A 72,089-nucleotide genomic window follows, 5' to 3' on the forward strand; every position below is an offset into this window, starting at 1 on the left:
GTTCATCGGCACAGACATCGGCGCAGATTTAAATAAGCTTAGCCTGTTAATTTTTAGTTGTAAGCCCAAATACATTCGTCCTTTGCTTTGTAATGGATTAAGCTGACTTTGTTGTCAGTACTTAACTTTTCTCGTATCCTTTTGAATGAAACGCTTTACTGGCTCCCGATGGGAGTTTTTCTGCATTTGATGATTATCTGAAGATGTATGTTAAATATTTTGTTTTAGACTCCTCCGACTTCTTCCCGAATCGAAAGTTCTTTGAATTCTTCTGTTGTTGATGAATCGGAGCTTGTACGTCGCCTGCGCGATCAAATTTCCCGACTGAATAAAGATATAGCTGACCTTCATGCTATGGCAGCTGTGGTGAAGAAGAAGAGCGAAATTGCCGCTGCGGTCGAACAACATGCTTTAGATCGCCTTCGTGTGGCTACCGAGAGCTTAAGTTGTAAGCAGTCAGCCACCTCTTTTTGTTTCACTTGATACTTCTGTAAATGATCTTCTGCTAACTTGCTCTTTGTCTTCAAAAGTCGTTGCTTCCGATGAATCAGAAGAGAATAAGCGGATCCATGGGAAGATTGCATCAATGACCGACATTACTCACCCGGAGTGTGAACTGTGGTCAAATAGATCAAAGGCCGTAATCGTGGCAAAGTTCGAGTATCGAGCTGAGAAAGTTCATTATTACTTTGACAAGTACCATGCTCATCTAACCATGGTATGGAAAACCATGTTTGTGTTGGATCCAGCACCCGAAACTTTGTTTGCTTTATTCAATAGATTCAAGACTCCAATTAGAATTTGATCCTTGGTGCGCCAAGAACTTCTTGCTGGAGCTGAACTTGCACTTGCTTTAGTTTTATTATGTCATCCGACCATGGATTTAGAATCCATAGCTAATGCTAATGTGAGATTAGATCAATATTACCCCATAGCTAGGCATCCTGCTCATATTATTATTTCTAGAATTGAAGCAGGTACCGAAAGATATTTGAAGAATCAGAAAGATCAAGGGACATTGCCATGATAGAAATTTTAAGTATTCTTGTACGTAGTGATACTTTGTAAGGAACTTCTCCCTTTTATGATAACCTTGCGTTGCAAGGAGTAATATTGTATGTATTTGATGTTTTTTTAACATCATTATGAATCGTTGAACCGTAAGTCCAGCCGAAATATTTTGTCGAAGGCAACTGAGTGATCAGGTCAGTTTGCTCACTCGACGACCCCGTAGTAATCGCAATTTTTGCAGAGTCGCTTTGTATGTTTTGTAAGAGTGACACCCTTCGAATAAACGAGGGTTTTAGGCTCTTTTTATTGTGATTCGTAACACGGTGCACCGGTATGAGCCTTTTGTATGTTGTATTGTTTCCATCAACTGCAGCACTCGCAAATTTATTTGAGGCTTGGATGGAATTTATTTTTTGATAAATACTTATGGTTTCCGAGTATTGTCGGAAAAACCACGATATGTCGATAACCATAGCTCCGGATGGAAGTAGTAGTTAATATCGACATTGTAATAATTCTTTCCAGCCCCCGAGTATTTGCGGGTAAGCTATGATGCGGAGCTCCCGATGGTAGTAGTAGTCGATAAAAGAAGCCCGAACATTGCTCGAGTGAAGAGATAATAATGTAAGTTGAACCAGAAGTTTTATTCATAATATGTAACAGGCTAAGAAGCCTTAATGTAAAAAAGAAAATGTTCGAGTCCTACGCATAAAATCATCGCAAATGTGCGACGTTCCATGGGTTCCCAACATCTTTTCCCGAAGTAGGATTCTTGAGGCAATAAGCTCCTCCTGGTATGACTTCAGTGATGATGAACGGTCCTTCCCATGGAGATTCAAGTTTCAAGGATCTTTCTTGCTTCAGCCGTAGTACTAGGTCGCCAACGCTGAAGCTTCGAGTGCGAACTCTTCGACTATGGTAATTCCGTATCGCCTGATGATATACTATTGTTCTTGCTAAGGCGATGTCTCGAGCCTCATCAAGAAGATTAACAGCATCTTGTAGTGCGTGAACAGAGGTTGCCTATGTATATGCGGCCACCCGAGGTGCTTCAAAGCGAACGTCATGTTGGAGATATGCCCAAGAGGCAATAATAAAAGTGGTTATTATATATCTTTATGTTTATGATAAATGTTTATATACCATGCTATAATTGTATTAACCGAAACATTGATACATGTGTGTTATGTAAACAACAATGAGTCCCTAGTAAGCCTCTTAACTAGCTTGTTGATTAATAGATGATTAGTTTCATAATCATGAACATTGGATGTTATTAATAACAAGGTTATATCATTGTATGAATGATGTAATGGACACACCCAATTAAGCGTAGCATAAGATCACGTCATTAAGTTATTTGCTATAAGCTTTCGATACATAGTTACCTAGTCCTTATGACCATGAGATCATGTAAATCACTTATACCGGAAAGGTACTGTGATTACATCAAATGCCACTGTGTAAATGGGTGGTTATAAAGGTGGGATTAAGTATCCAGAAAGTATGAGTTGAGGCATATGGATCAACAGTGGGATTTGTCCATCCCGATGATGGATAGATATACTCTGGGCCCTCCGGTGGAATGTCGTCTAATGTCCTGCAAGCATATGAATAAATTCATAAGAGACCACATACCACGGTACGAGTAAAGAGTACTTGTCAGGAGACGAGGTTGAACAAGGTATAGAATGATACCGATGATCAAACCTCGGACAAGTAAAATATCGCGTGACAAAAGGAATTGGTATCGTATGTGAATGGTTCATTCGATCACTAAGTCATCGTTGAATATGTGGGAGCCATTATGGATCTCCAGATCCCGCTATTGTTTATTGGTCGGAGAGAGATCTCAACCATGTCTACATAGTTCACGAACCGTAGGGTGACACACTTAAGGTTTGATGTTGTAATAGTAGAACTTGAATATGGAATGGAGTTCGAAGTATTGTTCGAAGTCCCGGATGGGATCCCGGACATCACGAGGAGTTCCGGAATGGTCCGGAGAATAAGATTCATATATAGGAAGTCATTTTTTAAGTTTGAAAATGATCCGGTGCATTTATGGAAGGTTCTAGAAGGTTCTAGAAAAGTCCGGAAGAAATCACTTTGGAAGGCGGAGTCCCGGAGGGACTCCACCACCATGGCCGGCCAACCCTAGAGGGTGGAGTCCCAGGTGGACTCCACCAAAGGTGGCCGGCCACCCCCTCCCAAGGAAAGGTGGGAATCCCACCTCAAGTGGGAATCCCACCTTGGGTAGGTTTCATGTCATATGGAAGGTTTTGGTTTGGGGTCTTATTCGAAGACTTGTAGACCAACTCTTGGGTGTTCCACCTATATAATGAGGAGCAAGGGGAGGGGGCCGGCTACACAAAAGCCATTGTGGCCGCACCCCTCATAGTGGCCGGCCACCTCCCCCTCTCCCAAAACCTAGCCGCCCCACCTCCTCCACCTCTCCCGCAACGCTTAGCGAAGCTCCGCCGGAGATCTCCATCGCCACCGCCACCACGCCGTCGTGCTGCCGGATTCAAGGAGGAGCTACTACTTCCGCTGCCCGCTGGAACGGGGAGAAGGACGTCGTCTTCATCAACACCGAACGTGTGACCGAGTACGGAGGTGCTGCCCGATCGTGGCGCCGTGATCAAGATCTTCTACGCGCTTTTGCAAGCAGCAAGTGATCGTCTACCACAACAACAAGAGCCTCATCTTGTAGGCTTTAGAAATCTTCAAGGGTGAGTCTCGATGATCTCCTCGTTGCTCCCGTCTTCTAGATTGCATCTTGGCTTGGATTGCGTTCTTGCGGTAGGAAATTTTTTGTTTTCTATGCAACGAATCCCTACAGTGGTATCAGAGCCGTGTCTATGCATAGATGGTTGCACGAGTAGAACACAATGGTTTTGTGGGCGTTGATGCTTATGTTGTCTTTAGTTTGAGTACTTTGCATCTTTGTGGCATAGTGGGATGAAGCGGCTCGGGCTAACTTTACATGACCGCGTTCATGAGATTTGCTCCACGCTCGACATGCAACTTGTATTGCATAAGTGGCTTTGCGGGTGTCTGTCTCTCCTACTATAGTGAAGATTCAATTTACTCTTCTATTGACAACACTAGTATCACCGTTGTGGTTCATGTTCATAGGTAGATTGGATCTCACTCGAAAACCCTAAACCACATAAAATATGCAAACCAAATTAGAGAACGTCTAACTTGTTTTTGCAGGGTTTGGTGTTGTGATATGGCCATAATGTGATGATGACTATGTATGAGATGATCGTTATTGTATTGTGGCAACCGGCAGGAGCCTTATGGTTGTCTTTAAATTTCATGTTGAGTAGTATTTCAAAGTAGTTGTAATAGTTGCTACATGGAGGACAATCATGAAGACGACGCCATTGACCTTGGTGCTTCACCGACGATGATGGAGATCATGCCCGTTGATGATGAAGATCATGTTCGTGCTTTGGAGATGAAGATCAAAGGCGCAAAGACAAAAGGGCCATATCATATCACATATGAACTGCATGTGATGTTAACCCTTTATGCATCTTATTTTGCTTAGATCGCGACGGTAGCATTATAAGATGATCCCTCTCACTAAAATATCAAGATAATAAAGTGTTCATCCTTAGTAGCATCGTTGCCAAGACTTGTCGTTTCGAAGCATCTCGTGATGATCGGGTGTGATAGACTCAACAAGTGCATACAACGGGTGCAAGCCAGTTTTGCACATGCGGATACTAAGGTGGCCTTGACGAGCCTAGCATGTATAGACATGGTCTCGGAACACGTGATACCGAAAGGTAGAGCATGAATCATATGATTGATATGATGAACACTTTGAGTGTTCGCCATTGAAATTACATCTTGTCTCGTGATGATCGGACTTGGTGTGATGGATTTGGTTCGTGTGATCACTAAGACAATGCGAGGGATATTGTTTTGAGTGGGAGTTCACCTAGTTTTTAATTATGTTGAATTAAAATTTGAACTCAATTTGTCATAAACATTAGTCTAAACTATTGCAAATATATGTTGTAGATATGGCGTCCCCAATCAATTTTAACCAGTTCCTAGAGAAAGAAAAGCTTAAGAGCAACGGTAGCAACTTCACCGACTGGTTCCGTCATGTGAGGATCTTCCTCAATGGCGGAAATCTGCAATATGTGCTTGATGCACCGCTAGGTGACCTTCCTACAGAAACTGAAACCGATGAAGTAAAGAATGTTTACGCGACTCGGAAAACTCGGTACTCTCAAGTTCAGTGTGCCATCCTGTGCAGTCTGGAAGCCGATCTTCAAAAATGTTTTGAGCACCACGATCCACATGAGTTAATCAATGAGTTGAAAACTATCTTTGAAACTCATGCGGCCGTGGAATGCTATGAAGCATCGAAACACTTCTTCAGTTGCATGATGGAAGAAGGTAGCTCCGTTAGTGAGCACATGCTCCCATGACCGGGCATGCGAAGAAACTCAGTGATTTGGGAATAGTGATTCCTAACCGACTGGGGATTAATCGTGTCCTTCAATCACTGCCACCTAGTTACAAGAACTTTGTGATGAACTACAATATGCAGAACATGAACAAAGAGTTACCTGAACTCTTCTCCATGCTAAAATCTGCTGAGATTGAGATCAAGAAAGAGCACCAAGTGTTGATGGTCAACAAGACCACCAGTTTCAAGAAACAGGGCAAGTCTAAGGGAAAATTCAAGAAGGGTGGCAAGAAAGCTGCCACGCCTCCTGTGAAACCTAAGACTGGCCCTAAGCCTGATGCTGAGTGTTATTACTGCAAGGAGAAGGGACACTGGAAGCGTAATTGCTCCAAGTATTTGGCGGATCTGAAGAGCGGCCTTGTCAAGAAGAAGAAAGAAGGTATATCTGATATACATGTTATAGATGTTTATCTTACTGGTTCTCGCACTAGTACCTGGGTATTTGATACTGGTTCGGTTGCTCATATTTGTAACTCAAAACAGGAACTAAAGAATAAACGAAGACTACTAAAGGATGAAGTGACGATGCGCGTTGGAAATGGATCCAAAGTCGATGTGATCGCTGTCGGCACACTTCCTCTACATCTACCTTCGGGATTAGTTTTAAGCCTCAATAATTGTTATTTTGTACCCGCGTTGAGAATGAACATTATATCTGGATCTTGTTTAATGCAAGACGGTTATTCATTCAAGTCTGAGAATAATAGTTGTTCTATTTTTATGAATAATATCTTTTATGGCCGAGCACCTGAAAAGAATGGCTTATTTCTATTAGATCTCGATAGTAGTGATACACATATACATAACATTGATGCTAAGCGAATTAAATTGAATGATAATTCTACTTATATGTGGCAATCGCTGCCTTGGTCATATTGGAGTGAAACGCATGAAGAAACTCCATACCGATGGATTACTTGAATCACTTGACTTTGAGTCACTTGATAGATGCGAAGCATGTCTAATGGGAAAAATGACTAAGACTCCATTCTCTGGTATTATGGAGCGAGCTACTGACTTATTGGAAATCATACATACCGATGTGTGCGGACCAATGAGTGTAGCATCGCGCGGTGGTTATCGTTATGTTCTAACCTTCACAGATGATCTAAGTAGATATGGGTATATCTATTTCATGAAACATAAATCCGAAACTTGTGAGAAGTTTAAGGAATTCCAAAGTGAAGTAGAAAATCAACGTAACAAGAAGATTAAATTTCTACGATCTGATCGCGGAGGTGAATATCTGAGTTATGAGTTTGGCATGCATTTAAAGAAATGCGGAATACTTTCACAATTGACACCGCCGGGAACACCTCAATGAAACGGTGTGTCCGAACGTCGTAATCGAACTCTCTTAGATATGGTTCGTTCTATGATGTCTCTTACTGATTTACCGTTATCATTTTGGAGTTATGCATTAGAGACAGCCGCATTCACTTTAAATAGAGCACCATCAAAATCCGTTGAAACGACACCGTATGAATTATGGTTTAATAAGAAACCTAAGCTGTCGTTCCTAAAAGTTTGGGGTTGCGAAGCCTATGTAAAAAAGTTACAACCGGACAAGCTAGAACCCAAAGCGGAGAAATGCGTCTTCATAGGATACCCTAAGGAAACTATAGGGTATACTTTCTATCACAGATCCGAAGGCAAGATCTTTGTTGCTAAGAACGGAACCTTTCTTGAGAAAGAATTTCTCACTAAAGAAGTGACTGGAAGAAAAGTAGAACTCGATGAGATTGATGAATCTTCACTCATTGATCAGAGTAGCGCAGTACCGAAAGATGTTCCTATGCCGCCTACACCGTCAACAGAGGAAGCTAATGATGATGATCATGAAACTTCAAACGAGATAGCTACTGAACCTCGCAGATCGACAAGGGAACGTGCCACTCCTGATTGGTATGATCCTTGTCTAAATGTCATGATTGTGGACAACAATGATGAAGACCCTGCGACGTATGAAGAAGCGATGATGAGCCTAGATTCCAACAAATGGCAAGAAGCCATGAAATCCGAAATGGGATCCATGTATGATAACAAAGTGTGGACTTTGGTAGACTTACCTGATAGCCGCAAGGCTGTCGAGAATAAATGGATCTTCAAGAGAAAAACAGATGCTGATGGTAATATTACTGTCTATAAAGCTCGACTTGTCGCAAAGGGTTTCCGACAAATTCAAGGTGTTGACTACGATGAGACTTTCTCACCTGTAGCGAAGCTAAAATCTGTGAGGATTTTGTTAGCAATAGCTGCATTTTTCGATTATGAGATTTGGCAGATGGATGTCAAAACGGCGTTCCTTAATGGAGACATTGAGCAAGAGTTGTATATGGTACAACCCAAAGGTTTTGTCGATCCTAAAAATGCTGACAAAGTATGCAAACTTCAGCGTTCAATTTATGGACTAAAGCAAGCATCAAGAAGTTGGAACCGACGCTTTGATAAGGTGATCAAAGACTTCGGGTTTATACAGTGTCATGGAGAAGCCTGTATTTACAAGAAAGTGAGTGGGAGCTCTGTAGCATTCCTGATATTATATGTAGATGACATATTAGTGATTGGGAATGATATAGAACTATTAAGCAGTGTAAAGGGTTATTTGAATAATAGTTTTTCAATGAAAGACCTTGGTGAAGCATCATATATATTAGGCATCAAGATTTATAGAGATAGATCAAGACGTCCAATAGGGCTATCACAAAGTACATACCTGGACAAGATTCTAAAGAAGTTTAGAATGGACGAAAGTAAGAAAGGATTCTTACCTATGTTACCAGGCAAGGTCTTGAGTAAGACTCAAGGTCCGGCTATGGCAGAAGAAAGAGAAAGGATGAGTCAGATCCCCTATGCCTCGGCAGTAGGCTCTATCATGTATGCCATGCTATGTACTAGACCGGATATAGCACATGCTGTTAGTTTGACTAGCAGATATCAAAGTGATCCAGGAATGGAACACTGGACAGCAGTCAAGAATATCCTGAAGTACTTGAAAAGAACTAAGGATATGTTTCTTTGTTATGGAGGTGACCAAAAGCTCGTTGTAACAAGTTACACCGATGCAAGTTGGAACACTGATCCTGATGACTCTAAGTCACAGTCTGGGTACGTGTTTATATTGAATGGTGCTGCAGTAAGCTGGGCAAGCTCGAAGCAGTGCACGGTGGCAAAGTCATCAACAGAATCGGAGTATATAGCGGCTTCAGAGGCTTCATCAGAAGCGGTATGGATGAAGAGGTTCATTGTAGAGCTCGGTGTGGTTCCTAGTGCATTGGACCCATTAGTCATCTACTGTGACAACATGGGTGCCATCGCCAATGCACAAGAACCAAGGTCACACAAGAGGCTGAAGCATATCAAGCTGCGTTATCATTCGATTCGCGAGTATATCGAAGATGGAGAAGTAAAGATTTGCAAAGTACACACTGATCTGAATGTAGCAGATCCGTTGACTAAAGCTCTCCCTAGGGCAAAGCATGACCAACACCAGAATGCCATGGGTGTTAGGTACCTTACAATGTAATCTAGATTATTGACTCTAGTGCAAGTGGGAGACTGTTGGAGATATGCCCAAGAGGCAATAATAAAAGTGGTTATTATATATCTTTATGTTTATGATAAATGTTTATATACCATGCTATAATTGTATTAACCAAAACATTGATACATGTGTGTTATGTAAACAACAATGAGTCCCTAGTAAGCCTCTTAACTAGCTTGTTGATTAATAGATGATTAGTTTCATAATCATGAACATTGGATGTTATTAATAACAAGGTTATATCATTGTATGAATGATGTAATGGACACACCCAATTAAGCGTAGCATAAGATCATGTCATTAAGTTATTTGCTATAAGCTTTCGATACATAGTTACCTAGTCCTTATGACCATGAGATCATGTAAATCACTTATACCGGAAAGGTACTTTGATTACATCAAACGCCACTGCGTAAATGGGTGGTTATAAAGGTGGGATTAAGTATCCAGAAAGTATGAGTTGAGGCATATGGATCAACAGTGGGATTTGTCCATCCCGATGACGGATAGATATACTCTGGGCCCACTCGGTGGAATGTCGTCTAATGTCTTGCAAGCATATGAATAAATTCATAAGAGACCACATACCACGGTACGAGTAAAGAGTACTTGTCAGGAGACGAGGTTGAACAAGGTATAGAATGATACCGATGATCAAACCTCGGACAAGTAAAATATCGCGTGACAAAAGAAATAGGTATCGTATGTGAATGGTTCATACGATCACTTAGTCATCGTTGAATATGTGGGAGCCATTATGGATCTCCATATCCCGCTATTGGTTATTGGTCGGAGAGAGATCTCAACCATGTCTACATAGTTCACGAACCGTAGGGTGACACACTTAAGGTTTGATGTTGTAATAGTAGAACTTGAATATGGAATGGAGTTCGAAGTATTGTTCGAAGTCCCGGATGGGATCCCGGACATCACGAGGAGTTCCGGAATGGTCCGGAGAATAAGATTCATATATAGGACGTCATTTTATAAGTTTGAAAATGATCCGGTGCATTTATGGAAGGTTCTAGAAAAGTCCGGAAGAAATCACTTTGGAAGGCGGAGTCCCGGAGGGACTCCACCACCATGGTCGTGAAGGAGATATGCCCTAGAGGCAATAATAAAGTGGTTATTATTTATATCTTTATGTTTATGATAAATGTTTATATATCATGCTATAATTGTATTAACCGAAACATTAGTACATGTGTGATATGTAGACAACAAGAAGTCCCTAGTATGCCTCTTAAACTAGCTTGTTGATTAATGGATGATTAGTTTCATAATCATGAACATTGGATGTTATTAATAACAAGGTTATATCATTATATGAATGATGTAATGGACACACCCAATTAAGCGTAGCATAAGATCTCGTCATTAAGTTATTTGCTATAAGCTTTCGATACATAGTTACCTAGTCCTTATGACCATGAGATCATGTAAATCACTTATACCGGAAAGGTACTTTGATTACATCAAACGCCACTGCGTAAATGGGTGGTTATAAAGGTGGGATTAAGTATCCGGAAAGTATGAGTTGAGGCATATGGATCAACAGTGGGATTTGTCCATCCCGATGACGGATAGATATACTCTGGGCCCTCTCGGTGGAATGTCGTCTAATGTCTTGCAAGCATATGAATAAGTTCATAAGAGACCACATACCACGGCATTTAGTAAAGAGTACTTGTCAGAGACGAGGTTGAACAAGGTATAGAGTGATACCGATGATCAAACCTCGGACAAGTAAAATATCGCGTGACAAAGGGAATTGGTATCGTATGTGAATGGTTCATTCGATCACTGAAGTCATCGTTGAATATGTGGGAGCCATTATGGATCTCCAGATCCCGCTATTGGTTATTGGTCGGAGTGAGTACTCAACCATGTCCGCATAGTTCACGAACCGCAGTGGTGACACACTTAAAGTTGGATGTTGAAATGGTAGAACTTGAATATGGAATGGAGTTCGAATATTTGTTCGAGTCCCGGATGAGATCCCGGACATCACGAGGAGTTCCGAATAGTCCGGAGAATAAGATTCATATATAGGAAGTCATATTCCAAGTTTGGAAATGATCCGGCATTTATGGCAGGTTCTAGAAGGTTCTAGAAAAGTCCTAAGAATGGCACTTTGGAAAGTGGAGTCCCGAAGAGACTCCACTTGCATGACCAGCCAACCCTAAAGGGGAGGAGTCCAAGGTGGACTCCCCTAGGGTGGCCGGCCAACCCACCTCAAGGAAAGGTGGGAGTCCCACCTTGGGTAGGACTCCCTCCTTGAGTAGGTTTCCCACATATGGGAGGTTTTAGTGTTGGGGTCTTATTCGAAGACTTGGACTAGAACTCTTGGGGCTTCCACCTATATAATGAGGGGCATAGAGAGGGGGCTGATCACTTCAAGCCTCAGCCTTGGCCGCACCCCTTAGAGGGCCGGCGCCCAACCCCCCTCTCTCCCCAAACCCTAGCGGTCTCTCTCCTCCACCACATCCCGCACGCTTAAGCGAAGCTCCGCCGGATTTCTCCACCACCACCGACACCACGCCGTCGTGCTGTCGGATGCAAGCGGAGCTACTACTTCCGCTGCCCACTGGAACGGGGAGGTGGACGTCGTCTTCATCAACAACCAAACGTGTGACCGAGTACGGAGGTGCTGCCCGTTCGTGGCGCCGGAAGCGATCGTGATCAAGATCTTCTACGCGCTTTTGCAAGCGGCAAGTGATCGTCTACCGCAGCAATAAGAGTCTACTCTTATAGGCTTTGGAATCTCTTCAAGGGTTAGTCTTGATCATCCCCTCGTTGCTACCGTCTTCTAAATTGCATCTTGGCTTGGATTGCGTGTTCGCGATAGGAAATTTTTTGTTTTCTATGCAACGTTATCCTACAGTGGTATCAGAGCCGTGTCTATGCATAGATGGTTGCACGAGTAGAACACAATGGTTTGTGGGTGTTGATGCTTATGTTATCTTTAGTTTGAGTACTTTGCATCTTTGTGGCATAGTGGGATGAAGCGGCTCGGGCTAACTTTACATGACCGCGTTCATGAGATTTGCTCCACGCTCGACATGCAAATTGTATTGCATAAGTGGCTTTGTGGGTGTCTGTTTCTCCTACTATAGTGAAGATTCAATTTACTCTTCTATTGACAACACTAGTATCACCGTTGTGGTTCATGTTCGTAGGTAGATTAGATCTCTCTCGAAAACCCTAAACCACGTAAAATATGCAAACCAAATTAGAGACGTCTAACTTGTTTTTGCAGGGTTTGGTGATGTGATATGGCCATAATGTGATGATGAATATGTATGAGATGATCATTATTGTATTGTGGCAACCGGCAGGAGCCTTATGGTTGTCTTTAAATTTCATGTTGAGTAGTATTTCAAAGTAGTTGTAATAGTTGCTACATGAGGTGAACAACCATGAAGACGGCGCCATGAACCTTGACGCTACGCCGACGATGATGGAGATCATGCCCGTTGATGATGGAGATCATGTCCGTGCTTTGAAGATGATGATCGAAGGCACAAAGACTAAAGGGCCATATCATATCACATATGAATTGCATGTGATGTTAATCCTTTATGCATCTTATTTTGCTTAGATCGCGACGGTAGCATTATAAGATGATCCCTCACATTAATATCAAGATAATAAAGTGTTCTCCCCTCGTATGCACCGTTGCAACAGTCATTGCTTCAAGCATCTCGTGATGATCGGATGTGATAGACTCAACGTTCACAAACAACGGGTGTAAGCCATGTTGCACACGCGGAATACTTGGGTTTGCTTGACGAGCCTAGCATGTACAGACATGGCCTCGGGACAACGGAAACCGAAAGGTTGAACACGAATCATATGGATGATATGATCAACATGTTGATGTTCACCATTGAAGCTACATCATCTCACGTGATGTTCGGTTTTGGTGTAGTGGATTTGGATCGTGTACCACTTAACAACTATGAGGGATGTTGTATTAAGTGGGAGTTCATTAGTAATTAGATTAAAACATGAACTAATTATCATGAACATAGTCTGAGTAGTATTTTGAATTAATTTTGTAGTATTGGCATCCGTATTCTACCATGCACTAGTCTTGTAATTGAGATAGAAATATTGATAAAATCTGACAAGAAACTTTACGGACTGGTACCGTATTGTTAAAGAATCAAAAAATGATTAAGTCCTATTGCAAACTTTTAGTAAACCTCACATTGTTGATTCAAAGAGCTATGGTTTCAATTAGTACCTAAAGTTATCTTGTTTCCGTGAAACTTGAAGTTCAAATCTGTTTGAAAAGTAAGGAGATGAAAATTTAGTTTTCAGAAATAATCAAGGTATGAGATATATGTGATATCTAAGACCTTATTGCAAGATGATAGAATATAATTTGGTGAGACTACATAAACTCATAAGTTTTATGGGAATGTAGGAAGGTTGAAGACGCAAGGCGTCCCAATCCTCCAACTATTGGGGCACTAACGATATTCGCATATCCATGAAGTGATCGTCCTTAGTATGCACCGTTGCTAAGACTCGTCGTTTCGTAGCATCACGTGATGATCGGGTGTTATAGATTCTACGTGTGCATACAACGGGTGCAAGCCAGATTTGCACATGCGAATACTGAGGTTAAACTTTATGATCCTAGCATGTACAGACATGGTCTCAGAAAAGTCGTCATGATATGATGGATAAAATTATGAGTGAAATTGTTCATCATATTAAAAGTTACTAATAGTGAAATCTGAAACACTTGTCATATGATGATCAACTTCAAAGTAAGAACCTCAAGGTTATTGGTATTTGACCAACAAACCTAGAAGTTATTGAAGGTGAAGTATTTTCTGAATAATGAGGAAAGCTAAAAGAGAAACTACAAAAGATATTTTGGCAGAAAGAAAAGAGAAGACTAGAAAGTCTAGCTCAGGTGTATATACATGATATACATGTTATGGTTGTATTCCTAGTTTGGTCACACAATGAAATTCTTGGGTATTAGTACCATATTGGTTGGTATGAAATGTCATACAAAACAACGCAATACAAGAATACAATGGCCTAAGTGACTGACAAGGAATATGATAGGAATGCACTTCTGGAACAAAAATAAAGTGTAATTATGTTCGTCGTTGGCATCCTATCTAGCCCTTAGAATTTATAATAAAGAACTTAATAATTGTTATTTTGCTCTGGTCAAATGAAAACAATGAGTTGTTCAAATTATGACATTACTAAATGTACGATGGATAAGTTATTATAAATCTTAATGGTGAAACACACATACATAATACTGACGCTAAAATGCCATAAGGCAAACGATTTGAATTCCACTTATTTGTGGAACCGCAATTTAGGTCATATTAGAAAGGAACGCATGAAGGAACTCCATGCAAATGGATTTTTGGAGTCATTCGATTTTTGAATCGTTTGGCGCTTGCAAATCTTTTCTAAAGAGAATGACTGAAATACCGTTCATAGGCCAAGAGTTGAACGGGCAACTAACTTAGTGGAAAAATACATGATGATGTATGTGGTTCACTGTGCATAGGTTGTGCGGGAGATTCTTCTACTTCATGAAAACTTCCAACAATGAATTGAGTATATATATGTGGATATATTCGATAAGGAAGAAGTTTGAAACATTTGAATGGATTCAAATAAATTTCAGCATGAAGTGGAAATCATCGTAATAGAAAAGTCAAATATCTATGATTGGATCATAGTGGAAATATTTGAATTACGAGTTTTAGCGAACATCTAAGAGAGTTATGAAATTGTTCTACAACTCACGTTTCTTGGAGTATCATAGTGATGATGGAGTATCCGAGAGATGCATCCAAACCTTGTTGGGTCAATGATGAGATAAAATATTGATGCTATTATATTTTTGTGGATTATGCTTTAGTGACTACCGCTTTTACACTAAATAGAGCATCATCATGATCCGTTGAAATGACACCATACGAGTTATGGCATGGGTATGAACCCTAATAGTCCTTTCTTAAAATTTTGGAATGCATAGCATAAAGTAAATAAGTTTACAACCAAAATCGGATGAATGTCTTTGTTGGTTATCCCACAGAATTGATTGGGAATTCTTTCCACTATGGAGACAAAGACAAAAGTGTTTGTCGATGTTTCTTACTTATTTCCAAGAAATTGTTTTTAGCGAAGTATTTGAGTGGGAGGACAATAAAACTTGATAAGGTTTATGAACCTGAGCATAATGATCAGAGTAGCGCAGCATCGGAATTGGTTCCGGAAGCGGCCACGACGATCATGGCTCCCATGTCTACAAAATGTTATAGTCATGGAGATCGAAGTACTTATTGAACCTTGTAGGTATGGTTTACTTTGTGATCAAATAAATGATTTGTGAACAAAGGATTGTTTTTGAACAATGATAAACCAACTACATACAAAGAAGTTATGATGGGCCCTGACTCCGTTAAAATGGCTATACGCCATGAAATCCAAGATAGATGAATACTTTTTGAAAGTAAATGGATCTATGATATTGATAGACTTGGATGAAATATCCTTGAAGAAGCTCGATTTGTTGAAAAGTTGTTTACAACAAAGTTCAAAGAGTTGACTACGATAAGATTATATCTTCCGTAGCAATGCTTATAGTCTATGTGGATTATTCTAGTAATCACTACATATTTTTTTTATGAGATATGCTACTAGGATGGCATAATACACTACTTAACAGAAGTGTGTATTAAAGGTGTATACAAGATACAACCAATTGATTTGCTAGTCCGTAAAATACTAGATAGGTATACGAACTTCAATTGGATGAAGTGAGTATCACGGAGTTGGAATCTTCACCAGATGAAATAGTCAAAGAGTTTTTGATTTCATCAGAGACGATGAAGAGACTTGCATTTGCAAGAAATTAAGTGGGAGCGCTGAGACATATTTATAATACTTATGTAGATGACATATAGTTGGTTATAAATGATGTAATTATATACTTGATTAAAAGGTTTCATTGAAGAAATTAACTTCAATGAAAGGATATAGACAGAAACAAATTTTGTGTCAAGATCTATAAAAATAGATTAAAACACATAATATGTTTAAGTCAAAGTACATAGAATAGATATTGAAATAGTTCAATATAGAAAATATTCTTGTCATGTTAAGTTTTAACAAGACTTGAGTGTATCTGACACTCAATGAGTAAAAACACATGAGTGATTATAGATCACGAATAATATGTACACAATCAGATGTCATGTGCTATAAAGTGTTATAAGCATATACCAGAATGATTCATATGATGATCATTGGATCTATTAAGAAGAGTATCCTTGAGTACTTTAGAAGAAACCAAGGATATATATATAGTTTTGTATGGGAAATGACAAACAAATCGCTGTAAGATGTTGCACCGATATTTGTTTTGTCACATATGAAAATAAAATTTCAATCTCAAATTAGACTAAGTGTTGTTTAAAAGGTAGCACGATGAGCTAGAAGTTGTCTATGCTAGATTTAGAAGAGTTCTAAATATTGTGACGAATTCTACAAACGAAGGCAGAGTATGTCATTGTTTTGACAATGACTGAGGATGTTAAGTCAAGAAGTTCTTTGAGAACTTGATGTAGTTCCGACAGAATCAGAACTTTGAAGCTATATTGTGTGTGACAATATTAGTGACATATTTCAGACCGCGGAATTAAGGTTTCACCAGAAGACCAAACATATTTAATGCCAACTCATTTGGAAAATGAGTGATGCGTTAAGACGCAAATGAATTGCAAAATACATACGTTTCTGAGCGTGTCAGATCCGTTGACTAAAACCTCTCCCGTAAGCAAAACATGATAAAGCACCGGAAGGCCAAGGTGTTATATCTTTACAAATGTAAACTAGATTATTGACTCTAGTGCAAGTGGGAGACTGAAGGAGATATGCCCTAGAGGCAATAATAAAGTGGTTATTATTTATATCTTTATGTTTATGATAAATGTTTATATATCATGCTATAATTGTATTAACCGAAACATTAGTACATGTGTGATATGTAGACAACAAGAAGTCCCTAGTATGCCTCTTAAACTAGCTTGTTGATTAATGGATGATTAGTTTCATAATCATGAACATTGGATGTTATTAATAACAAGGTTATATCATTATATGAATGATGTAATGGACACACCCAATTAAGCGTAGCATAAGATCTCGTCATTAAGTTATTTGCTATAAGCTTTTGATACATAGTTACCTAGTCCTTATGACCATGAGATCATGTAAATCACTTATACCGGAAAGGTACTTTGATTACATCAAACGCCACTGCGTAAATGGGTGGTTATAAAGGTGGGATTAAGTATCCGGAAAGTATGAGTTGAGGCATATGGATCAACAGTGGGATTTGTCCATCCCGATGACGGATAGATATACTTCCGGGCCCTCTCGGTGGAATGTCGTCTAATGTCTTGCAAGCATATGAATAAGTTCATAAGAGACCACATACCACGGTACGAGTAAAGAGTACTTGTCGAGACGAGGTTGAACAAGGTATAGAGTGATACCGATGATCAAACCTGACAAGTAAAATATCGCGTGACAAAGGGAATTGGTATCGTATGTGAATGGTTCATTCGATCACTGAAGTCATCGTTGAATATGTGGGAGCCATTATGGATCTCCAGATCCCGCTATTGGTTATTGGTCGGAGTGAGTACTCAACCATGTCCGCATAGTTCACGAACCGTAGGGTGACACACTTAAAGTTGGATGTTGAAATGTTAGAACTTGAATATGGAATGGAGTTCGAATATTTGTTCGGAGTCCCGGATGAGATCCCGGACATCACGAGGAGTTCCGGAATAGTCCGGAGAATAAGATTCATATATAGGAAGTCATATTCCAAGTTTGGAAATGATCCGGTGCATTTATGGCAGGTTCTAGAAGGTTCTAGAAAAGTCCGGAAGAATGGCACTTTGGAAAGTGGAGTCCCGAAGAGACTCCACTTGCATGACCAGCCAACCCTAAAGGGGAGGAGTCCAAGGTGGACTCCCCTAGGGTGGCCGGCCAACCCACCTCAAGGAAAGGTGGGAGTCCCACCTTGGGTAGGACTCCCTCCTTGAGTAGGTTTCCCACATATGGGAGGTTTTAGTGTTGGGGTCTTATTCGAAGACTTGGACTAGAACTCTTGGGGCTTCCACCTATATAATGAGGGGCATAGAGAGGGGGCTGATCACTTCAAGCCTCAGCCTTGGCCGCACCCCTTAGAGGGCCGGCGCCCAACCCCCCTCTCTCCCCAAACCCTAGCGGTCTCTCTCCTCCACCACATCCCGCACGCTTAAGCGAAGCTCCGCCGGATTTCTCCACCACCACCGACACCACGCCGTCGTGCTGTCGGATTCAAGAGGAGCTACTACTTCCGCTGCCCGCTGGAACGGGGAGGTGGACATCGTCTTCATCAACAAGCAAACGTGTGACCGAGTACGGAGGTGCTGCCCGTTCGTGGCGCCGAAAGCGATCGTGATCAAGATCTTCTACGCGCTTTTGCAAGCGGAAAGTGATCGTCTACCGCAGCAATAAGAGCCTACTCTTATAGGCTTTGGAATCTCTTCAAGGGTTAGTCTTGATCATCCCCTCGTTGCTACCGTCTTCTAGATTGCATCTTGGCTTGGATTGCGTGTTCGCGATAGGAAATTTTTTGTTTTCTATGCAACGTTATCCTACAGGCCGGCCAACCCTAGAGGGTGGAGTCCCAGGTGGACTCCACCAAAGGTGGCCGGCCACCCCCTCCCAAGGAAAGGTGGGAATCCCACCTCAAGTGGGAATCCCACCTTGGGTAGGTTTCATGTCATATGGAAGGTTTTGGTTTGGGGTCTTATTCGAAGACTTGTAGACCAACTCTTGGGTGTTCCACCTATATAATGAGGAGCAAGGGGAGGGGGCCGGCTACACAAAAGCCATTGTGGCCGCACCCCTCATAGTGGCCGGCCACCTCCCCCTCTCCCAAACCCTAGCCGCCCCACCTCCTCCACCTCTCCCGCAACGCTTAGCGAAGCTCCACCGGAGATCTCCATCGCCACCGCCACCACGCCGTCGTGCTGCCGGATTCAAGGAGGAGCTACTACTTCCGCTGCCCACTGGAATGGGGAGAAGGACGTCGTCTTCATCAACACCGAACGTGTGACCGAGTACGGAGGTGCTGCCCGATCGTGGCGCCGTGATCAAGATCTTCTACGCGCTTTTGCAAGCGGCAAGTGATCGTCTACCGCAGCAACAAGAGCCTCATCTTGTAGGCTTTGGAAATCTTCAAGGGTGAGTCTCGATGATCTCCTCGTTGCTCCCGTCTTCTAGATTGCATCTTGGCTTGGATTGCGTTCTTGCGGTAGGACAATTTTTGTTTTCTATGCAACGAATCCCTACACGTCAGTAGGTAGAACTGCTTCGGCTCCGTAGACAAGGAAGAACAGAGTATATTGCGTAGACCTATTTGGTGTAGTTCGCAAAGTCCAGAGTATTGATGGTAACTCTTCGACCCAAGCTCCAACTGCACCCGTAAGGCGCTTTTTAATGCCATCACATATTAGGCCATTGATCCTTTACACTTGCCCGTTGGTCCGAGGATGTGCAACCGAAGAAAATTTGAGCTTGATACCATTTCTGTTGCAGAAGTGATGGAATTCCTTAGAATCAAAGTTAGTTCCGTTGTTTGTAATGATGCTAGGAGGCACACCAAAACGACAAGTTATTCCTTTGAAGAATTTGACAGTAGTTTTGGATGTCTGATTAGTGACTGGTATGGCCTCGATCCATTTGGTGAATTTATCAACTGCAACCAATAGATGATTATGACCACCAGGCGATGATTTCGGCAGCGGACCAACTTGGTCAAGTCCCCATTGTGCAAAGGGCCAAGCCAAAGGTATTGTCATTAGGTCCATGGCAGGTGCATGTGGGTTTGGTGCAAAACGTTGACAAGGATCTCACTTCCGAACTAAGTCTCTTGCATCGGCTGCTGCTGTTGGCCAATAAAATCCAGCTCTGAAAGCTTTGGCCACAAGTGCTCTACTGCTTGCATGATGACCACAGGTCCCTTCGTGTATTTCTCGCAACAGAGTCTTTCCATCGTTGATGGCGATGCACCGTTGGAAGATGCCAGAGATGCTTCGCTTATAAAGGTCACCATCCACTATGACAAACGCCTTAGATCGGCGTACGATGCGTTTAGCTTCCGTTGGATCGTCTGGAAATCGCTGCTCCATTAAATATGCCAGAAAAGGTTCGATGCATAAAGGCTCAAGAAGAAGAACTTGTTGTTTAGATTTTTCAGTAATATCTTTGGCAGCTTCCAGAAGCATAGCCCCCGGGTCAATAGCCGATACTTCTGGAGGTGCTGAAGTTTTTACTTTAATGGAGCTTTGAGTAATTACTTCATAGAAGACTCCATCTAGAATAGATGATCAGGTAGAGACGATATTAGCCAAAGCGTCGGCTTCCTCGTTGCTGGCTCTGCCGATGTGTTTTAGCTCGCAGCCTTCAAACTTAGCTTCCATCGATTGATACAACTGATGATAAGCAATCATGTTGTCGCTGATAGCGTCGCATAAATTCATCGACTGCTGAACCACGAGATTTGAATCTCCATAAATATCCAGACGAGTAGCTCCACATGCTTTGGCCATACGCATCCCGTGTAATAATGCTTCGTATTCTACATCATTATTTGTTGGTAATGAGAAATTCATCCTTAGAACATATCTCATTTTGTCTCCTTGCGGCGAGATTAGCACTACTCCGGCCCCTGCACCTGTGCTTCGCTTAGATCCATCGAAATACATCGTCCACGAACCCGACATGTCGGGTGCTGCCAGGATTTGCGACTGGATCCAATCAACCAAGAAATCGGGAAGGACCTGAGACTTGATTGCTGTTCGGTTAACATAAGAAATATCGTGCGGTGCTAGCTCGATAGCCCATTGAGATACTCTGCATGTAGCCTTTGGGTTGGTAAGTATGTTCTTCAATGGGGCTTCAGTGACAATGATGATCGGATGCTCTGCGAAGTAATGTCGTAATTTGCGCGTTGTCCTCCATACGGCATATGCCAGCTTCTGGTGATGAGGATATCGTTGTTTTGCCGGTGTAAGTACCTCGCTAAGGTAGTAAACACGCCATGGACTTTCCCTTCTTCTGCGCGTTCGACGACAAGCACAGTGTTGACGACTTGAATAGTTGCAGCTATGTAAAGCAACATTGGCTCCCTGTCTTGTGGACTCACGAGGACCGGAGAAGTCGACAAAACCTTCGTCAAGCTATCGAAAGAATCTTGTGCCTCTGTTGTCCACTCAAATTTTTCAGATTTCTTCATCATCTGGTAGAATGGCAAGGCCTTTTCTCCCAGTTTTGCAATAAATCTACTAAGGGATGCCAATCGTCCAGCCAATTGCTGCACCTGTTGTAGACTCCTGGGTGGCTCCATGTCAAGAACAGCTTTAATTTTCAAAGAATTAGCTTCTATCCCTCTGGCTGAAATAAAGTACCCGAGTACTTGGCCTCCTGGTACTCCGAAGAAGCATTTCTTCGGATTCAGCTTGATTTTGTATCTGTCAAGATTGTTGAAAGTTTCTCTGAAATCATCGATGAGAGTAGCCGCATTTCTGGTTTTGACGATGATGTCGTCGATGTAAACCTCAATATTTCGGCCAATCTTCTCTCCAAGGTAGGCTTGCATGCACCGCTGATAGGTTGCGCCCGCATTTTTTAATCCGAAGGTCATGACGTTGTAGCAGTAAACACCATCCGGAGTTATGAATGCAGTTAACTCATGGTCTTCTTTTTTGAGCTTGATCTGATTATATCCTAAGTAAGCATCGAGAAAGGAGAGGCGATCGCAGCCTGCTGTGGAGTCGACTATTTGATTGATGCGAGGCAACGGGAAATGATCCTTTGGGCAATTCTTGTTGAGGCTTGTGTAATCGATACACATACGAAGAACTGTTGTATCTTTCTTTGGCACCATGACTGGATTAGCTACCCACACGGCTTCCTTGAGCTCCCGAATAAAACCAGCCTTGCGGAGCCGATTAACTTCTTCGCCAATAACTTTTCTTTCTGGTTCTGAGAAACGACGTAACGTCTGCTGTATAGGTTTGGCTTTGGGGTCAACATTGAGGACGTGCTTAGCGAGTTCCCTGGGAATACCTGGCATGTCGGATGGTTCCCATGCAAATATTTCCCGGCGCTCACGGAGGAACTCGATGAGAGCGCTTTCCTATGCGGCAGCAAGATCCACCGACGTGTTGACTGTTTTCTTCGGATCAGAGGGATGCACTTGATGCTTCTTGGCTTCCTTGGCAACATCAAACTCATCGGATTTTGTGTTCCAATTGTCGGCATGTGGCTGTGTATGATGAGTGATGATGTCAAGTGCATTAAGTTCTTCCCTGACACCAAACTTTGAAGCGATCTTTTGGAAATCTCTATCGCAGTTATCAGAACAAGAAAAAATCCCGTGAATAGTTGTCCCATTATTGCCTGGCATCTTCAGCTTCAAATACGCGTAATGAGGTACCGTCATGAACTTGGCGAACGCTGGCCTGCCGAGGATGGCTGGTACTGTGATTCCCAATTGACTACCTCGAATTCGATTTTCTCCTTCCTGAAATTGCTAGGTGTGCTGAAGACTATATCCAATGAAATTTTGCCAAGGGGATAAGCGGGTCGGGTTGGGATGATGCCATGGAAGCCAGTATTAGATTCTATTAGCATATCGACCGATAATTCCATTGCCTTCATTGTGCTTGCAAATAAAAGGTTTAGACCACTTCATCCATCCATGAACACTTTGATCATGTCGTATCCTCTAATCTGTGCTTCAAGAACTAAGGTAGCGTGACCGATCCTTGGAACGGCTATCGGGTGATCTGCTCTGCTGAACAGGATGTTTTGATCTGACCAGTCGATATAATCGGGTACTTCTGCCATAGCCACTTCTGCGAATTTTATTTATCGTGAAAACTTCTTGGCCTCTCTCTCTTCGAAAATCTAGTCTTATGAATCATGTTCACTTGCCCTCGAGATTCAGGGTAAACTTCGGTTGGTATGTAGATATCTTCTTCTGGCACATATTGATGTCGCTGAGAGTAACTGTAAGCTACCGCCCTTTCTTCTGCCGAACGAGCTTTTGCCTCTGAATCATACCTTAGCTCGTCACACAACTTCTGAATGTCGAGGAACTGCCGACATTCTTTGAGTAAATGAGTGGCCTTCTCAATGTTATCCTTTGGGTCGACATAAGAGTGCAAATAACATGGCGCGACAAGCTGTTCCACGGCTGATAAATAAGGTGTACGGCTGCGGTTCTTGCTTGATTGCGTGCTATAACATCCTTTTTCACACTGACGAAGGCGACTTGCGGCTCGTTCTTCTTCCTCACGGCGTATATCCCTTCACCTCTTCCGTTGCTCCTCTCTGCTACCGAAAATCCTTCGGCTGCTCTCGTTGCTATTCCCAAGCAAGCCTACCGAAGTTGTCGGTGGAACAATGGTTTTTGGAGCCGAAGTCCTTAGGCTTGATGCGGTTGAACTTGGAAGTCGAAGAAATCCTCTGGAATCGATGATGAAGTGGACACCACCGAAGGTTGCATCCATACTGCCGCGCAACTCTGAAGAGATCGGACGCGAGGCCTCAGCTCGTGGTGTGAACTCGAAGGAACCGCAACAAACTAAGTTTCTTGGACTTGAAGGTGTTGGTGAAGCCAGCACGAACGTTGTTGATGTGACCGGAGCTGCCGATGACATGCCTTGTACTGATAGGGTCCCCACAGACGGCGTCAATTGACGAGGGTCCTCCTCGGCAATGCCCACCTTTTGGGGCTTAGGGTTTACGGAATCCTGCAGGCTGACACGAGACAACGGATACCAAACAAACGGGGAGAGAGATTTACCCAGGTTCGGGGCCCTCGATGAGGTAAAACCCTTACTTCCTGTTTGTCTCATCTTGATTATCGAAATTATCGGGTAACAATGGGGTAGCCGAAGGCTAAGACTATGATCTCATCGAGAGGCTAAGATTTCTAATGACCTAGCTCTAGACTTGCGTTGGTTCTGGCTGCGGTGATTGTGTGTCCCTTGGCAGACCCTCTCCTAGCCCTTATATTGCAGGCCAGGTCTCGACAGTTCTGTCCGGGTTCGACTAGGTTACAAAGAGTTCTACATCTAAACTTTCCTTGTTTCTTCATCTTCTTGCCTTGTTCGTCAAGAATCTTTCTTTCGAACCGACATAACAGCCCACCTTGGTTGGTGGATGATCTTCATGGGCCCCTAGTTGGGTCGTAGGAGGTAGCGTAATATTGGTTACCCGAAGGGTAATGCCCACATCACCATGGCTATAACACTTTGTAGACATGGGAGCCATGAGCGTCGTGGCCGCTTCCGGAACCATTTTTGACGCTATCCTACTCTGCTCATTATGCTCAGGTTCATCAACCTTATCGAGTTCCATTGTCCTCCCACTCAAATATTTCGTGAGAAACAATTTCTCGGAAATAAGAAACATCGACAAACACTTTTGTCTTTGACTTCATAGTGGAAAGAATTCCCAATTTATTCTCTAGGATAACCAACAAAGACATTCATCCCATTTTGGTTGTAAACTCATTTACTTATGCTATGCATACCAAAATTTAAGAAAGAACTATTAGGGTTTATACCCATGCTATAACTCGTATGGTGTCATTTCAACGGATTATGATGACGCTCTATTTAGTGTAAAAGCGGTAGTCACAAAAGCATAATCCACAAAAATATAATGGCATCATTTTATTTTATCTCATGATTAATCCAACAAAGTTTGGATACGTCTCTCGAATACTCTATCATCACTATGATATTCCGAGAAACGTGAGTTGCAGAACAATTTCGTAACTCGATCTCTTAGATGTTCGCTAAAACTCATAATACAAATATTTCCACCATGATACAATCATAGATATTTGACTTTTCCATTACGATGATTTCCACTTCGTGCTGAAATTTATTGAATCTATTCAAATGTTTCAAACTTCTTCCTCATCGAATAAATATATCCATATATATACACTCAATTCATTGTTGGAAGTTTTCATGAAGTAGAAGAATCTTCCGCACACAAATATGCCCAATGAACCATATACATAATCATGTATGTTTCCACTAAGCTAGTTGTCCGTTCAACTCTTGGCCTATAAACGGTGTTTCAGTCATTCTCTTTAAGAAAAGATATGCAAGTGTCAAACGATTCAAAAATTGAACGAATCCAAAAATCCATTTGCACGTAGTTCCTTCATGCGTTCCTTTCTAACATGACTTAAACGGCGGTTCCACAAATAAGTGAAATTATTATCATTGGCCTTATGGCATTTTAGCGTCAGTGTTATGCATGTGTGTTTCACCATTAAGATTTATAATAACTTATCCATCGTACATGGAGTATGTTCATAATTTGAACAACTCATTGCTTTTATTTGACCAGAGAAAAATAACAATTATGAAGTTCTTTATTATAAATCTGAAGGACTAGGTAGAATGCCAATGACGAACATAATAACACTTTATTTTGTTCTAGACGTGCATTATTACCACATTCCTTGTCAGTCACTTAGGCCATTGTATTCTTGTATTGCGTTATGTTGTATTACATCTCATACCAACCAATATGGTACAAATACCCCAAGAATTTCATTGTGTGACCAATCAAAGAACACATTCATAACATGTATATCATCTATATACACCTGAGCTAGACTTTCTAGTCTTTTCTTTCTTTCTGCCAAAGTATTTTGTAGTTTCTCTTTCGGTTTTCCTCTTATTTCAGAAAACACTCAACATCAATAACTTCTGGGCTTGTTGGCCAAATACCATTAACCTTGAGGTTCGTACTTTGAAGTTGATCATCACATGACAAGTGTTCTGGATTTCACTATTCGTAACCTAGCTTTTAATGGGATGAACAATTTCACTCATAATTTTATCCATCAAATCCTGACAACTTCATGATTAAGCTACGCTCTACCTTTCGGTATTCGGCGTTCCGAGACCATGTATGTACATGCTAGACTCATCAAGTTTAACCTCAGTATTCGCATGTGCAAATCTGGCTTGCACCCGTTATATGCACACGTAGAATCTATAACACCCGATCATCACGTGATGCTTCGAAACGACGAGTCTTAGCAACGGTGCATACTAAGGACGACCACTCTATGGATATGCGAATATCGTCAGTGCCCAACTAGTTGGAGGATCGGGATGCCTAGCGTCTTCAACCTTCGTACATTCCCATAAAACTTATGAGTTTATGTAGTCTCACTAATTTATATTCTATCATCTTGCAATAAGGTCTTAGATATCACATATATCTCACACCTTGCTTATTTCTGAAAACAAACTTTCCAGCTCCTTACTTTTCAAACGGATTTGAACATCAAGTTTCATGGAGACAAGATAATTTTGGATACTATTTGAAACCATTGCATTTTGAATCAGCAGTTTGAGATTTACCAAAAGTTTGCAATATGACTTCAATCATTACTTGATTGTTTAACAATATAGTACCAGTCCGTAAAGTTACTTGTCAGATTTAACATTGTTTCTATCTCAGTTACAAGACTAGCGCTTGGTAGATTACAGATGCCAATACTACAAAATTAATTCAAAATACAATTCATACTATGTTCAGGATAATTAGTTCAAGTTTTAATCTAATTCCTAATGAACTCCCACTTAATTCAACATCCCAAGTTGTTTAGTGGCACACGATGGAAATTCACTACACCAAGTCTGATCATCACGTCAGATGATGTAGTTTCAATGGTGAACATCAATATGTTGATCATATCATCTATATGACTCGTGTTCAACCTTTCGATTTCCTATGTTCCGAGGCCATGTATGTACATGCTAGGCTCATCAAGCAAACCCAAGTATTTTCGCGTGTGCAACATGGCTTACACCTGTTGTATGTGAACGTAGAATCTATCACATCCGATCATCACGAGATGCTTCAAAACGACAAACTTTTGCAACAGTGTATACGAGGGGAGAACACTTTATTATCTTTATATTAATGTGAGGGATCATCTTATAATGCTACCGTCGCGATCTAAGCAAAATAAGATGCATAAAAAGGTAAACATCACATGCATGGATAATGTGATATGATATAGTCTTTTCTTCTCGTGCCTCTAATCTCCATCTCCATAGAACACGAGCATGATCTCCATCATCACCAGCATTGCGCCAAGGTCCATGGCGCCGCTTCATGGTTGTCCACCATCCATAGCAACTATTACAACTACTAACTCATATTAATGAAATAAAGCTATTACATGGTGATTGACACGAAGGTCATGAAACAATAAATATGAGATAAAAGGCCAAAACAAAATATGTGACTATCTCGATTAAATTCGAAGATCTACACATATATGGCCTAATATTCAAATTGTTCCTCTAGAACATGTTTGTTATGTACCTAAATAAATTTTACTATCAAGTAAAATTAACTAAATGCATGATCATACATGCAGGAAAAATGAGTGACATCAATAAAAAAGAATTCCAAGAACTGCAACTTGATGTAGTAACCATCTATCATGGGCCATGGATATGAAAATAAATTTAACTGGACGTAACCTTGCTCTCACGATTATCACACCCCCCGAAAATGCTCCAGAAATACCCCAAGTGGCAAAGTATGCGCCATTACATTTCATAAGGCACCACCTCCATCCCGATTTAAAAAATGAATATTTGATGGAGGATTCACTAGCTTTATGGAACTCCCTCAAGGAGAGATATGACCAACAAAGAGCGGTTATGTTGCCGGAAGCCGAGAGAGAATGGTCTCTCATAAGGTTTCAGGACTTTAAGTCCGTTGCGGCATATAATTCTGCCGTGCATAAAGTTAACTCCAAACTGAGATTTTGCAATAAGCAAGTTTCAGATGAAGATTTAATAGAGAAGACCTTATGCACTTTCCATCCCTCGATGAGGATATTGCAACAGCAATATCGTCAACACAAATACACGAAGTATTCGGAGCTTATATACACATTACTTCAGGCCGAGAAGCATGATGAACTTCTCATAAAAAATCACAATGTTCGCCCAACGGGTGCCATGCCGATCCCAGAAGCACATGCTAATGCTTATTTTACTAATAAATTAGGAAACCGTAAAGGGAACTTCCGAAAATTCAAGGGAAAGTGGAAAAATAATGGTCAAAAAACTAATTATACACTATATAAAAGCTAAACACTTTTATGTCTCCCTAGCGACTTGGACACTGTAGAAGCGTTAATTTCGTGCATTTTGCTGTGACCGTTTATTGACACGTGTTCTTACTTGGCCAATTTTACACTATATAAAAGCTAAACACTTTTATGTCTCCCTAGCGACTTGGACACTGTAGAAGCGTTAATTTCGTGCATTTTACTGTGACCGTTTATTGACACGTGTTCTTACTTGGCCAATTTTGTTACGGCAGATTTTCTACTTCATTTTCTTGGGCGAGCAGACTTACCGGCTACCGGCTAAGGCCCTCCATTTATTCATATGGAATGAGACTCTTTCGGTGATTGTGTTACGATCTATTGCGGTGGAATTAGATCCAGGCTAACGTGGCTCTATCGCGAGAGACGTGGCAGTTTTTAGTTAGGCCACGGGTCGAGAGATGTGTCTACGATTTCCTCGACGTTTCCCTTCCTCAGCTCCCGCAGGGCAGGTTCAGAAGAAAAGAAGACCCGCAGCAGAGTGTAATCCTAGGTTTCCAGCGCTCTTCCCATACCTTCATTCCCGTCGCCCCGCCCAATCCCTTTGCCATGCCGCAGCATGACGCCAAGCTATGCCAGCCGCAGCGTGGCCGGCGGAAGACCTGGCGTCCGCCACCAAGGGCCACCGCGCGTCGGTAGCGGCCAAGGCAGACGCGATGAGCATCTACTAGCATGATCGGGGATGGAGGAGGAGAAGGAGGCCGAGGGGACGGCAAGCACGAGCACGGTGGCAGAGTGGAGGCCATCCTGATGTACACTGGCGCTGCGACTGTTGCGAGGTCTCTGGCACTGACAGGCGTACTGCTGTACGCCCAATCGCCCATGGGGTGCCGTGCTGCCTACCTCAGGCAGTGTGCCTGCAGTCCAGGTTCCCTTCCCTGAGATCCCACCGTTTCCAAGCCAACTTACACCCCAAATCAACTTGCTTACTAGGATTTCATGGACCTTAGTCTTGCATCAAAAATTACGAGCCATCCATAACAAATCCAGTGATATGTCTTGATATGGCTGAGGCAAAATAAGCTGATTGTACGTTGCTGCAATTGCATCTACGATGCCCAATAATATCATTATAAGTCACTCTAATGTTTTCATGGTTGCGCATGATTTACCAGCCACATGGACTGTTGGCCATTTTAGGTGCAAGACTCACCTGTTTTTTTTTACTCCCAGACCTGCTCATCTGCCTTTGGATGCAACAGATAGCTGTCCATGTATATCTGACGGATGTATCAGTTTGTAATCTCTCACATAATAGCTTCCTTCGGCAATGTTCCGATATTCTCTTTCAAATTGTCACTTACCATTTCTGGCACATCATTTTGCTTTGTACGAAAAATAAGAATTGAAATTTTTTACAGCCTTTTAATTGTAGTAAACACACAGTGCAAAGTACACATCGATTTTATTGACCTTTGGTGGTAAATGATTTTGTTCTGTAAGATAAAATAGATCTGCGATTAGGATAATGTCGCTAAAAGTGAAATGAATCAGACAGAAGGAAAAAATCGATTGTGCATTTCCTGTAATGTGATAATAGGCTATGGTAAATCTTAGCGGGTGATGCATAAACAGAACTTAACCATAGTTTATATATAATTGCTAGGTTCATCTCGAGTGGAGTGTATGCCATCGGAGTTCTCTTTAGACTCTGTTGACAATCTAAAATTGCAACATGACACCTGAATACTACCGCGGACAGAAACTATGAAGGTCAAAGAAATGCAAATACTCATTTTGAGTTTCAGAACGGATTTTTTTTAAACAGTAACAATTTGATGATCCAATAGAATAAGTTCAAGTTTGAGTATTGCTCCCTTCGTAACTGTATAAAAAATCGATATTGTTGGTTACATCTAATCAACTAAATGCATAGGTATTATTAGCTTGCAAATGGGGGCACAAGACATGCACAAAAATCAATCTTAATTAACTATGTTCTTGCTCTTTTTTATTAGATGCTACTGGATGACCATGTTAGATTTTAGATGTTATTCTATAATGCATTCTTGCATTGACATATGGGTCTCTGAACTCTTCTAGCACTGTATGGTACCATCCTCTTCAGTGCTCTGTTATGCCCACCCACTGATGTATTTGTTGTATGTTCTATATTTCTGCTTATCACTTAGTAGCAAAGCTTCAGGACGTCAGCCATCTTGGTAGTTACTATAAGATAGATATGTACAATATAATACAGATATTTTTTTCAATGTAAGAGCTTCTTTTTATGAAGTTAGTTAGATGATATAAGATAACTTGAAATTTGTTGTGCCATTTGGTTCCAGGATGTACTATGATGATTACGACTACATACTATATGTTTATGTTAAATTTGTTGGGAAGACAAGATACAGGCGTCTGTAGGCTACCTATTTGAGTCCCATTCGTTTGGTGAAGAAAGTAGCTCATGGTACAATCTACATTTATGTCATGTTTTCTTTTTAACAATGTTTTTTTTCACATATTAGCCCGGCTGCCATTTGGTTTCTGTGCATTTCAGAGATGCAGGATGTACTATGGTGAGTACCACTAAATACTTTATGTTTATGTTAACTTTGTTGGAAATATAAGATACAAGCTTTGGCTATCAAATACTATATGTTATTCCTTCTCAAATTGGGGAAATGTGACCTACCTGCTTTATTGTCCATTGTTAAACATTTCACATTGCTTCAGGGTATTAGTATATGAGAGTCCTTTTTAAGATTGCGAGATTTGAGATTTGCCAAAATTGGTATCTTCTATATCTTCATCACTGTTTGTTTAATTTGTAGTCCGCCAGTGTGGTGCTGCAGTAGCAGTGTTCATGTTGTACTCTTGGCATGTTTTTGCTAAGCAACAGTAGTTGCAAATTAGAGGTATTATTAATTTCGTAAAATTACTTCTGTTATAGCCATCTTCCATGTCAACCATAGTTAGTGCTGATCTGCTATAGTTCTTTCTTCTATGTGACAGGTTGGGTACTTGGATTTTTGTGCATATGTTAAACAATGGTCTCAAGCTGCAGCCAGATATAGGTGACCCAACTTTATTTTATGAGATTTCCCTTCTGTACAATACAATGATTTTTTTTCGAAAAGGACATTACAATGATTCTTTTTTCAAGAAAGACATTACAATGCTGCTATCGATATTATCTGGTCTTAGGCTGTTTTCATACGCAATGTACAGTCAATCACGGTGTTTTGAAAGCAAAGTAAATATATCTCAGCTCCAGTAATGTCTAATTGGTGGTGTCATCTTTATTTCAGGTGGATTCCTATTGCACATCACAATTACTGCTAACTCATGTTTGAAATTTTGCTGCAATTTTTTTTGGAAGTGAGCACACTACCGAGTAAATTACCCTCGCCATTCCTTCCTGGTTTGCTTCATTTGTGCATCTGTATTTCCGTACCGAAGTTAGGTACTTGCATGTAGGTTAGAGCAACAATCCAGACTGTATTATGGGAAGATGTCTCGCATCCAAGTCACCAGTGGAAAATCATAGATCACTTGGATTTCGTCTTTGTCGATTGTGAGGTATCCTACTTAGCACTTACCCTGCTACCGACTGCAATCAATACCTAGCTGACAAATTTAGTTACTGCTTTTAAATGAGAATTCCATTGTGTCAAAGAATATTACAAGTTTTAGGGTGATTGACATTTTTAATAACCGTCCATCTGCTCCCATCTAACGGTGATAATTAGACGGAACCAAACTGACGGAACCAAAATTGCGGGACCGGAACCAAATTCGGTGGGACCGGAACCTGATATATATTTTGCGAATATTATAAAAAAACAATCATCCTTTTAAACGGACAAATCATCTGATAACAAATCATCTCGCACACATCTTGAAGTTCGTACTATTCTCATCAAAAAAAAATTAGAACTTACAGATTTATCTCTCTCACTCTCTCATCCGCTCTGTCTCCCATCTCTCGCTCTCTCTCATCTCTCACTCTTCGCTTCGGATGAGCTCTGCCCAGCGACAGAGGAGAGGCCACCTACCTTCCGGCGAGCTCCGCGATGGAGGAGAGGGGGCCGCATCGGAGCTTCCTACGAGCTCCGCGATAGAGGGGAGGTGGCCGCGTTGGAGGGTAGGGAGACGGAGGGGAGTGGACGGCGACAGACTGAAGCGGCTGAGGCGGCGTCCACGGAGGTCTCCCGTCGATCTCCGTGACAGAGGGTAGCGCGGGGTGTGGAGGGGACGGCGGAGGCACCCGGTGTCTACGGAGGTCTCTCCCTTCGATCTCCGCGACGGAGGGCAGCGCGGGGTGGAGGGGACGCCGGAGGCGCCCGGCTATGGGAGGAGCGGCGGCGCGGGGTACCGGCAGTTGCCGTACCCCCGAGGCCTGGGCAGTTTGGCCGGGAGGAGAGGAGGGCTGCTCCTCGTATCTTGCCAAGGCGTCAGCCATGCCCTCCTCGTCCTCGCACATCGGGGTTGCTGGTGCTTCTGCGTTAGCCTGCCCTCTTTGCGTTGGTCGAGGCTAGCGTGAGGAGGAGCGGCGGCTGCGGCGTTGGTCGAGGCCAGCGAGGGGAGGAGCGGCGGCTGTGCCGTTGGACATGGCCGGCGAGGGGAGGAGCGGTGGTGACGATGGTTGGGTTTCGGCTACCATATCGTATAAGTGTCCTCTCTCGCTGAAGCTCTTCATGGCTACTGCAGAAGATTTTTCAGTATTCTTTGCTGCTATGTTTCTAGGATCATATCACCATCAAAATGCATTCATATTCAACAGTTTGAGCTATGTGAAATTCCTCCTTAATCAGCATGATGCCCATAGGCATAGGCAACACGGTAGAAGCTGGGCCAATCATGACAGGATCTTCTTCTTATTAGGTTGATTACAAACATCACTCTACTAATTTTATGACTCCTAAAATTGCAAAACAATCTTTTAGTTTCACTCAAGCTCTCTTCCACGGTTTAAGTATGTCATCTGTAATGCCATTAACTAATGTGAATCTGCTAGTATCTGAATTTGATTAGAGTCATAGCACATGACATGAAATGTATGTGAGCCTATGGATCCGTTCTGCTGTGATGTGCAATATTCGATGAGATATCTTCCAGCTCCCATTTGAGCATCACTGGTTGTTGCAATGACTGTCATAGCCGACTTCATGGCATACCTCCTCTCGGCCTACAATGACGCCTTCGTGCACTTAGGCTCTATGGCATACAAAGGTGTTGAGATTTGTGCAGGCGCCAACCGTCATCTCAACATTTGGAGAGCTCGTTTGTCAGCTATGATTCCCAGGTATTGGCTACTCTAGATTTCTGAACTGTTTCGGAATGATTGCATTTTCATCTCTGTTCAAATTGTTACAAAATGAGCTGCAGGGAAATACATGATGCTGTGCAACATCTTGCCAGACCCTACAAGCTCTTGCTGATGTTGTGGATGCAAGACAGGTGATTGGAAATTAAACTCTGTTAACACTGATGCCTACATTGACCGTGGAGTGTTCTGCCATACCATGTATTGCACTAATGTGGAGTATTCTGCTGCTATAGCCTATAACTCTTGTTTTTTGGAGGTAACATGACTCTTGACTCTTGAACTGAGCAGCAATTGACAGACTAAATCATCAAGCATTTTGCTAGCCAGCTCATGGTTACTCTCTTGGACAGGTCGTGGTAGGATGATATAAAGGGAAAAGTTGCTTTCATGATATATCAACTGGTGAACTATCTTGGACAGTTCAGACAGACGGAGAGGTACAAATGCTGCATCTCATTTGAAATATCTTTTGACTCACTTTGATGTACCGTAATTGTATACAATGTTTATGCTAAGATTGAATGGACTCAGATCATCAAACCAGCAGTTATTTTTAACAGATTACAGTAGCAGATTTACACGTGCAAACTGAAAATCTGAGATACAAACGATGGAAGTATCAATGTTTGTGATAAACCTGAAAACTGAAACCTATGTGTGTGCAGTACATTTGCATGCCACACCACTAAAGCACACGGCCACAAGGATTTGTAACCGATAACAGTTACTTAGACCTCATTTATGGTAATTAGTTTGGCGTCAAGTTTGTGCTCTATTTCCATTAGTTGCACGCCTTCTTCTTCTCATGGTCTGCTCGTTGACGATTTGTATCATATCCTATCTTCTCTCTTCCTCTTCATGTGCTTCTCTTCACGACAACCTTCGCGACTATAGACAAATTTCATCAGAATTATCTCCTTGTTGGCTCCATCCCACTCAATGTAGCTTCTCCGTACACTATATCCTTTCTAAAGGGCATAACTGTTGTAGAACTTGAATCCGTCATCCTCGCTAGCAACGTCTTGCTTGCGTTCTCATGGTACTCCTTACACTCCTCGCGCACATTGGCCATATCTTCCTGCAGACCAAATACAAACTAACAATTAAAAGTTTTATCACAATACAAGGATAAATGTAAAAAGATTGAGGAGAATATTACATGAGATTAATCAGTGATTTAAACGAGGAACGGTACTAGTTAACCACCGTTTCGTACTGAGCTCGAAACAGTTGTGGAGATGTATGTCTTGATATGCATTGGGTGAAGTTGAGGTAGAGGAACATTACCACATATAGATTTGCTGCAACATTCTAGGCAGTAAAGATGTTTGCGTTCAACTGAATAGCCATCTACTTGCTATACTTGACCAGAGATGTAGCACTATATGTCTAAAAGGATGGTATGTCTAAAAGGATGGTATGCATGCTATATGGGTCTACACGAATACTTGGATTTATATTATTCAGGTAATGGAATATAATGTTGATACTTTGTGTTATTCTGAAATACTTGGTCATGAGGGGGCGGTGATTAATCTCTTCATTCTTCAGACTTACACAGAGATGCATTTGTGATTTGCCATGAACAAATACACCTCTATTCTATTTCTTTTGACAGCTCTCAATAGGGAGTAGAGATAGAAATTCCAAAACACTGAATTTGACTCATACGTTTTGCAGACATTCACTGATGGACGTACAAAACAATGAAGTTGAGTTGAGACACTGGTCTGACCTTGAGTTACGATCAAGCGGGCGAGGGTGGGGACGGTGGCCACCGACTCTGATCCCGCTGGCAAGGAGAGCAGCGGCGTTGCAGCGGACTGGGCCGCGGAGGAGAACGATTTAGGGTTGTTGCAGATGCCGAGGAGGCGGCGGCCACGATCCCCTAGATGAAGAGGGGGCGGCGTCCGATCCCGTCGCCCCGCTCTGGCTTGCCTGCTGCCGATGAGGTAGATGTGGACGACAACTTCGCTTGCCTGCTGCCGATGACGTTGATTAGGACGGCAGCTCCGGCTTGCCGACAAAGGACGAGTACTCGTGCAAGCGGCGGCGGCTGGCCGCCGCGATGGAGGAGAGGGGGCTGCGACTCTCCAACGATCCGCACGACAGGGGGGGAAGGGCGGCGGTAGCATCGCCGGCGGCGGCGGGCGCTCATGAGTCAAGAGTATCGTGGTTTTTTTTATCACGGTATAAGCATTGTGGCCTTCTTTTCACATGTCTACGATGACGAGCTTGGTTTTTTTTATCGGATTCTGATTTGACGAGTTGACTTCTAAAACGTTCGTTTATAATTGGTGAAGCATTATAGAAGTTACATAAAAACTATTACCAATTTAATCAACGGTCACGAAAAATTAGATTAGACGGAACCTAGACTAGATTAGACGGAGCTAAGGTTCCGTGCCAATCACCGTAAAAGAGCTCAAAGAATATAGTCTCCTTTTCTTGCTAAGCTCATTATAATCCATTTTGATGTATGGCAGCCTCTTTTCTTATTTTTATCATGTTTACCTGCGCAAATAACATGGCCAAATTAGCTCTTATTACTTCCTCCGTTTTAACGTCGTGGGAAAAGTTAGTCTTTCAGTAATATTTGTAAAAAAAGTTAAAGCACCTTTGCGAATATGTGCTTACCTCCTCCCCGAACTACAATACTAAGTTAAACAAGCAGTTTTATACAAGTAAACCAACCACTAGAAAGTAGCACGCTACACTCTTGCACATACATGCTTTACCATTTTCATTAAGCCGGTAGGTATATTTGATTGAAAATATATATTCCGTTACTGAAGTCCATATGAAATATTTCCCTGTGTTTTAAGGTTTTGTTCGTTTTGTACTGTATACGATTTCTTATTGTGAAGTACATCTGCCTTCCTCATGAAACAAAATCCGACCTTGATCAATAAATGTTACAGGGAAACACAATGGATCTAAAAATTGGACAGATATTTATACCGCTGACGAAGACAAAATAAAAATCGCTGAATTTATGCTTTTTCAGTTCCCATGGTGTAACACTTACAGGCAAAGATGAGATGCTCCTTGTGAGTAGTACTATGGGTCAAATGGATTACGTTTCGTTTGACATAGCAGCCATTGTCGGTGTTTTCGTAACCGACGTGACACCCAGCTATCTAGAAGTTGCGAACATAACGTCATTGGCAACTGAACCAAGAAGTTGCTCTGTACCAACTCCGATTTTGCCAGCAAATGGTGAGCGACATGTACTCACTGATCCAACCAATGATCCTTCAAAGGCAACAAAAGATGCTGGAAATAGGCATGCCCAGCAAAGACATCATGGGGACTGCTCACTCAGGTCTAAGCGAGGTAAATGCTGTACACATGAACTGTGGTGAGCTATACCTGATCCTACACCAATAAGTTATCTCACATATTGAAATTTTCTGCATACAAGGAAACTAGCTCGAGAACTGACGACAAGCAGAGCAGGAATTCAGACGCAGTTGCTGGATCAGCTAAAAACGGGTACTGTCCATCTTTATACCGAGTACATGCTTGCAACACTGTCTTAATGCATGATCATTATCTACCGTGCCAGAAGGAAAAAAAATCCAAAGAATTGCTTTTGGCTGTAACTTTCTGATTTACATCTACATTTTTTATTGGCATATATTAGCTATGACTCTTGCTCGCGTTTTGACTCAGGTTTCTACTACTTTTATGCCTGCTCATAGGGATAGTGCAAATTGTGTGTCTGCATTTTCCATTTATCCTAGCAGAATCTGCTTATTGTTTGTTCTCTTTTGTTTTTGTTTATGTGGAGTTGTATGCCATGAGATTGGTTCGTTGTTGCCTCCAACTGAAGACCATGCAGCTCGCCTCGGATCTTGTTCCCCGCGGCGCCCTTCCTACCAACCAAGAATGTCTTCTCCGACAAAAAGCCAGAGCTTGAAGTCCCCTCTGCCGATTCTGCACTGATGTTGACCTCCCCGCGCCATCCTTCGCACGAGCCAAGACCACTGTCGCACTTCCACCGCCAAACAAAGAGAGGTCATCATCCTCTCCTCCGAGGAGGACAACAATGCAGGTGTAGCATGCATCCTAAACATGGAGCAATTTTCTTATTATCCTCACTTATATTGCCAACTTTATTTGACTTCTACCAAATGACTTTTTTAGCTTCTACCAAATGTATATACTTGCTATAATGTATTTCTCGATTGTCACCCTTCCAACCTGCCACTCTTCAAATCATCAAACACACACACACTCTGAAGCAACTAGCACAAACTCTCGATGCTAAGTAGGTGCTACCATGGGCGCGGCGTGCCGCCGCGCCTATGTATCCTAGTGGTCAATTTAAGGGGAAAGGTCATTTCAAGAGAAATGATCAAAATGACAACTCTCAAACCTGTCAAAGGTGTGGATGTGCGAATCATCGTACAAACAAATGTCGTATTCCCAAGCACCTAGTGGATCTATACATGAAGTACGGAGGAAAAGGGAAGCGAGTTCATGGAAATAAGGCTGAAGCTCACTTCAATGCTATTGAAGATAACCCTCAAGCTAGTACTTCTCAAAGTGCTATTGAAGAATTCAAGCCAAAGGGTGATATCATCCTCGATGAAGACATGCTTGTGGACTACACCCAAGATGTTTTTGGAGACCTCAATTGATCTCCTAAACAATTGATGTCACTTAGCTATTCAAATACTACGATGTGTTATATATTGTATAACAACAAGTAGAATAAAGTCTTTCAGACTACATGTATTGTATTATATGAATCAGACATAATATTGTAATGTATTTATTTTGAATTTTTAATATAAATACTATGTATGTAATTATATGAATATATGAATAAAATAAATTTATTCTAAAATATTCTCTTTCTATTTTTAGAAATCTAGCGGGAAAAATCCGATGGAAGAAGAATTATGTTTAGTGGATAGTGCTACCACTAACATAATTTTAAGGGAAACAAAATACTTCCAAACTCTTACTAAGAGAAAGGAAGATGTTATGACTATAACTGGGAGTAACAAAGCAATAATTTGTTCAGGAAGAGCCACATTCACACTCCCTATGTGACAAGGTATCGACTTGTCAATTCCTACAAGTTGTAGACTAGGGTTTTGTTGGAAGTAGAGGGCAAGTAGATCTCGAGGGTTTCAGCCGGAAAAGTACTCGACTGCTTATGAAAACTAGGGTTGTTTGAACAATGATTCGATCCTCTCTTTGTCCCTCGACTCCCCCTTATATAGGAGGTGGAGCCGAGGGTTTCGTATTACACAAGTTTGCAGATTCCGGGAGTCTCTCTGAGTCCAACCCGTAAAGTTACAAATCTCTTTATTCCTAATACAACTATCTTTCCTTAACAACTAATTGGGCTTCCGATCTTCATATTCTTCGACTTCATGGGCCTTCAATGAACCCCGGGTACCATCTTCGGCAGGCCCATTGGGGATGCCTATGTCACTATGGGTACTACTATTGTAATTCAGAATGCACTCTTGTATCCTGAATCAACATGTACCCTTATAAGTTTCAAAGATATTCGATCAAATGATTTCCATCTTAAAACTGTTAAGATGGATAAGAAAGAATATTTTCTTTTAACAAAAAACGATGGATATGAGGAACAAACTCTTGAAAAGTTCCCTTCATTTTCTTCCGGATTATACTTTACATACATTAAACCCGTACCTTATGTTGCGTACAAAATAATTTTTCAAAATCTTGATAAATTCAAGACTTGGCACGATCGCCTTGGTCATCCTGGAATAGGTATGATGAGAAAAATTATAGGCAATTATGTTGGTCATAATTTACCAATTAAAAGATTTCCCAAGTCATCAGATTTTGTATGCACCGCATGTGCTATCAGGAAATTAATTATTAGGCCATCCTACCTCAAAGTTAAAAATGAGTCACTTAATTTTCCTGAAAGAATTCAAGGAGATATATGTGGTCCAATACAACCTTTATCTGGACCATTTAGGTACTTTATGGTGCTAATTGATCCATCTACTAGATGGTCACATGTGTGTTTATTATCAACACGTAACCATGCCTTGGCCAAATTAATAGCTCAAATTATCAAATTAAGAGCAAATCATCCTGAACACAGGATTAAAACAATAAGAATGGACAATGCGGCTGAATTCAGTTCACGCGCATTCAATGATTATTGTATGGCCTTAGGAATTCATCTAGAACATTATGTACCTTATGTTCATACGCAAAATGGATTGGCTGAATCTTTAATCAAAAGAGTAAAATTAATTGCTAGAACATTATTCCAGAATAGCAATTTACCAACCTCTTGTTGGGGACATGCGGCTTTACACGCCGCATATCTGATGCAAATCAGACCAACTGCATATCATGAAACTTTCCCATTTCAAATAGTACGAGGCAATAAGCCAAGTATTTCCCACCTGCGAAAATTCGGTTGCGCTGTATACGTACCGATATCACCACCGCAACGTACCTCCATGCCCCCCTGATGACCCACAAGTATAGGGGGTGTATCGTAGTATCTTCGATAAGTAAGAATGTCGATCCCAACGAGGAGCAGAAGGTGTTGACAAGCAGTTTCGATGAAGGATTCACTGTAAATGCTCACGGACAAGTATTCAGGGGGTTTTGATGTAACAGTTGAATAAAGTACGAGTAAGTAAAGTGCGAGAGTAACAATTGCAGCGAGTGGCCCAATCCTTTTTAGCACAAAGGACAAGCCGGTTTGTTTACTTATAATGACCAAACGTTCTCGAGGACACACGGGATTTTAGTCTAGTGCTTTCGCTACATACGGCTAAATAATCTTCATTGTTATGATAAGTGTTGTGTGGGTGAACCTATGCTAATGTACCGCCCTTCCTAGGACTAATACATACTTGTGATTATACCCCTTGCAAGCATCCGCAACTACAAGAAAGTAATTAAGAATAAATCTAACCACAGCCTTAAACTCTGAGATCCTGCGATCCCTCCTGCATCGATATACCAACGGGGGTTTAGGTTTCTGTCACTCCGGCAACCCCGCAATTAGCAAACGAATACAAGATGCATTCCCCTAGGCCCATAAATGGTGAAGTGTCATGTAGTCGACGTTCACATGACACCACTAGAAGAATAACACCACAACTTAAATATCACACCATTGAATATTACTCAACCATAGTTCACTACTAACATTTAGACTTCACCCATGTCCTCAAGAACTAAACGAACTACTCACGAGACATCATATGGAACATGATCAGAGGTGATATGATGATGAATAACAATCTGAACATAAACTTGGTTCAATGGTTTCACTCAATAGCATCAACAACAAGTGTAGATCGATACCGGGAGAGTTTCCCCTATCAAACAATCAAGATCAAACCCAAATTGCTGCGGCGGTGACGGTGTCCAGCGGTGATGACGGCGGTGATGATGGTGGAGATGATGATGATGGTGATGGCGATGATGTCCAGCTCGATGTCGGTGACGATGGCGTCGATTTCCCCCTCCCGGAGGGAATTTCCCCGGCGGATTCCTGCCCGCCGGAGAGCTCTTTTCTCTCTGGTGTTCTCCGCCCCGCAGAGGCGGCTGTAACTCTTCGTGAGGTACCCCCTCTGGCTTAGGTTTTCGGGACGAAGGTTTTAGCGAAGAAAAGGAGGCGAAAGGGGTCGTGGGCCCTCCACACCACATGGCGGCGCGGCCAGGGCCTGGGCCGCGCCGCCCTAGGGTGTGGGCCCACCCTGGGTCCTCCTGGCCCCTCCTTCTGGCTTCCTTCGTCATCTTGAAAAATAGGATTTTTGGTATAATTTCCTCCCACAGTTGATCTTCCGAAATATTGCGTTCTGACGGTGCTTTTTCCAGCAGAATCCTGGCTCCAGTGTTCGACCCTCCAATAATGATGAAACATGCAAAATAGATGAAATAACATAAGTATTGTGTCCCAATATGAAATATATCAATGAATAACAGCAAATTATGATATAAAATAGTGATGCAAATTGGACGTATCAACTCCCCCCAAGCTTAGACTTCGCTTGTCCCCAAGCGAAACTGAACTCGATAGACATGACCACATGTTTATGGAGTGAAGAGTCGATAACCAAAATACGGACAAGAAGCATCATATTCATTCACACAGGACATTATAGTAAACAACCTCTTATAACTCATATTGAAACAAGTATAAGGTAATCACAAGTAAAGGTGCATGAGAAATCATAATTGGTGATGGCAAACTTCGTTCTTGGTCAGAGAACAATTAACAGATTATATTTATCTTATTGAGCAGCGCTCTCATGTTAAAGTTTATAAGGCACAACTTGCATACTCAATCATAATGGTCTCTTCATAATCATTGATAACTTGCAAAGCTATATTCATTCAGATAAAACTTGTACTAAACAAGGAAGAATGAACGGCATGATGTAGCAAATCACAATATAATTGTTTGATCACAACTACTCAAATGCTTGCTTGAGATGGAGGGAAATAGGTTTACTGACTCAACATAAAGTAAAAGACAGGCCCTTCGCAGAGGGAAGCAGGGATTAAATCATGTGATAGAGCTTTTTCAGTTTTGCAATCATATAAAGAGAATAAAAGTAACATTTTGAGAGGTGTTTGTTGTTGTCAACGACTGGTAGCGGGTACTCTAACCCCCTTGCCAGACAACCTCCTAAGAGCGGCTCCCATATTATTTTCATTTTGTGTGGCACTCCTTCCAACCTTTCTTTCACAAACCATGGCTAACCGAATCCTCGGGTGCCTGCCAACAATCTCATACCATGAAGGAGTGCCTTTTTATTTTAGCTTTATGATGATGATGACACTCCCCCCAACCTTTGCTTACACAAGCCATGGCTAACCGAATCCTTCTGGTGCCGTCCATCAATCACATACCATGGAGGAGTGTCTATTTAGTTTAATTAATTTGGGACTGGGAATCCCATTGCCAGCTCTTTTTGCAAAATTATTGGATAAGCGGATGAAGCCACTAGTCCATTGGTGGAAGTTGCCCAACAAGATTGAAAGATAAAACACCACATACTTCCTCATGAGCTATAAAACATTAACACAAATAAGAGATACTAAGTTTTGAATTGTTTAAAGGTAGCACATGAAGTATTTACTTGGAATGGCAGAAAATACCATGAAATAGGTAGGTATGGTGGACACAAATGACATAGGTTTGGTTGAAGGTTTGGATGCACGAGAAGTATTCCCTCTCAGTACAGGTCTTTGGCTAGCAAGGTTAATTAGCAAGCATAAGAGTCGAGGGAAACAAACAAATATACATATGATAGAAACAATCATGCATCTTCCTTGTAAGCACAAACAATTTTAACTTCAGAATAATGAGCTATGAGCTAACAAGAAAGACAATGAAACATCTACATGTATTTCTCTTTTCTATTTAAACCTCAAAGTGTTGTTGCTATTGACCAATGCTAAGTTTGCCAAAACCAAATAGATTTATTCAATGCTCCCAAAGTGATACCAATACTAACAACAAGATGAATCATAGAGATTGCAAACTAAAATAAGATGTGCAATATGTAAATGATAAGACTTCTCATTAATATTCCATATCGATAACTCACACCAAGGGATACATAGACAACTAAAGGAGAGATACTTCCAAACGCAACCCATCTTATACGATAACTTCCCTATTCATGATATGACACTACTTGACAATAAAAGTAAAAGGTAGTGATAATGTGATACCGCGGCACTCCCCCAAGCTTGGAACAAACCAAGGGGATGCTAATACCGATGATGAATTACTCCTGCGGAGATGGTGGTGATGAATTCCTCCCGAGCTTCTTAATAAGCTCCTTCGTCTCCTGTATATGAGATTGCGAATCATCTCTGAATTGTGCTCGACGCGGTTAGAGAGTCTGTCTAATGGCGAGTCCCAGCTCGTGGAGTTATTTCCCCACTCTTCAGCCTCAGGCTCCTTTTCTCATGCAGTGTTAGAGCGATCTATATCCCACTGGCTAGGCAATGCTGCCTTGGGAGTCCCTTCAATTTGATTATTGAAAATTAGATTGTGGAAGGGGTGATGAGTGCCTGATGGAGATGTTTTCGGAGCTAGATAATGACGTGGAACCGCTCCTCCAGTGCGAATTCTTGCGCTCTTGTTTGCACTAAAAGTGTTGTCCACCACCTTGATGCTTGCAATGGTAGCACGCGGGTGTGCGCGCGAATCTTCCTCCACCTCTTCTTCATCCTCTTCCTTGACGTCCTTGTCTTCCTCCTTCCACCCAAGATCTCGATCTTCTTCATCTGGAAACTCCTTGCCCTTGTTCTTGGAGACCATGGTGCTTCTAAACTGAAAACAGATCCTGGCAGAAACAGCTCGAAACAAAACACGTCGAGAACACGATATACGGACCTCCAGGGGTCCGGGGGATTATATAGCAAAAAATTTCTCGACAAACGGAAAGTACCAGATCGAACCAGAGTCGGAAAGGGGCGACGAGGCGGCCAAACCATAGGTCGGCGCGGGCCCAGGCTTGGCCGCGCCGGCCTATGGTGGCGCCTCCTCGTGCGTCCTTTCCACTCCGTTTCGAACTCGTAATTTCTCATATTTTCCAAAAACAGCGAAAATATTGTTCGGAAAGTAAATTGCGTACTTTTCATTACCAGTACTGTTACCTATTCAAAGTCAAGTTCTGGCGGACTGTCAATTTGCCCTTTGATGAAAGCTTCCGGTGTTTCCACTTGAATAATATCAACATCAACATTATAAGAATCACCCGAGATATAATGCTTGAGTCTTTGTCCATTCACCACTTGCGTAGCATTGCCTTGAAGAGAACTAATTTTGATTGCTCCTGAACGATACACCTCCTCGACAACATATGGTCCTTCCCATTTCGAGAGTAATTTCCCTGCAAAGAATCTGAGACGAGACCGATACAATAGGACTTTATCCCCAATATTAAATTCTCTTTTGATAATCCTCCTATCATGCCATTTTTTAACTTTCTCTTTAAAGAGTTTAGCATTTTCATAAGCTTCACTTCTCCATTCATCTAGAGAACTCAATTGCAGCAACCTCTTATTACCGGCAAGTTTAGGATCTTTATTTAATTCTCTAACAGCCCAATAAGCTTTGTGCTCTAGTTCTAAAGGTAAATGACAAGCTTTCCCATAAACCATTTTATACGGTGACATTCCCATGGGATTTTTATAAGCAGTTCTATAAGCCCAAAGTGCATCCTTCAATTTACTAGCCCAATTCTTTCTGGTTTTATTAACGGTCTTTCCCAAAATAGATTTAATCTCTCTATTTGATAATTCTACTTGACCACTAGTTTGAGGATGATAAGCGGAAGCAATTCTATGATTAATACCATACTTAGCAAGAGTTTTTCTAAAACCTCCATGAATAAAATGAGAACCTCCATCAGTCATAATATATCTAGGCACTCCAAATCTAGGAAAAATAATATCTAAAAGCATTCTTAAAGAGGTCTCACCATCAGCACTTTTTGTAGGTATAGCTTCCACCCATTTAGTAACATAATCAACAGCAACAAGTATGTGAGTGTTACCTTCTGAAGACGGAAAAGGTCCCATGAAGTCAAATCCCCAACAATCAAACGGTTCAATAACAAGAGTATAATTCATAGGCATTTCATTGCGTCTGGAGATATTACCAACCCTTTGGCATTCATCACAAGATAAAATAAACTTTCTCGCATCCTTGAATAGAGTTGGCCAATAAAAACCTGATTGTAGAACTTTTTGCGCAGTTCTTTCTCCGGCGTGATGTCCTCCATAAACACTACCATGACATTTACTCAATATCTCTTGTTGTTCATATTCGGGGACACATCTTCGCATAATACCATCCACTCCTTCTTTATATAAGTGTGGGTCATCCCAGAAATAATGCCTCAAGTCATAAAAGAATTTCCTTCTTTGCTGAGCTGAAAAGGTTGGAGGCAAGTACTTGGAAACAATAAAGTTAGCATAATCAGCATACCAAGGACTGTCTCGCGAGCTCACCTTTATCACAGCCAATTGTTCATTTGGAAAACTATCATTAACAGAAACAGGATCATAAGCAATATTTTCCAATCTAGACAAATTATCAGCAACAGGATTATCAGCACCTTTCCTATCTACAATATGTAAATCAAATTCTTGCAAAAGAAGTACCCATCTAATAAGCCTCGGCTTAGCATCTTTCTTTGTCATTAGGTATCTAATTGCAGCATGATCAGTATGAATAGTAACTTTTGAATCAACAATATAAGATCTAAATTTATCACAAGCAAAGACTACAGCTAATAATTCCTTTTCAGTTGTAGCATAATTTCTTTGAGCAGCATCAAGAGTTTTACTAGCATAATGAATAACATTCAGTTTTTTATCTACTCGCTGTCCAAGAACAGCACCTACAGCAAAATGACTAGCATCACACATAATTTCAAATGGTAAATTCCAATCAGGGGGTTCAACTATAGGAGCAGTTGTTAAGGCTTTCTTAAGGGTTTCAAAAGCTTCCTTACAATCATCATCAAAAACAAATGGTACATCTTTTTGAAGAAGATTAGTAAGAGGTTTTGAAATCTTGGAAAAATCTTTAATAAACCTCCTATAAAACCCAGCATGACCAAGAACACTACGAATACCTTTAACGTCCCTCGGATAGGGCATCTTCTCAATTGCTTCAACTTTAGCTCTATCAACTTCAATACCTCTCTCAGAAATTTTATGTCCCAATACAATTCCTTCATTAACCATAAAGTGGCATTTCTCCCAATTAAGAACAAGGTTAGTTTCTTCACATCTCTGCAAAACTTTATCAAGGTTTCGCAAGCAACTATCAAAAGAATTCCCGTAGACGGAAAAATCATCCATGAATACTTCCACAATACTCTCACAAAAGCCATGAAAAATAGCAGACATACATCTTTGAAAAGTAGCAGGAGCATTACATAAACCAAAAGGCATACGTCTATAAGCATAAGTTCCATAGGGACAAGTAAAGGTGGTTTTCTCTTGATCTTTAGCTTTAACAGCAATTTGTGAAAATCCAGAATAACCATCAAGAAAGCAAAAATGAGTATTTTTAGACAATCTTTCTAGCATTTGATCAATAAATGGTAAAGGGTAATGATCTTTCTTAGTAACTTTATTAACTTTTCGAAAATCAATGCACATTCTATACCCTACAACTACTCTTTGAGGAATAAGCTCATCATTATCATTAGGCACAACAGTCATACCTCCTTTCTTGGGAACGCAATGTACAGGACTAACCCATCTACTATCAGCAATAGGATATATAATACCAGCTTCAAGAAGTCGTAATACCTCATTCCTTACCACTTCCTTCATCTTCGGAATTAGACGACGCTGAGGTTCAACAACAGGCTTTGCATCATCTTCCATATTAATAGCATGTTGGCAAATAGAGGGAGAAATCCCCTTCAAGTCATCAAGAGTATAGCCAATAGCACCTCGGTGTTTCTTCAATATTTGCAATAATCTTTCTTCTTCAAACTCTGTAAGCTTAGAACTAATAATAACAGGATATATTTTCTTATCATCAATATGAGCATATTTAAGATTATCAGGTAAAGGCTTTAAATCAAAAACAGGATCTTCCTTAGGTGGCGGTGTTGTACCCAAATCTTCCACCGGTAAATCATGCTTGAGAATAGGTTGGCGAAGAAAAATTTCCTCAAGTTCATCTCTTTCTTTCCTAAAAATTTCACTCTCGCTATCCTCCAAATGTTGCTGCAAAGGATTGTTAGGAACAAGAACAATAGATGCACACTGCTCCATTTTAAAATCATTACTAGGCAAATCAGCTTTATAAGGAGTTTTAGTAAATTTAGAGAAGTTAAACTCATAAGATTCACCAGCAAATTTAGTCAAAATTTTCTCTTTCTTGCAATCTATAATAGCTCCACAAGTATTTAGAAAAGGTCTACCAAAAATAATAGGACAATAATCACTAGCAGCAGAACCAAGTACCAAAAAGTCAGCAGGATATTTAATCTTACCGCATAAAACTTCCACATCTCGAACAATACCAATTGGTGAAATAGTTTCTCTATTAGCCAGCTGAATAACCACATCAATATCTTCAAGTTCACAAGAATCAATTTCGTGCATAATCTCCGTGTAAAGCTCATATGGAATAGCACTAACACTTGCACCAATATCACATAATCCATAATAGCAATGATCACCAATTTTAACAGATAGCATAGGAACACTAGCTTGTTTGGGTTTATTAGGCTGTGAAACAATATTAGAAGCATCTTCACAGAAAATAATATGACCATCCTCAACATTTTCAGTCACAAGATCTTTAACTATTGCAACAGCAGGTTCAATTTTTATTTGTTCTTCAGGTTCTACAGGTTTCTTTTCACTTTTATGAACCGCACTATTTATAACAGAGTACTCCTTCATTTTAGCAGGGAAAGGAGTTTTTTCAATATAAACTTCAGGAATAACATGATCAGCAGTTTCAACTACAGCACATTTATTAATAGATGAATCAATTTTATCTTTATATGGTTCATGATACTTATCAAAATTCTTCTTAGGCAATTCATAATGAGAGGCAAAAGCTTTATAAAGATTTACAGCAACTTGAGAATCAAGACCATATGTAGCACTCATATTACGAAATTTATCAGTATCCATAAAAGCTTCAATGCATTTATAATCATAAATTATACCTGATTCTCTATCCTTGTCGTTCTCCCAACCTTCAGTATTTTCTTGGATTCGATCAAGAAGGTCCCTTTTAAACTCTTCTTTGTTGCGTGTAAATGATCCAGAACAAGAAGTATCCAGCAAGGTCTTGTCTTGAAAAGAAAGTCTTGCATAGAAATTATCAATAATAACATTACCAGGAAGCTCATGAATGGGGCATTTGAGCATTAAAGACTTCAATCTCCCCCAAGCTTGGGCAATACTCTCTCCATCATGAGGCCAAAAATTATATATGTGATTCCGATCCTTATGAATTTCACTTGGAGGATAGAACTTAGAATAAAACCGGGGCACAATATCATTCCATTCAAGAGAATCCCCATTATCCAGTAATTTATACCAATGCGCCGCCTTACCGGACAGCGATAAAGAGAATAATTTCTTCCTCACTTCATCCATAGCAATACCTGCACATTTGAATAACCCGCATAATTCATGCAAAAACAGTAAATGATCACCGGGGTGGACAGTTCCATCCCCTTCATAGCGGTTATCCATAACACGTTCAATAATTTTCATAGGTATTTTATATGGTATTACTTCCTCACCTGGCGCCTCATCCACTACCGTTGCAGTAGTAGTAGATTTCCCAAATAAAAATTGAAGAGAAGATCTCTCCATAATGACTTATGGCAGCAGGCAGAAATAAAATCAGCACAACAGTAACGGTTTTCCTTACCAATTCCACTTACCAATAGCGCTTCACTCCCCGGCAACGGCCCCAGAAAATAGTCTTGATGACCCACAAGTATAGGGGGTGTATCGTAGTATCTTCGATAAGTAAGAATGTCGATCCCAACGAGGAGCAGAAGGTGTTGACAAGCAGTTTCGATGAAGGATTCACTGTAAATGCTCACGGACAAGTATTCAGGGGGTTTTGATGTAACAGTTGAATAAAGTACGAGTAAGTAAAGTGCGAGAGTAACAATTGCAGCGAGTGGCCCAATCCTTTTTAGCACAAAGGACAAGCCGGTTTGTTTACTTATAATGACCAAACGTTCTCGAGGACACACGGGATTTTAGTCTAGTGCTTTCGCTACATACGGCTAAATAATCTTCATTGTTATGATAAGTGTTGTGTGGGTGAACCTATGCTAATGTACCGCCCTTCCTAGGACTAATACATACTTGTGATTATACCCCTTGCAAGCATCCGCAACTACAAGAAAGTAATTAAGAATAAATCTAACCACAGCCTTAAACTCTGAGATCCTGCGATCCCTCCTGCATCGATATACCAACGGGGGTTTAGGTTTCTGTCACTCCGACAACCCCGCAATTAGCAAACGAATACAAGATGCATTCCCCTAGGCCCATAAATGGTGAAGTGTCATGTAGTCGACGTTCACATGACACCACTAGAAGAATAACACCACAACTTAAATATCACACCATTGAATATTACTCAACCATAGTTCACTACTAACATTTAGACTTCACCCATGTCCTCAAGAACTAAACGAACTACTCACGAGACATCATATGGAACATGATCAGAGGTGATATGATGATGAATAACAATCTGAACATAAACTTGGTTCAATGGTTTCACTCAATAGCATCAACAACAAGTGTAGATCGATACCGGGAGAGTTTCCCCTATCAAACAATCAAGATCAAACCCAAATTGCTGCGGCGGTGACGGTGTCCAGCGGTGATGACGGCGGTGATGATGGTGGAGATGATGATGATGGTGATGGCGATGATGTCCAGCTCGATGTCGGTGACGATGGCGTCGATTTCCCCCTCCCGGAGGGAATTTCCTCGGCGGATTCCTGCCCGCCGGAGAGCTCTTTTCTCTCTGGTGTTCTCCGCCCCGCAGAGGCGGCTGTAACTCTTCGTGAGGTACCCCCTCTGGCTTAGGTTTTCGGGACGAAGGTTTTAGCGAAGAAAAGGAGGCGAAAGGGGTCGTGGGCCCTCCACACCACATGGCGGCGCGGCCAGGGCCTGGGCCGCGCCGCCCTAGGGTGTGGGCCCACCCTGGGTCCTCCTGGCCCCTCCTTCTGGCTTCCTTCGTCATCTTGAAAAATAGGATTTTTGGTATAATTTCCTCCCACAGTTGATCTTCCGAAATATTGCGTTCTGACGGTGCTTTTTCCAGCAGAATCCTGGCTCCGGTGTTCGACCCTCCAATAATGATGAAACATGCAAAATAGATGAAATAACATAAGTATTGTGTCCCAATATGAAATATATCAATGAATAACAGCAAATTATGATATAAAATAGTGATGCAAATTGGACGTATCACCCCCCATAGAAAAATTGGAATCTATGTGGGATATAAATCTCCGTCATTTATAAAATATTTAGAACCCCTAACAGGGGACCTGTTTACAGCCTGGTACGCTGATTCAATTTTTGATGAGCATTTCCCGGTATTAGGGGGAGAAACAAACCACAAAGAATGCCAGGAAATAGATTGGAATGTAACAGACATTCAATCCTTAGATCCACGTACTAAAGAATCTGAATCTGAAGTTCAAAGAATAATAGATTTGCAACACTTTGCAAATAACTTGCCAGACGCATTTACTGATCACAAAGGTGTCACCAAATCATATATCCCTGCAGTCAATGCACCAGAACGAGTAGATGTACCAAATAAAACTACTCAACTCCCAATTGCAAATAAAAGGGGGAGAAATCTGGTCTCAAGGGAAAAGGCTTCTCCAAAGCCACCGCGAAAACAAAGGAAATCTATGACGGTAAATGCAAATCAACCTGAAGTTGATAGACACCAAGATGATGTTCAACATCAAGAACCTAGCATAAATGTGCACACAAATTCTAATGCTGAGACATCGAAACAACCAGACGCCATTGTTATGGGAAATCACACGGTGCCTGAAGAAATCAATGAAATTTCCATAAACTATATCGATTCAGGAGAATCATATAATAGAAAGACTGCACTTGTCGACACATATTTCTCCTCTAAAATTGCTAAAACCCTTCAACTAGATCCAGAGCCAAAATCTATGAAAGAGTGCATGCAGCGCTCGGATTGGCCTAAATGGAAGGAAGCAATTGAGGCAGAACTGCGCTCGCTTCATAAAAGAGAGGTATTCTCTAAAGTAATACCTACTCCTCAAAAAGTCTTCCCTGTGGGAGCTAAATGGGTTTTCGTTCGAAAAAGGAGCGAAAATAATGAGGTGGTGAGATATAAAGCGAGGCTAGTAGCACAAGGGTTTACGCAGAGACCCGGTATCGACTACGACGATACATATTCTCCTGTAATGAGTGGAATTACGTTTCGATACTTAATATCATTGGCAGTACAAATAAATTTATCAATGCAGTTAATGGATGTAGTGACCGCATATCTATATGGGTCACTCGATGCGGATATTTATATGAAAGTCCCTGATGGACTTAAAATCCCTAATCCAAACACAAATCGCAACATGTATTGTGTAAAATTACAAAAGTCACTCTATGGCTTAAAGCAGTTGGGTAAAATGTGGTATAACCGGTTTAATGAGTTCATTCTTTCGAAAGTATACTCAAATAATGATGATTCCCATGCTCTTTCATAAAGAAATTCTCAAAAGGATTTTGCATCATCTCAGTTTATGTTGATGATCTCAACATCATCGGTAACGCGGCTGTAGCGCGCAATCATTTAATGACGAAGTTTGAGATGAAGGATTTGGAAAAAAAATCTTCTTAGGTTTACAACTTGAGCATCTTCCCTCAGGAATACTCATTTATCAGCCCGCATATATTCAGAAAGTTTTGGAAAATTCAATATGGATAAATCATATCCATCCAAAACACCCATGGTTCGTTAGATCACTTGATATGGAAAAGGATCCTTTTAGACCTAGGGATGATAACGAAGATGTATTGGAACCTGAGTTTCCATACCTTAGTGCGATAGGAGCACTAATGTACCTTGCTAATTGTACTAGGCCAGATATTGCCTTCGCAGTAAATTTACTGGCTAGACATAGTGTAGCTCCAACAAAACGCCATTGGGCTGGAGTGAAGAATATCTTGAGATATTTACATGGTACCAAAGATATTAGTTTATTCTATAAGAAGAATCAAGACATGACTTTGACTGGCTATACTGATGTTGGCTATCTTTCTGATCCCCATAATGCTCGATCACAAACTGGATTTGTATTTTTATTCGGTGGAACTGCTATCTCATGGAAGTCAACTAAACAGACTCTAGTAGCAACTTCCACTAATCACTGTGAAATAATTGCATTATATGAAGCTTCACGTGAGTGTGTATGGCTTCGCAGAGTGACTAATCACATCCAGACATCATGCGTCATAGGTTCATTAGAATCACCAACTATTATCTATGAAGATAATGTTGCATGTGTTGCTCAAATGCATATGAGATATATTAAAAGTAATATCACAAAACATATTGCTCCAAAACTGTTTTTTCCTCATGAATTACAGAAAAATGGAGAAATTGATATTTTGCAAATAAAATCATGTGACAATCTTGCAGATTTGTTCACTAAGTCTTTACCAGCAGCTGCATTTCAAAAATGCATTTATGGCATTGGTATGAGACGATTTAGAAATTTGCAAAGTTCAGGGAGAGAAATTTCCCAGGGCTGAACTTAGTATTTATGATTCGATAACAATATATTGTATTTTTCCTTACGAGTTCTCCAACGGATTTCTCATATAGGTTTTAATGATACAATTATTATAGCAACGGTATATAGGATTCCTATATTCTCCTTATATTTTTCCACAGGATTTTTGGAGGACATACATGGATTGAAGAATCAAGTTCTTACAAGACTAAGGACTATCAGGACGTTCGCATTCAAGACGCTATGGATAATTACAAGACATATAAGATTTTAAAGACAGCGTTGTCTAAAGGGGAGTGTTAGGAATAAATTAGCTTTAAATTTAGGCTAATCAAGCAGTTAGCAGATTTCTTAGAATATTCCCTATAGCAGTTAGCATATTAGAGATTTGTCCAATCGCTGTGCAAAGCGAACAATTGTGTCATTTCCAAAGAGACACAAGTTTTGTAACCGATATATACTCCTGACTGTTGAGGTTATATAACTCTCGCCGGTGAGTGGAGGCGATCTCGGGCTGCACCCGCGACACGAGGTCGCCCGGGGCAGCAGCCTTGGGTACGACGGTGGAGGTGGCCCTCTTCTTCGCCGGAGAGGGTCGGCCTGCGGTTGGTGGTGGTGGATCTATCGATATATCACCGCGTTCCAGCGGCGAGATGGAGATGCATGGAAGCCGGTGACAGAGTCGCCGGTGGAGGGTTGGAGTGGCCAGCCCAGGATGGTCGCCGACGTGGGGGTCCAACCTGAATAAAGGTGGTGGTCCTAGGGTCTCTCTTGCGTGAAGAGGAAGACCTACCGGAGGCCTGGACTCGTGATCTAGCCGGAGTGTTGAGTTCCGGAAGGCTCCGCCGGCGAATGTAACAGTGCTTTTTGCCTGGAGTTTGCTGGATCGGTGGTATTCGGTCATGCACACCCATGCTTTTATTCCGACCGATTGGTTCTGGAGGGAGCGGCGCGAAGCTCTTTTTCTGTGTTGACATCAAGTGACTATGGATCCATGATGAAAGTCGGAAGAAGAGAAGTTCATGAAGGCCGGAGGGGAGGACTAGCTAAGGGAGGTTCAAGTCTCCGCGCTGTTGAGGGACTTGCTTGGTGTTCCGGGCTTCACAGCAGCGGTATGAAAGTGGGGGCGACAACACAGGTGAAGTTCAGAGTCCTACCTTTCAGGGTGAAAACCCAAGGTCTGACCTTAACTGGTTGTGTCTGGCAATGATCTTGTTGGAGGCATTGTTTTGAGAGCGGGGACTATCTTCAGGGTGAAAACCTAAGATCGTTGATCGGGCGACGATGGTGTCAGAGCACTGTTCCCTTCTTGGAAGCGTCGTTTTTGGAGAGTCTGTATTTCAGGTGTTGTTTTGGCAGTGGATGTATTGCTGTTGTTAGGCCCGAGATACTGTAGCAGGACTTTTGTTTCTTAGTTTTCTTTTCCTTTTTTTTTGGCTGTGTGCATCCGTAGTGCCATTAGGGTGGTGCTTGTTGCAGAGGCTGGGTGTAATTGGTATCTTTTTGATATTAATATATTCCCTTTATCGAAAAAATATAATACTCGCAGTCCACATCAATGAAAAGCAATCATTCACATCCATTCGTTCTCTCTCTGTTTCTATCTCTTCACTGCTGGCTCCACCGTCCGGTAGCTGTGGTGTGGATGAAATGGAATTCCGGTGGCGGATGTAGCAGCAATAGAAACACCGAGCGAAAATTCCAGTCGGTTTCTATGAGGAACTTCATCGCGGCAGATATGCACGGAACAGTGGTGACGGCTTTACACGCTCTTGACATCCACAGCTTTGGAGGCCTCCGTGATCCGCATCTTTTTTTGGATCGAGCTGCACCTCGCCAGGAACGGCTTTGCCAATGAACAGATCACAGTCGCTATGTGCTACTTTGTCCAGCAAACATCAGCTTATTACTAGGAAGTATTGGCACGGCGGCACGCCGTGCCCCTATGGTTATCGTGAGGACATTAACAAAAGAACAATAACATTTGTTACTTCAATAAAAGAGGTGATGGATAATTTAGTTTTTTTTGTGTAGAAATAGCTGTGGAAGAAGCTAGTATTATTCTCGTAATGCAACCGTGAGGCGATTAGCATAAGGTATTAATATCATTTTCAAATAGAATGGCCGAAAAATGGTGCAGAATTTTGTTTCTCGTATTTACCGTAGTAGAACCATGAAAGTTCTCTAGAGGAAGGAAACTAAAGATGGAGAGTTACTATCGAAAAATTATTCCTAACGATTACAGATTGCTGCCAGTGCACATTTGAAAATTGCCGATGAAGATTGTTGTTTGTGCACATTTGAAAATTACTGGTAAGAAAATACCACCGCTGATGAATTATGCGGTGTTGAAAATTTTGTTGTTAAATAATTGTCGTAGGGAAATTACTATTTTGGACTGATGATTTATGTCGAATAACTACCAACACGCCGATAAAATATTAATCTCAAATAATTACTGCTGAGGTAAAAAGTCTATGTGTAGAAATAACCATCAAAGAAACCGAGAAATCACCTTTGAAGTTACCATGTTGAAGTGGGAAAATATGTCAAAGAATAGAAAAAGGGAAAAAGAATAAATTAATGCTAGAGAATTACTATAAGAGAATTACTCATCATAGAGTAGGTACCTTGGGGCCGGTGTGACATTACATCTAGGAAGTTATCTCGAAAAGTTTCTGTCGAAGAGTAAAAGGAGAGAAACGGCAAAAATGGTCGAGAAAGTACTGTTGGAGAATTTCTCATCTTTGAGGAGGTATCGTAGGGTAACTACCGGTAAAATGTTACGGACAGAAAATTATCCCTAGAAGTTACCATCATAAAATAAAAGGGAAAAAATATAAAAAAACATGTATTTTTTTAAGCAATGGGCGATATGGCTACAGCTGATTAGTACAAAATGATGGCTCTTCAGTGCCCATGCGATGGATTGATGTGAGTTATATATGTTCACATCGATACGTAGTATATATGTTAATAATAGCTGCACGATATATCATCTCTGACGTGTATTTTCTGACTTGTGTAGTAACACGGGAAATTAATAGGCCGGCGAAAAATTATGCACCATTGAAAAATGAGAGTGTGGAAATCACATAGGAAAACTACAGATGGAAAATTGTGTCAAAGAATTACTGTATAAAGGGAAGTTTATGGTTGATACCAACAAAAAATTACAGCCATAATGTTAGCAATCTCGAAGACTTTATATTTACCGTTGAAAAGTTGTGCCGAAAAATGACTATCGAGTAATTAAAATGAGTTGGGAAAAAAACCACTGCAGACGTAGGATAACTACCGTCGGATAGTTACGGACGAAAATATGTTTTGAATCGAGTTGTGTCAAAGATTACGGCTGAAAGATTGCTCTCAAGTAATTTTTTAAAAAAGGAGCTAGGATGGTCTACAAATTATGGCTATAAAGACGTGTCAAGAAATTCCCGCCAAGTAGCTACAACAAAAGGGACATAAAAACGTTGTTGCATATGTATATATTTTTTTTTGTTTCAGATGTAGACGTAGGTACCGGCCGGCGGGAAATCACGGCTAAAAAAATGTTGCGTCTAAAACTATAATTAAAAAGTCTGAAAAAAGAAAAAAACATTGTAGCATAGGACACGATTGGAACGAAAAGTTATGCCGGAAAATAAACATCATGTAATTAAAAGAAGTTAGGAAAATACCACCATAGACATAGGCTAGCTAACGTCGGAAACTTATGGCCAAAAATATGTATCCAATCGAATCAAAGATTATGGCCTAAAAGTTATGTCGGAAGATTACCGTCAAGTAAGGTAAAAAAATATACGGTCGGTAAATTATCGCCAAGCAATTTTAAAAGAAGGAACGTAAAAAACGCAGCTGCAGATGTATGCAACTGTTTTGTTTGAGAGATTGACGTAGGGAGCTACAATCAGAAATTACGGATGGAATATCCAATCGAGTCAAACATTATGGCCTGAAAGTTATGCCAGAATACTACCGTCAAGTAAGGTAAAAAATATACAGTCTGTAAATTATCGCGAAGCAATTTTAAAAGAAGGAACGTAAAAAACGCCGCTGCAGATGTATGCAACTTTTTTGTTTGAGAGATTGATGTAGGTAGCTACAATCGGAAATTACGGATGGAAAGTTGTTCCATGTAAAGCTACGCTCGAAAATTTTCAAAAGAGAAAAAAGAAAACACATTGTACAAAATGGATACGTGTCAATTTCTAAGTTATGCCGGAAGATTACCGTCAAGTAAGGTAAAAGTAAATTATCGTCAATCAATTTTAAAAGAAGGAACGTAAAAAAACGCCGCTGCAGATGTATACAACTTTTTTGTTTGAGAGCTTGACGTAGGTAGCTACAATCTGAAATTACGGATAGAAAGTTGTTCCATGTAAAACTACACTCGAAAATTTTCAAAAGAGAAAAAGAAAACACATTATACAAAATGGGTACATGTCAATTTTTGATTGGACTAAGAGGAACCATGAATAGTACTCAAACTACTCTCCTTTCAGCAAAGGGGTTCAGCTTTTAAAAGAAGGAACGTAAAAAACGCAGCTGCAGATGTATGCAACTGTTTTGTTTGAGAGATTGACGTAGGGAGCTACAATCAGAAATTACGGATGGAATATCCAATCGAGTCAAACATTATGGCCTGAAAGTTATGCCAGAATACTACCGTCAAGTAAGGTAAAAAATATACAGTCTGTAAATTATCGCGAAGCAATTTTAAAAGAAGGAACGTAAAAAACGCCGCTGCAGATGTATGCAACTTTTTTGTTTGAGAGATTGATGTAGGTAGCTACAATCGGAAATTACGGATGGAAAGTTGTTCCATGTAAAGCTACGCTCGAAAATTTTCAAAAGAGAAAAAAGAAAACACATTGTACAAAATAGATACGTGTCAATTTCTAAGTTATGCCGGAAGATTACCGTCAAGTAAGGTAAAAGTAAATTATCGTCAATCAATTTTAAAAGAAGGAACGTAAAAAAACGCCGCTGCAGATGTATACAACTTTTTTGTTTGAGAGCTTGACGTAGGTAGCAACAATCGGAAATTACGGATAGAAAGTTGTTCCATGTAAAACTACACTCGAAAATTTTCAAAAGAGAAAAAGAAAACACATTATACAAAATGGGTACATGTCAATTTTTGATTGGACTAAGAGGAACCATGAATAGTACTCAAACTACTCTCCTTTCAGCTAAGGGGTTCAGCTTTTAAATATGTACGAGTACATATGCAGGCAGGCCACATAGAACAGCATGAGGAGCACGAACGCATGTCTGGTTGCATTGGAGCCCGTCTGGGCGAAGCAGCTGACATCGCGCTCCAGGAGGCTTGAACGACACGGAGGCCATCTGGATCATCGTTCTCCCGTACCCCGTCCTAGCCGACGACGCCAGGGCGGGAAGCACAAAGTATATCAAGCGGAGGATGAGCCATTGTAGGAGATTCCGATGACCTCGCGAAGTATGCGCCAATCCCACTCCGTCGTCTCGTCGACCCCTTCATCCGTCCAGTGCATGTCCACGCGCATGTCCGGGGTTGCCCTGTAGGAGAAGCTGAGCCGCCGCGCAGAGGAGCTGGCTTGCTGTCCGTGGCTCGGTGGCTAGGAATCGAACGTGAGCGGTCGGTTCTCCGACGGTTTCCGGGCGTCCGGGAACGCTGTGTCGGGTTCGCAAGCACAAAGTAGATCGGGGGGACCTCCTCGCCATCGGCCAGCTTCGCGACGTATTCCACGAAACCCACCACATCAACCGTCGCCAAGGGGCAGGATCCCCTCCTTGTCGTTGCTCTCCGCCAGCATCATGGTCTAGCCCGCCACGGTTTCAGGAAGATCGCGGCGAGGTGCGACTTGATTCGACAGTACACCGGTGGCAAGACTTCTCGATCGCTTGGCTGACTTTCTAGAGGGCTGCTGTGCGATTCGATTGGGGTCGTGGACGTGTACGTGTACGTGAGCGGCTTGGGCTCCTACGGGTATTCGGAACCGATCGATTCGCGAACTCTTTTTTTCTATGGGATTCGCAGAATTTTTTTCCAAGCGTGAACGGAACGACGGACGAAACAATGCGAAACGGACCGAGGAAGAACGGACCAAACCACGGAAACCTTATTTTCTTTATTATTAGGTATAGATAGCATGATTGGGAGGGAAAAGGACAGGAAAGTAAGATAGGCACATTTTCTGACACTACTTTACAGAAAAGCATAAGCTAATGTAGAATTCTACTGGTATTCCTCAACCAGTCTCTTAATTCAATAATGCTTTCCTGTACCTGCGAACTGTTGTGTGTATCTTAACTTTTGAGATGGATGCAGTTTGAAACCACAATCTACATTCTAGAATAAAACATGTAGGAAACATTCAGTAATATCAGCAAATCTCTTCTTGTCCGCTGTGATATATATATATATATATATTGTCATAGAAGGGTATGAATGCTCAAGGGAATAAATGTCCAATGCCCAAAATTTGTACCTACACAATAGCAATAGAGATTCAGTTCATACAGATTCATACATGGGAAAAATTGCAAGCACTTGAGGCACAAATTTGAAGCAAATAAGCACATTGCTGAGAGGGAAGGTAATTACTGGTTTTAATTTCTAGTCCTATTATATGCTTGATGTCTCAGAAGTATATGTTTAACGTATAGTATTATAAGCACAAACCAGTGCCTCCAACATCTAAATGCCACAGCACTGTTAAGTAAACCATTGCCTGCGAGATCCGAATTCCATATGAAAAAATTAACGGTAGGGAGAGTGAGCTGCGAACCTGCAAAGAAATCACCGAAAATAAACGACATCAATAAAATATTTAGACAAAAGGAGTAAGGAAGAAATCGAGCTGCCAACAAAAATTAGCAAAGGGGGAAACAACAAAAGTAGAACTGACTTTGACCATCAGAGGCAACCATAAGTGGTGATCGGGAGATTAATTCCAATGAAAAGAACCCCATATTTGGCAGGAAGTCATGTGCATCGCATAACATCTATATTGGCCAGAATGAGACACCTCACATACCAGCCAAAGCAGGAAACATAGAAGGCGGCAAGGACGGTAACCAAGCGCACGTCCACAGGACCGGGCCGGGAATCTTAATCGCTCCATGATCGGAGTGGCTGGAGCACGTTCATTAGCAGCTCGCCTGAGCGGCAGCCAGGAGCGAAAACGACGTGGTGGGCTGATGGCTGTTCAACTCAGAAGAGATACACAACAGCAGCATGGCTGGCAGCGGCGATCAGGCCCGGAAGCCAGATAAAAGAGGGGATACCCAGACTCCTTCGCGTTGGTGGCCTTCTTGGGAAGAAGAGGAGGGCGCCGACCTCCTCCATGGAGGCAACCTCCACGGGAGGGAGAGGAGCCGCGAGAAAGAGATGAGGGCGGCGCAGAAGAGAGGAGTCAATTCCTCTTTTTCGTGGAATTCACTGGTTACTCGGTGGTGGGACACCCCCACCGCTTTGACTGAAAATAGATGGGAACCGGTGATTGAGGGGAGAGGAGAGAGAGAAATAACATAGAGAGGCATGGTAACCGGAACATAAGAGGAGACTACTGGGAATGTGCCGGTAATTTAGGGATTTGCTTGCAAGAAAAAAGCGAAATGAAACTAACTCTCCCTAGATCTACATTAACCGGGCACCCATCTACAGGGAAAAAGACCAACGTGGTAAGTTTTGATTGGAGAAGAGTAGACCATGAATAGTACCCAAATCAATGAGGTTAAGGCAAAGTGGTTGGGCTTTTATATAGGTTATAATATGTAAAGCTACGCTCGAAAATTTTCAAAAGAGAAAAAAGAAAACACATTGTACAAAATGGATACGTGTCAATTTCTAAGTTATGTCGGAAGATTACCGTCAAGTAAGGTAAAAGTAAATTATCGTCAATCAACAAAATGGATACGTGTCAATTTCTAAGTTATGCCGGAAGATTACCGTCAAGTAAGGTAAAAGTAAATTATCGTCAATCAATTTTAAAAGAAGGAACGTAAAAAAACGCCGCTGCAGATGTATACAACTTTTTTGTTTGAGAGCTTGACGTAGGTAGCTACAATCGGAAATTACGGATAGAAAGTTGTTCCATGTAAAACTACACTCGAAAATTTTCAAAAGAGAAAAAGAAAACACATTATACAAAATGGGTACATGTCAATTTTTGATTGGACTAAGAGGAACCATGAATAGTACTCAAACTACTCTCCTTTCAGCAAAGGGGTTCAGCTTTTAAATATGTATGTAAAGCTACGCTCGAAAATTTTCAAAAGAGAAAAAAGAAAACACATTGTACAAAATGGATACGTGTCAATTTCTAAGTTATGCCGGAAGATTACCGTCAAGTAAGGTAAAAGTAAATTATCGTCAATCAATTTTAAAAGAAGGAACGTAAAAAAACGCCGCTGTAGATGTATACAACTTTTTTGTTTGAGAGCTTGACGTAGGTAGCTACAATCGGAAATTACGGATAGAAAGTTGTTCCATGTAAAACTACACTCGAAAATTTTCAAAAGAGAAAAAGAAAACACATTATACAAAATGGGTACATGTCAATTTTTGATTGGACTAAGAGGAACCATGAATAGTACTCAAACTACTCTCCTTTCAGCAAAGGGGTTCAGCTTTTAAATATGTAATATATATGTGCTCAGTTCCGATTCTCCCCCTTCTACTGCCAACTCCTTTAGCCTTGGTGCTGGGCTCTTTGTACTCAAGAATTCAATCCAAACGTATGACCTGTTGGATTGAAGTATAGTTGGTCTCCAAGAGACCATTAACAACATAATATGCAAGTTTGTCAACTGAAGATATATTGGCCCAATATAGGTAAGTAAGTGGCGGGAGTGGTGTTTTGAAACATGGGTGCATATGCTCCCTATATTTTAAAATGTATCTTACACATGTTTTAAATTTCAAAAAATTGAAACAAAAAATCCGCACATACATCTTTACATGCTACGCGCTCACAAAGTCGTTTCATAAAAAATCGACTTATCATGTGACGTGTGTAAAAAAGACAAAATTCAGTGCTAAAAATAATGTTTTTCACAAGATAAACTTTCTCCTTTTTACATAGATCACAAAAAATATTGATTTTTCGTGAAACTTGACAAACATTCATATATTATGGAGATGTACACGTAGAATTTTTTGTACAAATTTTTCGACATTTTAAAATATGATTTTTTGGTAGAGGAAGCATATGCGCCCATGGGCCGAATTGCATTTCCGCCACCCCAGCTCTTTCTAACGTGATTATTACCACGTTTTCCTTATGTATAGGTAAAATAATTATCATCAAAACACTGGACATTTTAACGAGCAAGGCTAGAATTTTTGACGTGGAGAAGTTGTGCACTGGCCCATAACCATAAACGAGTTTTGTGAGCTCAGTTTGTCCGCGATGCTGCCTAAGAGCATCTCCAGTCACGTCTGACAAACCGTCTCTCAAAAGGATTTGAGCGCGACGGACAAAAAAAGTTCTCCGCCGTATCCCCTAAAGCTGTTTTTTGTCCGGCGCGTCTCGATATGGTGTCCGGCGTCTCGAGCCCGTTCCCGCCCAACATGGGACGCTTTGGGCACGCCGGACACAACGAAAAACGAGGCGGGCTCCCACATGTCGGCGACTATTTCCATAAACCGTTGGTTCGCGCCTTTTTTTCTTGTCGCTCCTTCCCTCCCGCGCCTTCCACCCCTCCGCCGCCGCTGATTTGCCGGCGTTTCGACGTCTGATCTCTTCTGAGAGTCGGCACCGTCGTCACAGCTGACATTCTCGCCGGTCGTTCCGTCGCCGCCGCTTCGCCAGCGCGTCCCAGAACGCGGCGTCAAATCCACCCCACCTCCACGCACACAAGGTGCTCGACGACTTGCCATGTACGCGTGATTGGCCGTTGTTCGTTGCCTCGTCTGCCACGGCGCAATTTTAACCATTTATTTTGCTTCAGACATGGATAGCGACGACGAGATGCTTGCCTACTGCTGGAAGACGAGCAAGCCTTCGAAGACGACCTCCAGGAACATTTGCTGATCATCGCGTCCCTCCAGGACGTGCTTGACGCTGAGGTGGAGAAAAGGAAGAGGCCGCGCCGCGAAGAATCGAGGCCGGGGAGAAAGAAGTCGAAGCCCCGGCAGAGCATGGAGGGACATACCATGCTGCACAACGACTACTTCGCAGATGAGGCAACACATGCCGACAATTTTCGGCGCCGGTATAGGATGAGCAAGGGTATGTTCATGAATATCCTCCACGGTGTTCGAGAGTTCGAACCCTACTTCAAGCTCAAGCACAACGTTGTAGGCGTTCTCGGGTTCTCGTCGATTCAGAAGTGCACCGCCGCCATGAGGATGCTTGCATACGGAGCACCTGCCGATACACAGGATGACTACCTTCGTATGAGTGAGTCTACTGCCATTGAGTGCATGTATAAGTTTTGCCGAGCTGTGGTGGGAAAGTTTGGCAAATACTACTTGAGAGGGCCAACTGAGGAAGAGACAGCAAGGATCATGGCACAAAATGCTGCCAGAGAATCATGCCAGGACACATGTTGGTCCCTGTGAGTGTCAGTGCCCTCTTGCGGAGGTTGATCATGAGTTGCCTGCAGATTTTGCTGATTTCCTCGCCATGCATGTAGAGATCCGTGACAGCAATGTTCACGAGCAACTGCAAGCAGATCTCGTTGAGCGTTTGTGGATGATCAAAGGATTATCAGCAAATGCCGCGGCACCTTGTTCTCGTCCTATTTATTACATTTGTTTAGTTGTTTCATTGTTTGTTGTATTTTAAAGCTGGTCTCCACAAACATATTTATTTGTATGCTATATTTAATAAATGGTTGTATTTTCAAAAACCCTTATTTCATGTTTGGGGGCGGCATTTGGGGGACGCGACTGGGGAGCGACGTCCCCCAAACGCGGCACGAACAAAACAAGCCCCCCAAACGCTCGATCGGGTGCCGTTTGGGGGACGGTTTGGGGGACGCGACTGGAGATGCTCTAACGGTGGCTTTATGGCGGTTGATGGTGCTGATAGAAGCTTAATGGCGTCGCCACCGTTTCCTGCCCGTGCCCACTATTTCTCGATGCGCCCCCGTCCACGTCACCGTTTCCCACCACGCTCTCCTGCCCAATGATACGCGTACAACACGCGTCCGTTGGGAACCCCAAGAGGAAGGTGTGATGCGTACAGCGGCAAGTTTTTCCTCAGTATGAAACCAAGGTTTATCGAACCAGTAGGAGCCAAGAAGCATGTTGAAGGTTGATGGCGGCGGGATGTAGTGCGGCGCAACACCAGAGATTCCGGCGCCAACGTGGAACCTGCACAACACAACCAAAGTACTTTGCCCCAACGAAACAGTGAGGTTGTCAATCTCACCGGCTTGCTGTAACAAAGGATTCACCGTATTGTGTGGAAGATGATTGTTTGCAGAAAACAGTAGAACAGTATTGCAGTAGATTGTATTTCAGTATAGAGAATTGGACCGGGGTCCACAGTTCACTAGAGGTGTCTCTCCCATAAGATAACAACATGTTGGGTGAACAAATTACAGTTGGGCAATTGACAAATAAAGAGGGCATGACCATGCACATACATATTATGATGAGTATAGTGAGATTTAATTGGGCATTACGACAAAGTACATAGACCGCTATCCAGCATGCATCTATGCCTAAAAAGTCCACCTTCAGGTTATCATCCGAACCCCCTCCAGTATTAAGTTGCTAACAACAGACAATTGCATTAAGTATTGCGCGTAATGTAATCAGTGACTACATCCTTGAACATAGCACCAATGTTTTATCCCTAGTGGCAACATCACATCCATAACCTTAGAGGTTCTTGTCACCCCTCCAGATTCACGGAGACATGAACCCACTATCGAGCATAAATACTCCCTCTTGGAGTTACTAGCATCAACTTGGCCAGAGCATCTACTAATAACGGAGAGCATGCAAGATCATAAACAACACATAGACATAACTTTGATAATCAACATAACAAGTATTCTCTATTCATCGGATCCCAACAAACGCAACATATGGAATTACAGATAGATGATCTTGATCATGTTAGGCAGCTCACAAGATCCGACAATTAAGCACAATGGGGAGAAGACAACCATCTAGCTACTGCTATGGACCCATAGTCCAGGGGTAGACTACTCACTCATCACTCCGGAGGCGACCATGGCGGCGTAGAGTCCTCCGGGAGATGATTCCTGATACGTCTCCGACGTATCGATAATTTCTTATGTTCCATGCCACATTATTGATGATATCTACATGTTTTATGCACATTTTATGTCATATTCGTGCATTTTCTGGAACTAACCTATTAACAAGATGCCGAAGTGCCAGTTGCTGTTTTCTGCTATTTTTGGTTTCAGAAATCCTAGTAACGAAATATTCTCGGAATTGGACGAAATCAACGCCCAGGGTCCTATTTTGCCACGAAGCTTCCAGAGGACCGAAGAGGAGACGAAGTGGGGCCACGAGGTGGCGACACCCTAGGGCGGCGCGGCCCCTGCCCTGGCCGCGTGGCCCTGTGGTGTGGGCCCCTCGTGCCGCCTCCTGACCTGTCCTTCCGCCTACTTAAAGCCTTCGTCGCAAAACCCCCAGTACCGAGAGCCACGATACGGAAAACCTTCCAGAGACGCCGCCGCCGCCAATCCCATCTCGGGGGATTCAGGAGATCGCCTCCGGCACCCTGCCGGAGAGGGGAATCATCTCCCGGAGGACTCTACGCCGCCATGGTCGCCTCCGGAGTGATGTGTGAGTAGTCTACCCCTGGACTATGAGTCCATAGCAGTAGCTAGATGGTTGTCTTCTCCCCATTGTGCTTAATTGTCGGATCTTGTGAGCTGCCTAACATGATCAAGATCATCTATCTGTAATTCTATATGTTGCGTTTGTTGGGATACGATGAATAGAGAATACTTGTTATGTTGATTATCAAAGTTATGTCTATGTGTTGTTTATGATCTTGCATGCTCTCCGTTACTAGTAGATGCTCTGGCCAAGTAGATGCTTGTAACTCCAAGAGGGAGTATTTATGCTCGATAGTGGGTTCATGTCTCCGTGAATCTGGGGAAGTGACAGAAATCTCTAAGATTATGGATGTGCTGTTGCCACTAGGGATAAAACATTAGTGCTATGTTCGAGGATATAGTCACTGATTACATTACGCGCAATACTTAATGCAATTGTCTGTTGTTAGCAACTTAATACTGGAGGGGGTTCGGATGATAACCTGAAGGTGGACTTTTTAGGCATAGATGCATGCTGGATAGCGGTCTATGTACTTTGTCGTAATGCCCAATTAAATCTCACAATACTCATCATAATATGTATGTGCATGGTCATGCCCTCTTTATTTGTCAATTGCCCAACTGTAATTTGTTCACCCAACATGCTGTTTATCTTATGGGAGAGACACCTCTAGTGAACTGTGGACCCCGGTCCAATTCTCTATACTGAAATACAATCTACTGCAATACTGTTCTACTGTTTTCTGCAAACAATCATCATCCACACTATACATCTAATCCTTTGTTACAGCAAGCCGGTGAGATTGACAACCTCACTGTTTCGTTGGGGCAAAGTACTTTGGTTGTGTTGTGCAGGTTCCACGTTGGCGCCGGAATCCCTGGTGTTGCGCCGCACTACATCCCGCCGCCATCAACCTTCAACGTGCTTCTTGGCTCCTACTGGTTCGATAAACCTTGGTTTCATACTGAGAGAAAACTTGCCGCTGTACGCATCACACCTTCCTCTTGGGGTTCCCAACGGACGCGTGTTGTACGCGTATCAAGCTCTTTTTCTGGCGCCGTTGCCGGGGAGATCAAGACACGTACGCTGCAAGGGGAGTCTCCACTTCCCAATCTCTTTACTTTGTTTTTGTCTTGCTTAGTTTTATTTACTACTTTGTTTGCTGCACTAAATCAAAATACAAAAAAATTAGTTGCTAGTTTTACTTTATTTGCTATCTTGTTTGCTATATCAAAAACACAAAAAAAAAATTAATTAGTTACTTTTGTTACCATGTCTAGCTCTGAACCTGTTGCTTCTTCGCCTGAAGAATTAGTCTTCACTTTTAAACAAGGGGATGAGGAGAGTTTTAAGGATGCTTGGTCTAGAATTTTTACTTCTTATCATAAAACTGAACCTCAAATGACTCTAAGTTTGCTCCTTAGTAATTTTTATTTTGGTCTTATGATTCGTTATAGATATGCTTTGGATGCTTTAGTGGGAGGAGATTTCCTTCATTGCAATGGGGATCAAGCTTTTAATGCCATAAAGAAGTTGGTTGCATCACATGATTCAGCTAATAACTTTGATTCAGCCCTTATTAGCATTTATAATAGATTAAACAATCTCGAGATAAGTACATCTCGCCTGGATGACAACTACCACCATGTTCGTAATCGTCTTGAACAAGTTTTAGTGAACTCTAAACCTTCATTATGGGATCCTACTGTTAAAATTATTATCGGTGATCAAACTCTTCGTGCCAACTGTGATATTATGTCTGAATTTTGCCTTATACCTGAGAGCATTTATAAATCTTTGAAACTTTGGGGAGTTGATGAAGGGGGAGAAGAAATAACTCTCATTGATAACTCTGTTATAATTCCTAAGGGAATAGCCGCAGGTGTGCATACAACCATTCTTGGAAGAACAATATCCATTGATTATCTTGTTATTGAATGTGTAGGGACAGGAAAAATCACACTCGGAAGATCCCTGCTAAAACTATTGGGAGCAGTCATAGATGTGGGAGAAGGCATCCTGGATTTCACCTCTATACCAGGGGGGAATCATACATTTCCTAAATCAAAGAGAAAGAAAAACAACAAGAAAGGTAAGGGTAAAGCCCAAGGTAAGGATGATGCACCACCCTCCGATAATACTTGATACACACTTTCTGCGCCTAGCTGAAAGGCGTTAAAGAAAAGCGCTTATGGGAGACAACCCATGGTTTTTACTACAGTACTTTGTTTTTATTTTGTGTCTTGGAAGTTTTTTACTACTTTAGCAACCTCTCCTTATCTTAGTTTAGTGTTTTATTGTGCCAAGTAAAGTCGTTGATAGTAAAGTTCATACTAGATTTAGATTACTGCGCAGAAACAGATTTCTTTGCTGTCACGAATATGGGCTGTTTTCTCTGTAGGTAACTCAGAAAATTATGCCAATTTACGTGAGTGATCCTCAGATATGTACGCAACTTTCATTCAATTTGAGCATTTTCATTTGAGCAAGTATGGTGCCTCGATAAAATTCGTCAATACGAACTGTTCTGTTTTGACAGATTCTGCCTTTTATTTCGCATTGCCTCTTTTGCTATGTTGGATGAATTTCTTTGATCCATTAATGTCCAGTAGCTTTATGCAATGACCAGAAGTGTTAAGAATGATTGTGTCACCTCTGAACATGTTAATTTTTATTGTCCACTAACCCTCTAATGAGTTGTTCTAAGTTTGGTGTGGAGGAAGTTTTCAAGGATCAAGAGAGGAGTATGATGCAACATGATCAAGGAGAGTGAAAGCTCTAAGCTTGGGGATGCCCCGGTGGTTCACCCCTGCATATTCTAAGAAGACTCAAGCATCTAACCTTGGGGATGCCCAAGGCATCCCCTTCTTCATCGACAACATTATCAGGTTCCTCCCCTGAAACTATATTTTTATTCCATCACATCTTATGTGCTTTGCTTGGAGCGTCGGTTTGTTTTTGTTTTTGTTTTGTTTGAATAAAATGGATCCTAGCATTCACTTTGTGGGAGAGAGACACGCTCCGCTGTAGCATATGGACAAATATGTCCTTAGGCTCTACTCATAGTATTCATGGCGAAGTTTCTTCTTCGTTAAATTGTTATATGGTTGAAATTGGAAAATGATACATGTAGTAAATTGCTATAATGTCTTGGATAATGTGATACTTGGCAATTGTTGTGCTCATGTTTAAGCTCTTGCATCATATACTTTGCACCTATTAATGAAGAAATACATAGAGCATGCTAAAATTTGGTTTGCATATTTGGTTTCTCTAAGGTCTAGATAATTTCTAGTATTGAGTTTGAACAACAAGGAAGACGGTGTAGAGTCTTATAATGTTTACAATATGTCTTTTATGTGAGTTTTTGCTGCACCGGTTCATCCTTGTGTTTGTTTCAAATAGCCTTGCTAGCCTAAACCTTGTATCGAGAGGGAATACCTCTCATGCATCCAAAATACTTGAGCCAACCACTATGCCATTTGTGTCCACCATACCTACCTACTACATGGTATTTTCCGCCATTCCAAAGTAAATTGCTTGAGTGCTACCTTTAAAATTCCATCATTCACCTTTGCAATATATAGCTCATGGGACAAATAGCTTAAAAACTATTGTGGTATTGAATATGTACTTATGCACTTTATCTCTTATTAAGTTGCTTGTTGTGCGATAACCATGTTCCTGGGGACGCCATCAACTACTCTTTGTTGAATTTCATGTGAGTTGCTATGCATGTTCGTCTTGTCTGAAGTAAGAGAGATCTACCACCTTATGGTTAAGCATGCATATTGTTAGAGAAGAACATTGGGCCGCTAACTAAAGCCATGATCCATGGTGGAAGTTTCAGTTTTGGACATATATCCTCAATCTCATATGAGAAAATTATTAATTGTTGTTACATGCTTATGCATAAAAGAGGAGTCCATTATCTGTTGTCTATGTTGTCCCGGTATGGATGTCTAAGTTGAGAATAATCAATAGCGAGAAATCCAATGCGAGCTTTCTCCTTAGACCTTTGTACAGGCGGCATAGAGGTACCCCTTTGTGACACTTGGTTAAAACATGTGCATTGTGATGATCCGGTAGTCCAAGCTAATTAGGACAAGGTGCGGGCACTATTAGTATACTATGCATGAGGCTTGCAACTTGTAAGATATAATTTACATGATACATATGCTTTATTACTACCGTTGACAAAATTGTTTCATGTTTTCAAAATCAAAGCTCTAGCACAAATATAGCAATCGATGCTTTTCCTCTATGGAGGACCATTCTTTTACTTTCATTGTTGAGTCAGTTCACCTATTTCTCTCCACCTCAAGAAGCAAACACTTGTGTGAACTGTGCATTGATTCCTACATACTTGCATATTGCACTTATTATATTACTCTATGTTGACAATTATCCATGAGATATACATGTTACAAGTTGAAAGCAACCGCTGAAACTTAATCTTCCTTTGTGTTGCTTCAATGCCTTTACTTTGAATTATTGCTTTATGAGTTAACTCTTATGCAAGACTTATTGATGCTTGTCTTGAAGTACTATTCATGAAAAGTCTTTGCTATATGATTCACTTGTTTACTCATGTCATATACATTGTTTTGATCGCTGCATTCACTACATATGCTTTACAAATTGTATGATTAAGGTTATGATGGCATGTCACTCCAGAAATTATCTTTGTTATCGTTTTACCTGCTCGGGACGAGCAGAACTAAGCTTGGGGATGCTGATACGTCTCCGACGTATCGATAATTTCTTATGTTCCATGCCACATTATTGATGATATCTACATGTTTTATGCACATTTTATGTCATATTCGTGCATTTTCTGGAACTAACCTATTAACAAGATGCCGAAGTGCCAGTTGCTGTTTTCTGTTGTTTTTGGTTTCAGAAATCCTAGTAACGAAATATTCTCGGAATTGGATGAAATCAACGCCCAGGGTCCTATTTTGCCACGAAGCTTCCAGAGGACCGAAGAGGAGACGAAGTGGGGCCACGAGGTGGCAACACCCTAGGGCGGCGCGGCCCCTGCCCTGGCCGCGCGGCCCTGTGGTGTGGGCCCCTCGTGCCGCCTCCTGACCTGCCCTTCCGCCTACTTAAAGCCTCCGTCGCGAAACCCCCAGTACCGAGAGCCACGATACGGAAAACCTTCCAGAGACGCCGCCGCCGCCAATCCCATCTCGGGGGATTCAGGAGATCGCCTCCGGCACCCTGCCGGAGAGGGGAATCATCTCCCGGAGGACTCTACGCCGCCATGGTCGCCTCCGGAGTGATGTGTGAGTAGTCTACCCCTGGACTATGGGTCCATAGCAGTAGCTAGATGGTTGTCTTCTCCCCATTGTGCTTAATTGTCGGAGCTTGTGAGCTGCCTAACATGATCAAGATCATCTATCTGTAATTCTATATGTTGCGTTTGTTGGGATCCGATGAATAGAGAATACTTGTTATGTTGATTATGAAAGTGCATGGAGCCCCCATGTGTGGTTTTGGTAATTAATGACAATCCCTATGGACTAATGTTTGCATTGAGTTATATTTGTAGGAGTTGTCCATAGGCAATTATTGAACCATATGTTGGCTTCAAGGTTGCAATAAGAAGAATTTGATGAAGGATATCAAGTGTCAAGTATGTCTTGAAGATGAAGATGGAGTGAGCCCTCAAGTTACTTCAAGACATAAACATGATGAAGAATGAAGAAATGAAGTGCAAGTTCAAGATGAGCCATCTCTAAGAGATTGATGTCTACGTTCCCCCTCCTTTCCTGTAGACAGTGTTGGGCCTCCAAGAGCAGAGGTTTGTAGAACAGCAGCAAGTTTCCCTTAAGTGGATACCCAAGGTTTATCGAACTCAGGGAGGAAGAGGTCAAAGATATCCCTCTCATGCAACCCTGCAACCACAAAGCAAGAAGTCTCTTGTGTCCCCAACACACCTAATAGGTGCACTAGTTCGGCGAAGAGATAGTGAAATACAGGTGGTATGAATATATATGAGCAGTAGCAACGGTGCTAGAAAATAGCTTGCGGGTGTGTAGTTGATGGTGGTAGTATTGCAGCAGTAGTAACGCAGTAAAACAGTAAACAAGCAGTAGTAACTCAGCAGTATTTAGGAACAAGGCCTAGGGATTAGACTTTCACTAGTGGACACTCTCAACATTGATCACATAACAGAATAGATAAATGCATACTCTACACTTTTGTTGGATGATGAACACATTGCGTAGGATTACACGAACCCTCAATGCCGGAGTTAACAAGCTCCACAATAATGCTCATGTTTAAGTAACCTTTAGTGTAAGATAGATCAACGCTACTAAACCGAGTACTAGCATAGCATGCACACTGTCACCTTCATGCATATGTAGGAGGAATAGATCACATCAATAATATCATA

The 72,089-nt window shown here is 41.6% G+C and overlaps 2 long non-coding RNA genes across 2 annotated transcripts; one reads left to right on the forward strand and one right to left on the reverse strand.

Moving 5' to 3' along the window:
- The first annotated feature begins 32,216 nt into the window (after positions 1-32,216).
- Positions 32,217-37,055, forward strand: LOC127341642 (uncharacterized). Its single transcript, XR_007875685.2, has 5 exons — positions 32,217-33,592; positions 33,676-33,872; positions 33,967-34,053; positions 35,297-36,952; positions 37,041-37,055. It is a non-coding gene; the product is annotated as an uncharacterized lncRNA (long non-coding RNA).
- On the reverse strand, positions 33,971-35,490 carry LOC127341643 (uncharacterized). The gene is made up of 2 exons (XR_007875686.2): positions 35,352-35,490; positions 33,971-34,694 (listed from the first exon to the last, which is right to left on the reverse strand). It is a non-coding gene; the product is annotated as an uncharacterized lncRNA (long non-coding RNA).
- Positions 37,056-72,089: the final 35,034 nt, after the last annotated feature.

Source organism: Lolium perenne, chromosome 3, assembly GCF_019359855.2.
Source record: "Lolium perenne isolate Kyuss_39 chromosome 3, Kyuss_2.0, whole genome shotgun sequence".
Lineage (NCBI taxonomy): Eukaryota > Viridiplantae > Streptophyta > Magnoliopsida > Poales > Poaceae > Lolium > Lolium perenne.